The following is a 71,325-nucleotide window of genomic DNA, read 5'->3' as shown; positions in this document are numbered from 1 at the left end:
CAAGTAGTCACTCCCGTGAAGAAGCCCAAAGCTGGACCAAAGCCTGAAACTGAATGCTTCTACTGCAAAGGAAATGGTCACTAGAAGAAGAAATGCCCTGAATATTCGGTGGATAAGAAGGATGGCAAAGTAAACAAGGGTATATTTGATATACAGGTTATTGATGTGTACCTTACTAGTGTTTATAGTAACCCCTGGGTATTTGATACTTGTTCAGTTGCTAAGATTAGTAACTCGAAACAGGAGTTACAGAATAAATAGAGACTAGTTGAGGGTGAAGTGACGGTGTATGTTGGAAATGGTTCCAAGATTGATATGATCATCATCGCACACTCCCTATATTTTCAAGATTAGTGTTGAACCTAAATAAATGTTATTTGGTGTTTGCGTTGAGCATAAATATGATTAGATCATGTTTATTGCGATACGATTATTCATCTAAGGCAGAGAATAAATTGTTATTCTATTTACATGAATAAAACCTTCTATGGTCATACACCCAATGTTGATGCTTTATTGAATCTTGATCATAGTAATACACATATTCATAATATTGATGCCAAAAGATGAAAAGTTGATAATGATAGTGCAACATATTTGTGGCACTGCCGTTTGGGTCATATCAGTGTAAAGCGCACGAAGAAACTCCATAAAGATGGACTTTTGGAATCACTTGGTTATGAATCATTTGATGCTTGCAAACCGTGCCTTATGGGCAAGATGACTAAAACTCCATTCTCCGGAACAATGGAATGAGCTACTGACTTATTGGAAATAATACATACCGATGTATGCGGTCCAATGAGTGTTGAGGCTCGTGGCGGGTATCATTATTTTCTTACCTTAACAGATGATTTGAGCAGATATGGTTATATCTACTTAATGAAACATAAGTCTGAAACATTTGAAAAGTTCAAGGAATTTCAAAGTGAAGTGGAAAATCATCATAACAATAAAATAAAGTTTCTACGATCTGATCGTGGAGGAGAATATTTGAGTTACGAGTTTGGCCTTCATTTAAAACAATGTGGAATAGTTTCACAGCTCACACCACCTGGAACACCACAGCGTAATGGTGTGTCTGAACATCGTAACCGCACTTTATTGGATATGTTGCGATCTATGATGTCTATTACCAATTTACCACTATCATTTTGGGGTTATGCATTAGAGACAGCTACATTCACTTTAAATAGGGCACCATCAAAAATCTGTCGAGACGACGCCTTATGAACTATGGTTTGGCAAGAAACCAAAGTTGTCTTTTCTCAAAGTTTGGGGCTGCGATGCTTATGTGGAAAAGGTCCAATCTGATAAGCTTGAACCCAAATCAGAGAAGTGCGTCTTCATAGGATACCCAAAGGAAACTGTTGGGTACACCTTCTATCATAGATCCAAAGGCAAGATATTCGTTGTTAAGAATGGATCCTTTCTGGAGAAGGAGTTTCTCTCAAAAGAAGGGAGTGGGAGGAAAGTAGATCTTGATGAGGTAATTGTACCTTCTCTTGAATTGGAAAGTAGTTCATCACATAAATCTGTTCCAGTGATTCTTACACCAATTTATGAGGAAGCTAATGATGATGATCATGAAACGTTAGATCAAGTTACTACAGAACCTCATAGGTCTTCTAGAGTACGGTCTGCACCAGAGTGGTATAGTAATCCTATTCTGGAAGTCATGTTAATAGACCATGATGAACCTACGAACTATGAGGAAACGATGATGAGCCCAAATTCTGCGAAATGGCTTGAGGCCATGAAATCTGAGATGCGATCCATGTATGAGAACATAGTGTGGACTTTGGTGGACTTGCCCGATGATCGGCAAGCCATATTAAATAAATGAATCTTCAAGAGGAAGACGTACACTAATAGTAGTGTTACTATCTTCAAAGCTCGACTTGTCACAAAAAGGTTTTCGACAAGTTCAAGGTGTTGACTACAATAAGATTTTCTCAACTGTAGCGATGCTTAAATCCGTCCGGATCATGTTAGCAGTTGCCATATTTTATGAAATCTAGCAAATGGATGTCAAAACTACATTCCTTAAATGGATATTTCTTAAATAAGAGTTGTATATGATGCAACCAGAAGGTTTTGTCAATCCTAAAGGTACTAACAAGGTGTGCAAGGTCCAGCGATCCATCTATGGACTGGTGCAAGCATCTCGGAGTTGGAATATACGCTTTGATGAGTTGATCAAAGCATATAGTTTTATATAGACTTTTGGAGAAGCTTGTATTTACAAGAAAGTGAGTGGGAGCTCTGTAGCATTTCTAATATTATATGTGGATGACATATTGTTGATTGGAAATGATATAGAATTTCTGGATAACATAAAGGGATACTTGAATAAGAGTTTTTCAAAGAAAGACCTCGGTGAAGCTGCTTACATATTGGGCATAAAGATCTATAAAGATAGATCAAGACGCTTGATAAGATTTTTCAATGTATATATACCTTGAAAGTTTTTGAAAGAGTTCAAAATGGATTAGTCAAAGAAGGAGTTCTTGTCTGTATTACAAGGTATAAAGTTGAGTAAGACATAAAGCCCGACCACAACAGAAGATAGAAAGAGAATGAAAGTCATTCCCTATTCCACAGTCATAGGTTCTAGAAAGTATGCTATGTTGTGTACCAGACCTATTGTGCACCTTGCCATGAGTTTGGCAAAGGGGTACAATAGTGATCTAGGAGTAGATCACTGGACAACGGTCAAAATTATCCTTAATAAGAACCAAGGAAATATTTCTCGATTATGGAGGTGATAAAAGAGCTCGTCGTAAAGAGTTACATCGATCCAAGCTTTTACACCGATCCAGATGACTCTAAGTCTCAATCTGGATACATATTGAAAGTGGGAGCAATTAGCTAGAGTAGCTCCGTGTAGAGCATTGTAGACATAGAATATTTGCAAAATACATACGGCTCTAAATGTGACAAACCCATTGACTAAACTTCTCTCACGAGAAAAATATGATCACACCTTAGTACTCTTTGGGTGTTAATCACATAACAATGTGAACTAGATTATTGACTCTAGTAAACCCTTTGGGTGTTGGTCACATGACGATGTGAACTATGGGTGTTAATCACATACAGATGTCAATATTGGTGTTAAATCACATGGTGATGTGAACTAGATTATTGACTCTAGTGCAAGTGGGAGACTGAAGGAAATATGCCCTGGAGGCAATAATAAAGTTATTGTTTATTTCCTTAATTCATGATAAATGTTTATTATTCAAGCTAGAATTGTATTAGCCAGAAACTTAGTACGTGTGTGAATACATAGACAAAACTTATAGTCCCTAGTATGCCTCTACTTGACTAGCTCGTTAATCAAAGATGGCTATGTTTCCTAACCATACATATGTGTTGTCATTTGATGAACGGGATCACATCATTAGGAGAATGATGTGATGGACATGACCCATCCATTAGCTTAGCATCATGATCATGTCAGTTTCATTGCTACTGCTTTCTTCATGACTTATACAAGTTCCTCATACTATGAGATTATGCAACTCCCGAATACTGGAAGAACACTTTGTGTGCTACCAAACGTCACAACGTAAAAGGGTGATTATAAAGGTGCTCTACAGGTGTCTCCGAAGGTGTTTGTTGGGTTGGCATATATCGAGATTAGGATTTGTCACTCCGTGTTTTGAAGAGGTATCTCTGGGCCCTCTCGGTAATACTCATCATTATAAGCCTTGCAAGCATTGTAACTAATGAGTTAGTTGTGGGATGAAGTATTACGAAACGAGTAAAGAGACTTGCCGGTAACGAGATTGAACTAGGTATGATGATACCGACGATCGAATCTCGGGTAAGTAACATAACGATGACAAAGGGAACAACGTATGTTGTTATGCGTTTTGGCCAATAAAGATCTTCATAGAATATGTAGGAGCCAATATGAGCATCCAGGTTCCGCTATTGGTTATTGACCGAGATGTGTCTCGGTCATGTTTACATAGTTCTCGGACCCGTAGGGTCCGCACGCTTAACGTTTGATAACGATTTGTATTATGAGTTATGTGATTTGATGACCGAAGTTTGTTCGGAGTCCCGGATGAGATCACAGACGTGATGAGGAGTCTTGAAATGGTTGAGACGTAAAGATCGATATATTGTAAGGCTATATTCGGACATTGGAAAGGTTCCGAGTGATTTGGGTATTTTTCGGAGTACCGGAGAGTTACGAGAATTCGCTGGGGGAAGTAGTGGGCCTTAATGGGCCATACGGGAAAGGAGAGAAGGGCCTCAAGGGGTGGCCCCCCCCCCATGGCAAGTCCGAATTGGACTAGGGAGGGGGCGGCTCCCCCCTCTCTTTCCTTCTCCCTCTCCTACTCCTTCCCTCTCTCCCCTCTTGGAAAAGAAAGGGGACTCCAGCTAGGATTGGGAATCCTAGTTGGACTCCCCCTATAGGCGTGCCCCTCCTAGGCCAGCCTCCTCCTCCTCCCTCCTTTATATACGTGGCCAGGGGGCACCCCATAGACACACAAGTTGATCAAGTTGATCTTTTTGCCGTGTGCGGTGCCCCCCTCCACAGTTACACACCTCGGTCTTATCGTTGTAGTGCTTAGCCTAAGCCTTGCACCAGTAACTTCATCATCATCGTCACCATGCCGTCGTTCTGAAGAAACTCTGCCTCAGCCTCAACTGGATCAAGAGCACGAGGGACATCATCGAGCTGAACGTGTGCTGAACGCGGAGGTGCCGTACGTTCGGTGCTAGGATCGGTCGGATCATGAAGACGTACGACTACATCAACCGCGTTGTCATAATGCTTCCGCTTTTGGTCTATGAGGGTACGTGGACATACTCTCCCCTCTCGTTGTGATGCATCATATAGATAAATCTTGCGTGATCGTAGGAATTTTTTTGAAATTACCGCGCTCCCCATCACCCTTTATGATGAACCCTTTATCACCTCCATAACCGAGAAACATTTCCTTAGTCCTCTAAGGATAATTTTGACCGCTGTCTAGTGATCTACTCCTGGATCACTATTGTATCCCCTTCCCAAACTCATTGGCAAGTCACACAACAGGTCTGGTACACAGCATGGCATACTTTATAGAACCTATGACTGAGGCATAGGGAATGACTTTCATTCTCTCTCTATCTTCTGTCGTGGTCGGGCTTTGAGTCTTACTCAATTTTACACCTTGTAATACAGGCAAGAACTCCTTCTTTGACTGATCCATTTTGAACTCTTTCAAAATCTTGCCAAGGTATGTACTCATTGAAAAAACTAATCAAGTGTCTTTATCTATCTCTATAGATCTTGATGCCCAATATGTAAGCCCCTTCACCGAGGTCTTTCTTTGAAAAACTCCTTTCAAACACTCCTTTATGCTTTCCAGAAAAATCTACATCATTTCCGATCAACAATATGTCATTCACATATACTTATCAGAAAGATTGTAGTGCTCCCACTGACTTTCTTGTAAATACAGGCTTCACCGCAAGTCTGTCTAAAACTATATGCTTTGATCAACTCATCAAAGCATATATTCCAACTCCGTGATGCTTGCGCTAGTCCATAAATGCATTGTTGGAGCTTGCACACTTTGTTAGCACCTTTAGGATCGACAAAACCTTCTGGTTGCATCATATACGACTCTTCTTAGAGATATCCATTTAAGGAATGCAGTTTTGACATCCATTTGCCAGATTTCATAAAATGTGGCAATTGCTAACATGATTCGAACGGACTTAAGCATCGCTACGGTTGAGAAAGTCTCATCACAGTCAACTCCTTGAACTTGTCGAAAACCTTTTGCAACAAGTCGAGCTTTATAGACTATAACATTACCATCAACGTCAGTCTTCTTCTTGAAGATCCATTTATTCTCGATGGGTCGCCGATCATCAGGCAGATCCATCAAAGTCCACACTTTGTTCTCATACATGGATCCTATCTCAGATTTCATGGCCTCAAGCCATTTATCAGAATCTAGGCTCATCATAGCTTCTTCATAGTTCGTAGGTTCGTAATGGTCAAGTAACATGACTTCCAGAATAGGATTACCGTACCACTCTGGTGTGGATCGTGCTTTGTTTGACCTACGAGGTTCTGTAACAACTTCATATGAAGTTTCATGATCTTTATCATTAGCTTCCTCTCCAGCTGGTGTAGGCATCACGAGAACAGATTTCTCGGATGAGCTACTTTCCAAATTGAGAGTAGGTACAATTACCTCATCCAGTTCTACTTTCCTCCCACTCACTTCTTTCAAGAGAAACTCCTTCTCTAGAAAGGTTCCGTTCTTAGCAACAAAAATCTTGCCTACGGACTTGTGGTAGAAGGTGTACCCAATTGTTTCCTTAGGGTATCCTATGAAGACGCACTTCTCCGATTTGGGTTCGAGCTTATCAGGCTGAAGCCTTTTGACATAAACATCACATCCCGAAACTTTTAAGAAATGACGGCTTAGGTTTTGTTGCCAAACCACAGTTCATACGGTGTCGTCTCAACGGTTTTTCGTGGTGTCCTGTTTAACGTGAATGCATGTGTCTCTAATGCATATCCCTAAAACAATAGTGGTAAACCGGTAAGAGACATCATAGATCGCAACATATCTAATAAAGTGTGGTTACGACGTTCGGACACACCATTACGTTGTGGTGTTCCACGTGGCATGAGCTGTGAAACTATTCCACATTGTTTCAAATGAAGGCCAAACTTGTAACTCAAATATTCACCTCCATGATCAGATCATAGAAACTTTATTTTCTTGTTACGATGATTCTCCACTTCACTCTGAAATTGTTTGAACTTTTCAAATGTTTCAGACTTGTGTTTCATTAAGTAGATATACCCATATCTGCTCAAATCATCTATAAAGATCAGAAAATAACAATACTGCCATGAGCCTCAACACTCATCGGACCGCATACATCGGTATGTATTATTTTCAGTAAGTCATTGGCTCATTCCATTGTTCTGGAGAATGGAGTTTTAGTCATCTTGCCCATAAGGCACGACTCGCAAATATCAAATGATTCATAATCAAGTGATTCCAAAAGTCCATCTACTTGGAGTTTCTTCATGCGCTTTACACTAATATGACCCAAATGGCAGTGCCACAAATATGTTGCACTATCATTATCAACTTTGCATCTTTTGGCATCAATATTATGAATATGTGTATCACTACGATCGAGACTCAATAAACCATTAACATTGGGTGTATGACCATAGAAGGTTTTATTCATGTAAATGGAATAACAATTATTCTCTATCTTAAATGAATAACCGTATTGCAATAAACATGATCTAATCATATTCATGCTCAACGCAAACACCAAATAACATTTATTTAGGTTCAACACCAATCCCAAAAGTATAGGGAGTGTGCGATGGTGATCATATCAATCTTGGAACCACTTCCAACACACATCGTCACTTCACCCTCAACTAGTCTCTATTTATTCTGCAACTCCTGTTTCGAGTTACTAATCTTAGCAACCGAACATGTATCAAATACCCAGGGGCTACTACGAGCACTAGTAAGCTACACATCTATAACATGTATGTCAAATATACCTTTGTTCACTTTGCCATCCTTCTTATCCGCCAAATATTTGGGGTAGTTCTGCTTCCAGTGACCATTTCCTTTGTAGTAGAAGCACTCAGTTTCAGGCTTAGATCCAGCTTTGGGCTTCTTCACGGGAGTGAAAACTTGCTTGCCATTCTTCTTGAAGTTCCCTTTCTTTCCCTTTGCGATTTTTTGGAAACTGGTGGTCTTGTTTAATCATCAACACTTGATGCTTTTTCTTGATTTCTACCTTCGTTGATTTCAGTATCATGAAGTGCTCGGGAATCACTTTTGTCATCCCTTGCATATTATAGTTCATCACGAAGTTCAAGTAACTTGGTGATGGTGACTAGAGAACTTTGTCAATCATTATCTTATCTGGAAGATTAACTCCCACTTGATTCAAGCGATTGTAGTACCCAGACATTCTGAGCTATTCTCCTCCATCTTTTAGGCGAAGTACTTCTCAGAGGTCTCATACCTCTCGACACGGGCATGAGTCTGAAATACCAATTTCAGCTCTTGGAACATCTCATATGCTCTATGGCGTTCAAAACATTTTTTAAGTCCCGGTTCTAAGCCGTAAAGCATGGTGCACTAAACTATCAAGTAGTCATCATATTGAGCTAGCCAAACGTTCATAACGTCTGCATCTGCTCCTGCAATAGGTCTGTCACCTAGCGGTGCATCAAGGACGTAATTCTTCTATGCAGCAACGAGGATAAACCTCATATCATGGACCCAGTCCGCATCATTGCTACTATCATCTTTCAATTTAGTTTTATCTAGGAACATATCAAAAAACATAGGGGAGCAACAACGCAAGCTATTGATCTACAACATAATTTGCAAATACTATCAGGACTAAGTTCATGATAAATTAAAGTTCAATTAATCATATTACTTAGAACTCCCACTTAGATAAACATCCCTCATGTCATATAAATGATACGTGATCCAAATCAACTAAGCCATGTCCGATCATCACGTCAGATGGAGTAGTCGTCAATGGTGAACATCTCTATATTGATCATATCCACTATATGATTCACGTTTGACCTTTTGGTCTCCAGTGTTCCAAGGCCATATCTGTATATGGTAGGCTCGTCAAGTTTAACCTGAGTATTCCGCATGTGCAAAACTAGCTTGCACCCGTTGTATTTGAACGTAGAGCTTATCACACCCGATCATCATGTGGTGTCTCAGTACAAAGAACTTTTGTAATGGTGCATACTTGGGGAGAACACATATACCTTGAAATTTTAGTAAGGGGTCATCTTATAATGCTACCGCCGTACTAAACAAAATAAGATGCATAAAGATAAACATCACATGCAATCAAAATATGTGACATGATATGGCCATCATCATCTTGTGCTTTTGATCTCCATCACCAAAGCAACATCATGATCTCCATCGTCACCGGCTTGAAACCTTGACCTCCATAATAGCTGTCGGATTTCGGGTTCCGGCAGACCCTTGAGGTTCGAACACTGGGGTGCACGCGGAGATCACACCCCCAGCCTACTCATGTCTCACCGCCTCGCTAGAATCTAAACTACACGAAGAACAACACAAAGGACACAAGATTTATACTGGTTCAGGCCACCATTGTGGTGTAATACCCTACTCCAGTGTGTGGTGTGGTGGATTGCCTCTGAGGCTGATGAACAATACAAGGGAAGAACAGCCTCGCGAGGGTCTGTTCCTATGGTGGTGGTGTTGTCCACAGTTCTTCTCTCTGGTTGGTCTCCAGATCGGATGCCGATGGATCAGGTGTCTCTACCCTGGGGGTGGCTAGTCCTATTTATAGGCGAAGGCCCTGGGCCTCTTCCCAAATATTGAGCGGGAAGGGCGCCAACAATTGGCCATTTTGAAGGGGAACATCTAGTACACTTATCCTGACTAAAGTTGGTCCTCGCCTGCCAAAGACCCTGACGATGACGCTGGCTTGGGCTCCATGATGACCTCCGCTCTGCCGTCCTGCTGGTCTTGGTCTTGTTGCACCAAAATGGTTGCCTTTGCTTGATACCCTTGCCTGCGCTTGCCCCTTTGCACCAAAGGGGAAACAAGGACTCTGCGCAGGCCGGCGCCCGCCTGGCGCCCGCCTGGCCTTGGTCGTCATGGCTTGCGTCATGGGCACCTTGTGAGGTACCCCGCCTTAATCTCTCCGCCTCCTCGCGAGCCAGCCTGACGAGGCCGTGCCTGAGGAAGCCTCCTATCGTCCTTCCCCGCGAGGCTTGGCCCCTCGCGAGGGTCTTGAGCATGTGTTGATGAAGATGCGCCGTATCGGGCCGTTCCTTGAGCCACGCCGCAGGCCGCAGGCAGGCAAGTCTGAGTACCCCGGTTCCCAGAACGCCGACAGTAGCCCCCGGGCCCAAGGCGCGCTCGGACTTGGCTTAGCACAGAAGCGAAGAGGCAAGTGCGAAGCGCCGCGGGCCCCAAGAGCCTGCGGCCTTGGGCGCCATGTGGCGGTTGATTGGACGTGGGCACCCTGGCTCCCCCACGACGCCTTGGCAACTACATGATTTGACAAGTCCCTGCATGCAAAACGGGTCATGATTACCTGTGATCGTGGAGGCCGACGGTTGGCCTCCCCCGGCTATATGTATGGAACGGAGCGAGCCCTTCCAGTCCATCTCTTCCCGCTACTCCTCGTCTTCCTCTTCGTCCTTGCTCCTCCCTTCGCCAATGGCACCGATCCGTCGGTTTTCTGCCGAAGAGAAGGGGAAGGCTCCCCGGGAGGGTCCTGTCCCGCTTCCTCCGAAGAAACGGTGCGTCTCTTGCCACGGGGAAGGAGGTTCTTGGCAGGAGGTGTCGAGGCCATGGTTCAAACGGCCGTCGCCGGGATTCCCACTGCCTCTGTATGCCCGGATCGAGGGCCCTGAGGATGCTGGTGCCGAGCAGCATTGCCAGAGGCGCCGTCGCCGCCGGCGAATCACGGCGGTGCGCGTCGTTCCTCCTGGGTTTCACGCCATGGGCTCTGCTCCCTAGCTCGTGCTTCACGCCGCCACGCCTCCTCGGTCTTGGATACGCCTCCCTCCTTCCTTCGCCTTCGAGGTTCCGCCGAGGGGGCCTACCAAGCTTTGGCTGTAGCATGTTGGCTACAGTGCCCCTACAACCGAAGCGGAGGTCGAGGTCGTCGCTCCGGGCAGGGTCTACCTGACCCGTGGCTGGGGCGAGATCGCCTGGTTCGGCAGGACGGGTGGCGCCCTTGCCATTCACCTCGAGTACGATCGTGCCTCCCTGATGTTCTTCAAGGTCTTCGACACGGAGGGGTGCCGGCTGGAGTGCTGCCCTGAGAAAGGCGGCCGGGGTCCTGCTGTGGCGAGGACTAGGCTCGTCAACCGCTTCCCTAGCAGCTCCTCAGGCAGCGGGGGTGCCGGAGGGTCCAGCGACTCCGCCAAGCTCCTCGCGACCCCGGAGACGAGCGATGACAGCTACGAGCCTCTGAGCTTGCGTCGCTCCCGGAGCAGGGCAAGCTCGTCGGGCCGTCGTTGCCACTGATCTGTATGGGGTTGGCACTGGTGGCCGACGGCCCACTGTTGGTGATGGCGTCTTTTGCGGTGGCACGCGTAGTTAGCACTCCTTAGGATTTGCCCCTTTTGTTTCCTGCTAGGAATCGAAGAACACACCCCGCGGGGGTTTGTAAGGTGCTTGTAGTTCCATTTGTTAATATGAACCTCATTATGAAATGGTGAGGGGTGCTCGTCCCGTCTTAGCTTAGTTCCTCCTTTCGAACCTCGCGAGGACTTGACGCTCTGCGTTGACAGGTCCCGGTCCCAAGGCAGGCTTCAGCCGTCGCTAGTATGCCAGGTCGCGATGCTGTGGTCAAGGCCAGGAGGTGATCGGCCCAGGGCCCAGTAAGAGCCCCTGAGTCGCGATGCTCAGGAGGTCCCCCTTAGCGCTCAAGCAGCCATCGCTCAGTGAGAAAGGAGCGCGGCATCGCCAAAAACGGAACTGCATTAGGTGCGGTGTTGGTGCTGAGACAGCTAGATTCCCGGAGGATGACTTATCTCAGGAGTCAGAAGCCACCCCTCGGCGCGGCACCAGGCCCGCGCATCGGCAACTATGGAGCTGCCTGGCGAGGTCCCTTCGTGCCTCTTCCCTCTCGCCTTTACTCCCCTTCGTGCTCTACGTCCTTAGGTCCCGGCCCTCGAGCAAGCTCAGCCGTCGCTGGTATGCCAGGTCGCGATGCCATGGACAAGGCTAGAGGGTGAGGGCTGGAGATCCGGTAAGAGCCCATGAGTCGCGATGCTCAGGTACCCCCCCCCCTTTAACATGCAAGCGGTTCGCGCGGACAAGAGCGAAGGAGACGTCGCAGAGACCTCACTCGACACTGCTCCTTAGAGTGATCCTGCGAGTTCATCATGAGAAAAGCGAGGGTTTGGCGTTACAATTGTCGGCCAATTGTTGGTTGCTCTGGGAGGGCGACGAGGCACTGAAGGCTTGGTGAGGTGGCGCCCTGCGGGGTTGCCGCAGCCAGAGCTCAGCCACTCAGGTTTGTCAATGTTGCAGGGACGGACCCATGCGCAAGCGTCGTGCCGTGAGGGAGCAGCTCCATCAGTTGGTGTCAATCGAGCGGGCGATTGGGTCAAGCACGTTAGCCATGAAGGAGCAAATCCATTTATAAAGACGAGGAAAGAGACGATCACCGCTGGGTCGAACCCGAGCGACTTTGGGGACGATGCAGCCCGAGGGGCGCCCCCGACAAAGTAAGCTGAAAACATGAACTAAAAGAGATACATGTCGTAGGGACGGACCCACGCGGCCTGGGAATGATGCAGCCCTGGGGGGCGCTCCCAGCTGAAAATGAAACTCGAAGGATGTTACCTGACGATGTTGAAGATGGAGGGATGCTGAAGTAGCGGACGGCGTGTGCTGCGGGAGACGATCTTCACGAGCCCCCGGGCCCTAGGGTCTCGGGAGGCTCCGGAGGCGCTGGCGGCTCCTCGCGGACCATCTCCATCTCCGCTAGGACTGCAGAATGCCTGACCGCCTGAGCCTCCAAGATGCTCCTCATGAGGCGCTGATGCACCGCAGCCGCGTTCGGCAGGCCGTGAGGCATGCGAACATAGCTGTGGGGTGGACCTTCGTAGCACCCCGCGCGTGAGGGCCAGAGGCGCTCGTGAGAGGCGGCTCGGTTGAGTCTTGCTATGTCGATGCAGACGCGTAGCCCAGCATCCTCGCCTGGATGGGGAGCTACAGCGGGTAAGCGGCGGCTGCCGCTCATGACTCTTGACTCCTGCAGCTCCTGAATGATCTCGCTAATGAACTCCTGGGGGTTTGGCCCTCCTTGTCTTGCTCCTTCTTGAGGGAAACGTGCCTTGAAGCACGCCTCCAAGTGGTGCCCGAATGCCTCCCCCGCGATCCTAGCAAAGTCGATGGCCCTCCAGGAGAGAGCCCCCGAGCCTTGCTCAAGGAGGGCGTCGGGCGCGCCTTCCTATGCGGCAGAAAGAGACGCCCCCTGAATAGGCGTGGACCCTGAGGGGCCTGCCTCCTGAGGGGTCGGGCCAGGCAACGTCTTCTTCTTCTTGGGGGCGGCCTCGGGAAGCCTCCCGCTTCCGTGATCTGGGTCTTCAATTGATGCGGCTTGGAAAGCGTGTTCCAGAGAACACACATCATCTCTTTCTTCACAGGGCACCGTGATGACTCCACCGCTTCCTGGCATCTTGAGGACATTGTAGCCGTGATGGGTCACATCCATGAACTTGGCCAGGGCTGGGTACCCGAGGATGGCATTGTACGGCAGGCGGATGTGAGCGATGTCAAAGTCAATGAGCTCGGTGCGGTAGTTGTCGTGCTGCCCAAAGGTGACAGGAAGGCGGACCTGCCCTATCGGAACTGTGGAACCATCAGTGACTCCTCAGAAAGGCTTGGTCGGCTGCAGTTGATTGTATGGCACTTGGAGATTGTTGAACGTCTCGACGGATAGGACATTGAGCCCCGCTCCGCCATCGATGAGGGTCCTGGTGACTTGCACATTGCTGATGATTGGGGAGCAAAGCATCGGGAGGACTCCGGCTGTGGCCGCGCACTTGAGCTGATCCGCTGAGCTGAATGTGATAGCGCACGATGACCATGTGAGAGGGCGTGTGGCCTCAAGCTTGGGGAGGACTGCATTCACTTCGCGGGCGAACTGCTTGAAGATGCGCTGAGAGGCCGGGGCTTGAGTGCTGCCCAAGATGCAAGGGATTGCGCGCGGCTCCTGGAAGCCCCCAGCCCCCTCGTCCTGGTGATGGTCTTCGTTCCTCCTTGGCTATGGTGGCAGAGGAGGGAGGCCTGCATTGCCTTGTGGGCGATCCTCGCGAGGCTAATCTCTCCAACCCCCCTCGCGAGGTGGGTCCCTCCAACCTTCCTCACAAGGCTGGTACTGCCAGTGATCCTCGCGAGGTCGGTCGCGCCACCCTTGGCGTGGGCCACGGTCTTCCCATCGTCCTCCACCTCTTCCTCGTCCTCGGCCATAGCCCCGGTCGTTGTGCTCGGGGCGTCGGCCGGCACGTACGTCTCGCACGGCCCTGAGCTCTTGGCATTCGTTGGTGTTGTGGGTATGGAGGTCATGGTACACGCAGTACCGGCTGCCCTTGGATGACTCAGGCTGATCCTTGCCTCACTTGGTGTCTGGCTCTGCTGCAAGCACTGCAGCCCCCTTGCACTTCGCGTCCTTAGTCTTGGGCTTCTTCTCTTCTTGGTCAGCAACTGGCAGCTCAAGGAGGGACAGGCGCCCCTCCTCAGCCCTAGCGCACTTGGTCGCCAGATTGAACAGCTCCAGGGAGGTGCACAGGTCTTCATGGATTGCGAGCTCCTCCTTCATCTTGACGTCACGCACGCCGTCGGAGAAGGCTGAGATGATGGCCTCCTCGGATACCTTGGGGATCTTAAGGCGAGCGCTGTTGAAGCGCTGGATGAACTTCTGCAGGGTCTCTCCAGGCTACTGCTTGATGCGGCGCAAGTCGCTCATGGCCGGGGGCCGGTCACGAGTGCCTTGGAAGTTGGCGATGAATCGGGTGCACATCTCGTCCCAGGAGGATATCGTGCCTGGAGCCAGGTTCAGGAGCCGGGTGCGGGCGCCGTCCTTGAGCGCCATGGGCAACCAGTTCGCCATGACCTTCTCGTCCCCGTTGGCGGCTTCGATGCCCAGCTTACGAGCTGGAGGAACTCAGCAGAGTCAGTCGTGCCGTCGTAGCGCGGGGGCAGGTCTGGCTTGAACTTGCCCGGCCAGGCCACGCTGCGCAGCTCGGCGGAGAAGGCACGGTAGCCTGCAGTGGCCGCGGGAGGCCTTGGGCGATGGAGAGCTTCATCTTGGAAGTCCTGGTGCGCTGCCTCCAGGCGTAGTGCGGGGTCTTGGTGCGCCGGAGCAGGTGCGCACTTGTGCCGAGCCGATGCAGGGAGCACGCGGGCCGCTTTTTGGGGACGAGGGATCTCCTGGCAGCTCTTCTCTTGCTGCGCTGGCACCGGACAGAGTGGGTTCCGCCCAGGGGCCATGCGCCTTGGGGCCAAGGCGCCTTCTTGAGGGGGAGGCGGCTGAGGCGCCCCCGGAGCTTCGTCGCCCGCGTCGGGCGGTGCGCGGTGCAACGAGAGGGACGGTGCAGGGGAGCCCCCAGCGGCGCTAACGAGCTCGGTGATGCAGGCGAGCCACTCGTCGTAGAGGTCGTCGATGGGACGGTAGTGCAGAAGCTCCTGCGCCAGGAGCAGTGCAGCGTGCGCGTCCGCAGGAGCACGACGGGCGTGGGACGAGGAGCCGGCCAGAGTCATCGATGGAGTGGCGGCGCGGCCTTCTCGCCGCACTGATGGGTGCAGGGACGACGCCTGCTGTTCGTTCCCCGTTGGGCCGGTGGTGGCGTTGACGGCAGGCGACGGGGAACGGCGGCGGCACCCGCTGACGGGGGCCGTCTGAGCGACGCGAGTGGCGAGGGCGGCCCAGCACTCGGCGCGGGTGCGACGTGCGTCCGACATAGATGGGATGAGCGGTGAAAACACGAGGCGACGGAAGGCGGATTCCGATGCACCCCTACCTGGCGCGCCAAATGTCGGATTTCGGGTTCCGGCAGACCCTTGAGGTTCGAACACTGGGGTGCACGCAGAGTTCACACCCCCAGCCTACTCATGTCTCACCGCCTCGCTAGGATCTAAACTACACGAAGAACAACACAAAGGACACAAGATTTATACTGGTTCAGGCCACCATTATGGTGTAATACCCTACTCCAGTGTGTGGTGTGGTGGATTGCCTCTGAGGCTGATGAACAATACAAGGAAACAACAGCCTCGTGAGGGTCTGTTCTTATGGTGGTGGTGTTGTCCATGGTTCTTCTCTCTGGTTGGTCTCCAGATCGGATGTCGATGGACCAGGTGTCTCTACCCTAGGGGCGGCTAGTCCTATTTATAGGCGAAGGCCCTGGGCCTCTTCCCAAATATTGAGCGGGAAGGGCGCCAACAATTGGCCATTTTGAAGGGGAACATTTAGTACACTTATCCTGACTAAAGTTGGTCCTCGCCTGCCAAAGACCCTGACGATGACGCTGGCTTGGGCTCCACGATGACCCCCGCTCTGCCGTCCTGCTAGTCTTTGTCTTGTTGCACCAAAATGGTTGCCTTTGCTTGATACCCTTGCCTGCGTTTGCCCCCTTTGCACCAAAGGGGAAACAAGGACTCTGCGCAGGCCGGCGCCCACCTGGCGCCCGCCTGGCCTTGGTCGTCATGGCTTGCGTCACGGGCACCTCGTGAGGTACCCCACCTTGATCTCTCCGCCTCCTTGCGAGCCAGCCTGACGAGGCCGTGCCTGAGGAAGCCTCCTGTCGTCCTTCCCCGCGAGGCTTGGCCCCTCGCGAGGGTCTTGAGCATGTGTTGATGAAGATGGGCCATACTGGGCCATTCCTTGAGCCACGCCGCAGGCCGCAGGCAGGCAAGTCTGGGTACCCCCGTTCCCAGAACACCGACAATAGCGTCGTGGTCGTCTCGCCAACTATTGCTTCTACGACTATCGCTACCGCTTAGTGATAAAGTAAAGCAATTACATAGCGTTTATATTTCATACAATAAAGCGACAACCGGATAGCACATACTGGACTATCCACTTTGATGGGTCCCGGCAATTGGAGGGCTCGGGGGCTGGAGTTGTCCTTACTTCCCCTCGAGGTGATAAAATTCGTTATGTTCTCCGCTTAATAATTCCTTGTACTAACAATGCAGCTGAGTACGAGGCCTTACTCTATGGTCTCCGAGTGGCCAAGGAAATGAACTTAAGTCGGGTACGATGCTTTGGGGACTCCGATCTGGTGGCTCAGCAAGTTTCAGGTACTTGGGATTCCAAGGATCCACTCATGGCAGCTTACCGACGAGAGGTGGATATTGTCGCTGGTCATTTCAAGGGTTATCAGGTTGAACACATTGATCAGTGCAAAAATGAAGCAGCAGATGCTTTAAGCCGACTGGGATCTCAACGTAAACCGGTGCCACCCAATACCTTTCTGGATGTCTTGCATAACCCGTCAGTTAAGTTGCCTATAGAGGAGGACCTGGATGTTCTTGATCTAGAGGCACAATTGGTGGCCACTTTACATATTATTCCGGATTGGACGGTTCCATATTTGGCGTATATGAACCGGGGCGAGTTACCCGAAGATGCAGTTTGGCCAGACAGATAGTCCGGTGTTCCAAGTCCATGGTTATTCACAATGGCGAGTTGCACCATTGCAGTGTCTCAGGTGTGTTCCAGCACTGTGTTTCTCCCGAAGAAGGCCGTGAGATTCTACGTGAAATCCACGAAGGAGACTGTGGTCACCATGCCGGTTCAAAATCTAAGCTTTTCGTCATGGCTTCTATTGGCTGACGGCTCATGCTGATGCTGAAGACTTGGTGAGGCGGTGCGACGGTTGTCAGAAGTTCGCACGATGAGCTCATGTTCCGGCTCAGGAGCTACAGATGATTCCGATCACTTGGCCGTTTGCTACTTGGGGGCTTGATATGGTAGGGCCTTTTAACTGATCCAAAGATAAGAAGACCCACCTGTTGGTGGCAGTTGACAAGTTCACTAAATGGGTTGAAGCGGAGCCAGTAAGCAAGTGTGACGCAGCCACGGCGGTTCAATTCATCAAGAACGTGATCTTCCGCTTTGGTTTTCCACAAAGCATCATCACAGATAATGGCACGAACCTTTCCAAAGGCGAGATGGAGGATTTTTGTCAATGAGAGCACAACCGGCTTGATGTGTCGTCCGTGGCTCACCCCCAGTCTAATGGTCAAGATGAAAGAGCTAATCAAGAAATCTTGAAGGGTATCAAGCCCCGGCTTATGGTTCCTTTGAAGAGGACGCCGGGTTGTTGGGTGGAGGAATTACCATCTGTGTTATGGAGCATAAACACCACCCCAAATTGTTCAACGGGTTATACACCTTTCTTCATGGTTTCCAGGGCAGAGGCGGTACTCCCAAGTGATATTCGTCACGACTCGCCCCGGGTTGCCAACTATGTTGAAGCGGACAACGAGCAAGCACGTCAAGAAGCACTGGATATGTTAGATGAAAAATGGGACATGGCTTTGGCTCGCTCGGCGGTTTATCAGCAAGACCTGCGGCGTTAGCATAGCCGCCGGGTTAAAACAAGAACCTTTCAAGAAGGCGACTTAGTGCTCCGGCTCATCCAGGATCAGACCGATATGCACAAGTTATCCCCACCTTGGGAAGGGCCCTTTGTGGTCAGCAAGACTCTGCACAATGGATCATACTACCTTATCGACGTTCGAGAGCACAAAGACTCACGCAAATCGGAGGAGGAGACCCATCAGCCGTGGAACATCGCTCATCTTCGGCCTTACTACACTTGAGCCATAGGCTCCCATTATGTACATATTTTGACAATGTATATATTATGATCAATATAATAAACCGGCATACTTGCTAAAAGCAGGGCCTCTACCGTTCTTCCAATATTTCTTGGTTACAAGGGGGCTTCTGCTTATAAAGCGACGTCCTATTTGTCCATTAAACCGGCAATCATGCCACAACAAAGCTTGGGAGCTTCACACCCAAGGGGCCAAAGAGAGTCTTGTTGCTAAGCACAGCTCAAACATAGGCACCCATTGAGCACAGCTCACAAAGTTACTTGGGGGCTCTTTGTGCAAAGCAACAAAGAGTTTGAAAGGACCCTTGTAATAGGCTATCGAGCCAGGCTTGGAAGCCAGGTGTATTCACCTAAAACCCTAGGTTAACTTGCCTTCATCAAGTAAGCCACTCCGTCCAAGTAATCCTGGTATGACCCGCCGAACGTTTGACAAGTCAATCTTATACAGACCCTGAACTTGTCAAAGTTAAAATGATGATTGGTTAATTGGAGGCCCATCTTAAAAGGCTTTGTCAAATGGTTTAACTCAGCGGCCTGGCAGCCCGTGAAAAGCCTCGAATTTGGGCCTGGCAGCCCTTGAAAAGCCTTGACTACAAGTGTTCATTTGATTTTTGTTTTTGCAAAGTTTTCTCTCCTTTGATAAAGTTTTAAGTTAAACCGGTGTCTATTGACCCGGACTGACTATAAGTCATTACATCAACCCGGTGTTTCTTAAACCCAGCGCAGCTTTCAACTATCAGTTGTTAGCACATAATCACTTGTAAACCGGTGTTTTCTTGCCCGGTCTAGCGTTTACTATAAGTCGCCAGGATGATCATCCGGTGTTTATCATAACCCGGCATGGCTTATTATGCACTAGCACGGCATGGTGGAAGTTATCAATATTCAAGATTTGGGTTATCACCCTAACTATAAAAGTTGGTAACCTAACGATGTGGTTCAATATCACAGGTATGATGTATTTCATATTTTGTTGTTTTACAGCCTTGTTTACAAAACTCTGGCTTTATATTGGGTATCATAACCCGTCCGGCGGTAAACTGCCAAAGCACATTTTAGTTTCTCAAATGCAGACAACAGAATCTCCTGAAATTGCTAAGGCACATCAGCAAACATAGCAACAATCATGACAGATTAAACAGTGTCATGTAGTAGTGCATGATGGCAGCATATCAAAGTATTTCAACTAGCCTATTACAAGGCACTTTGATGCCCAAAAGAATAACTATTTGATTCACAAGATGTAATCTGTGTAGCTAAAGCTGGCTGCTGGATTATGATTTGTCACCAGGCTGACGAGAAGTTGATGGATCATCTTGCGCCGGTTCCACCTCCTCCTCCCCACCCAGTGGTTGGAAGTCAATGGTTGCCCAGTCAATCCCCGTTAAAGCTTGGAAGACAGCTTCGTCGCTTATAAGATTGGACGGTTCAATGTCAGGGGCATAAGTGTGCTTACGGATTGGCGGGATAAGATTCTATACTTCTTTCACAGATGCATCAATCCGTTTGTTGTCCGCATCATAGTTGGACCGGTGGACAAACAAGTCAGCTTCTTCGGCCAATCTGCTTGCAAGAGGGCGCATCTCCTTTGTCAAGGCTTTGAGGGCTTCATTGTCAAATTCTGACCCGTCTTCTTGTTGGCTAGGATAGCCCTTTCCAATATCTTCCGGATCAAGATCAGATATCCAAGCTTTGGACCAAGTCAGTGCAGATAAAGCGCCAGCCCTTGCAGCATATCTCTTTACCTCTTCTAGCTGGGCAGGAGTCATAGATAATTTGGCCAAGGTATCCTTGATTAAGGTTGGCGGCGGTTTATTGTACGAGGCTACGTAGATAACTTGTTGAGCGTCGGTATACAGTTGTTCTATCAAGGTATAAGCGGCCTTCAATTTCTTGCGCACATCCGAGCCCAAATGAGCAACACGACTACCTGCAACGGTTTAAGAACTTGCTGTTAAACCGGCAGTTTCAAAGATGTTTAAGAAAGGCTCTTGAAAAGAGTACTTACCAAAGACAGCAGAAGTCATAGCATTGATTTGCTGCTTTAGGCCAGTCAGCTCTTCTGCTACCGGTTTAAGTGCCGCTTCAGCATCCTCCGCCCATTTCAGCAAAGTGGTTTTTTCAGTCCCCCAGGCTGCCCGTCGTTTTTTAAGCCATCCTTCAATTGTTCCATGGATGTTAAAGCGCTCTTCAATTCATCCTTGGCTTTAGATGTTTCGGTTTGCTGGGACGTGATGTTTTCCTGGAGGTCGGCGATTTGAGAATCTTTGTTGATTAAGTCAGCCTGCAAAAGACAGATCATAAGTTGGTAATATTTTTCCAAAGTCCCAAGCACACAACAAGTTATGCACTTGGCACTTGGGGGCTAATGCGGATTGCTTCTTCTTAACTGATATTTTAAGTCCCAAGGCTCAATACAAGTATTAATCTTGGCACTTGGGGGCTAATGCTTAATTGATCAGATAAATCGGATGTAAAGGAATTCAACAAGGATAAGCTTTGCAATAGGAAGTCCCGGTTCATCTTGAAGAGATAAACCAGCCCTTGGGGGCTACACTGGAGTTGATATAAAGCACAAGGAAGAAAATTTTATGAAATGTTTGAAAATAAATTACCTCATAGAGCTCCTTCATCAAGTTGACTAAACCGGCCTCATAATCATGATTTGTATATAGGCGGTTTAGATATCCAGAGTGGAGTTCCTGAGCATTGAGGTGAGCACAACTAGACAAATCTGTTTTCCATTTGCCCTTGTCCACAGCAAAGAATTCTTCTTTGGCACTGTGCTTTGATAAAGCGACAGGATTGCCTGGAGCAGTGTGACCAAAACCGGTGATCACAATGTCGTCCATAGTAGCAACAGTCTTTGGTGGGCTTGGCGGCTTATCAAATGGTCTGGCCGGGCCTGGTGGATTCACAGTTGGGCTTGGCGGATCAGCATGATGACTGGTTGGATTAACTTATGGCGGATCAATGAAAGTATCCTGACCCCGCGGAACCGGATCATCCAGAGCAATGTCGTCATCTTGATCAACAGCTTCTGAGGTCTTCTCCGGTTCAGCAGTCGGATTATCGTCAGTTGGAATAACCAGCTTGGCTTTTTTGCTAAGCTTGGCTTTGGCACTGAAAAGAACAAGGTACAGAGATCAGCACAGTAAACCGGAGCAAGGCATAAAAATAAAGTTTACTATGCTTACCCACGAACGGTCTTGAGTGGAGGCATCTGTGTGGTTGATGAATCACCGGAGGATGAATTGGAAGTTCCCTGATAATTCGAATCAGACGGATTAAGCGGATATCGGAAGTAACCCGCCTTATGATAAGATGTATTAAAAGTGCAAGAGACCTCTGGATGGCATTTTCAAACTGGGGTACCCGGTAAACCGGGGGAAGTGACCTGTTGGCCACTATGCCGGGTTGTGCGACAACCTTCATGTTGATGTGTCTTCAAAGAAAAGTGTGGATCCAAATGAGCAAGAGGATGTGAACGTTTTACTTTCTGGACTGAGCGGTGTAGTTTTGGTACTGGCACATGATCTGAATGGGAGGAAAGGGAAATTACCTCTACATGGTCAGCACGGCTGGCTTCCACATCATCCTAATAATGATCATCGTCAATAAGGTGCATAAAAAGTGAACCAAGGGAATCAAGATCTACCTCTGGTTCTGAGTCATCAACATCTTCGGCCGGATCAGAGGACTCGACGGTTCTCTTCTTTGATGGCCTCTTTGTGACCTTGGTCTTGTTACGAGGTGCTCTTGCCGGTTTATCTTGTGTCTTTGCCGGTTTGTCTTGAGGTTTCCTCTTCCAGAAAGGATCATTGATCTACAAAGATAAAACAAAAGGTAATCAGAAAGTATCAAAAGGGGGCGAATTAAAAAAGAAAGGTAAAATTCTTACAGCTTGCGGTTTGTTGGAGGCATAGAAAGGAAGCAGCCCAGTCTTGCTGCACTCAGATATTGGTTCATCCAACATCTTTTTGACAGCTTCAGTAATCTCATCATCAGTTAACTGTATGTGAGTGTGCTGTTGAGGATCCTTGACATTCCCAGAGTATTCACACATCAACCCGGTGCGACGGCTTAAGGGCAAAATACTCCATGAAACCCAGCAACAGACAAGGTCAATACCAGTTAAACCGTTTGCCATAAAAGCCCGGATCTTAGAAATGTGTGGTGCATATTTTGATTGCTCTTTGGCAGTAAGCCATTGAGGTAATGGATGATCGTTGCTAAGTCGGTGAGCATGATAAGCCGACAGAGGATTTTCATCATCGGGAGCAATGTTCCGGCAGTAAAACCACGTCTGGTTCCAGTCCTTGGGGTGGCTGTGATGTTTGGCATGAGGAAAATTGGCTTCTTTCCTTTTTTGAATCGACACCCCGCCAAGTTCAGTATTGGGGCCGTCGGTAAATTCAGTGCGGCAATTCAAGTGGAAGAAGTCTCTGAAAAATTCAACGGTCAGTTCTTCTTGCAGATAAGCTTCGCAAAACACTTGGAAGTTGCAAATGTTGGACATAGAGTTCGGTCCAATATCTTGAGGGTGGAGTTGGAAGCTGGCAAGTACATCACGGAAATTTTTTGATCCGGGAGGGCTAAACCCTCGGTCCAGATGATGTACAAATACAACTACTTCACCATCTTGAGGTTCAGGAGGATTCTCATCACCAGGGACTCTCCAATGGATGATTTCTGGCTTTGCTAAAGCGTCAGTCACAACATACCCAGTAATTTGTTCTTCTGTAATCCGGGAGGGAGCCCAATTGCAAGAAAAGAACTCTTTGGTCATTTTTTGATGACAAGCGGTAAAAGAAGTTCAAACGCCGGATCACGGTTCAAGACTGACATGCATAAACCGGCGTCAAGCCAGGGGAAGGAGTCAATCAGAGCATATGTGCACGTTAAACCGGATATTGATGCCCAAGTAAAGTTGGCGGTTTAAGTGAGGGCTAATGGTACCTGGCGGATTATTATTTCCTAAAGGTTAAACCGCCTACAGTGGTATAGAAGAAACAGATCTGAAAATTTCTAAGTGCTGCAGAAACAGGTTTCACAGGCTAAAGTTATAATTACGGATCTAGCGCAGTTCAGGAAAAGGAAAAAACTCAAAGCTTTAAAAGTGGCGACAGCAGAACAACAAAGACCCGGATGGGATCTGTTCATAGGCGAAAGGACGCTATGGTAAGGAAAAGTAAACTATAGTCTCGGCCGCACAGGAAAGATGTTAAGTTCGTCAGGATACAATGGGGCAGTAAGAGAAAGCAGTAAGTACCAACGAACACTGATGAACACCGATGAAGGCATGAAACCCCAATGCAGATCTAGGGTTGAAGAAAGAAAGCTTACCGGCTTCGCAGGATTGGCGGAGAGGTGACGCGGTTCTCTGGTACATTCAGGTCGATGCAGGGGCCAAGGATGATGCAGCGCTTAAAGGTCGAGGGCGGCGGCGGAGCTTTCGGGCTTGCGCATTGCGAGGAGGAAGAAGAGGCACGAAAGGAGAAAAGAAAAGGACCCCTGGGCCTATTTATAAGGCGAATGGATAAGTAGGCAAGCATGAGAATCGAGGAGCTCGAAACGGAGAATGGGGCACACCTATCGCCTCGGTTTTCAGAGATTAATTAATAAAGGAAAGTATTTATGAGTAGATGTCATGGCGGTTTACGGCATTTTCAGAAGATGACGTCATGGCGGTTTACAAGGTCAACACGAAGATGTTCAAATCATAATTTCTCTAAGTTGAAGATTGACATGAACAAGTTCAAACCAATCTGGGGCCTAATGTTGGGGATATAACTACTGAGTATAAACCGCCTAGGAGGGGCCGGATTATACTCACAAGGAGACATCTGTATGGAAGCCCATGAAGATGAAGATTAGGGTGCTTTACTACAGAAGCTTAGAGGACTAGAGCCCAATGGCGGATTATGGCCCATGTATGTAAACCGACTTATGATGTGTAACTTGTATTGTAAGTTAGGGAAAGGAAGAAACCAAGCCGGACTCCTGTACGGGCTGGCCTCGGGATTCTGTAGACCGGTCGGGCGTCAACCTATGTATATAAAGGGGCGACCCGGCGGCGGTTCAGGGACAAGAAACAACAACTCAAGAGATAGGTAAAGCGGATTTGCTCCCTGCTCATCGAGACCCATCAATTCCACCACAACTGGATCGTAGGCTTTTACCTTCACCGCAAGGGGCCGAACCGCTATAAACTCCCGTGTCCTTTGTCCGGTTTAACCCCTTTTTGCTAATCTCATTGCGATGGCTCCACGACTAAGTCCTCTCACTAGGACATCTGACGTGTTAATTCCACGACAATATGGCTCCTACCAGTTGCTGATAACTTTTTACAAAACATGATCATCTCATACCACAACTTATATCACACCATGTCTTGACCATATCACATCACAACATGCCCTGCAAAAACAAGTTAGACGTCCTCTACTTTGTTGTTGCAAGTTTTACGTGGCTGCTATGGGCTTCTAGCATGAACCGTACTTACCTATGGCACAAAAACCACAACGGTGATTTATCAAGCTTGCTGTTTTAACCTTCATAAGGACCGGACGCAGTCAAATTCAATTGAACTAAAGTTGGAGAAACAGGCACCCACCAACCACCTTTATTCAAAACTAGTTGCGTGTCTGTCGGTGGAACCAGTCTCATGAACGCGGTCATGTAAGGTTGGTCCGGGCCGCTTCATCCAACAATACCGCCGAATCAAAATAAGACATTGGTGGTAAGCAGTATGACGATCACCGCCCACAACTCTTTGTGTTTTACTCGTGCATATCATCTACTCATAGACCTGGGTCGGATGCCACTATTGGGAAATGTAGCATGCAATTTCAAAAAAAATCCTATGCTCATGCAAGATCTATCTAGGAGATGCATAGCAACGAGAGGGGGAGAGTGTGTCCACGTACCCTCGTAGACCGAAAGCGGAAGTGTTAACTTAACACGATTGATGTAGTCGAACGTCTTCTCGAATCAACCGGTCAAGTACTGAACGTACGACACCTCCGAGTTTTGCACACGCTCAGCTCGATAACGTCCCTCGAACTCTTGATCCAGTAGAGGTACGAAGGAGATGAGTTTTGTCAGCATGATGGCATGGTGACGGTGATGGTGATGTGATCCGTGCAGGGCTTCGCCTAAGCACTGCGACAATATGACCGGAGGAGTAAATGGTGGAGGGCGGCACCGCACACGGCTAAGACAATTGATGTGTCTAGAGGTTTGCCCTGCCCCGTATATAAAGGAGGGAGAAAGGAGGAGGCCGGCCCTAGGGCGCGTCCCATGGGGGAGTCCTATTAGGACTCCTAGTCCTAGTCACCCCCCCCCCTTCCATCTAACGGGGGGGAGGGGGAAGGAGAGGGAGTAGGAGAAGGAAAGGGGGGTGGCGCCCCCTTCCCTAGTCCAATTCGGCCTCCTCCTTTGTGGGGGGCGCACCAGCACCTTGTGGGCTGGTTAGCCTCCCTCTTATGGCCCATATGGCCCATATCTTTCCCTGGGGGGGTTCCGGTAACCCCTCCGGTACTCCGGTATGTACCCGATACACTCTGGAACCCTTCCGGTGTCTGAATACTACCTTTCAATATATCAATCTTTACCTCTCAACCATTTCGAGACTCCTCGTCATGTCCGTGATCTCATCCGGGACTCCGAACAACCTTTGGTCACCAAAACACATAACTCATATAATACATATTGTCATCGAACGTTAAGCATGCGGACCCTACGGGTTCGAGAACTATGTAGACATGACTGAGACACCTCTCCGGTCAATAACCAATAGTGGAACCTTGATTCTCATATTGGTTCCCACATATTCTACGAAGATCTTTATCAGTCGAATTGCAATGTCAACATACGTTATTCCATTTGTCATCGGTATGTTACTTGCTCAAGATTCGATCATCGGTATCTTCATACCTAGTTCAATCTCGTTACCGACAAGTCTCTTTACTCGTTCCGTAATGCATCATCCCGTAACTAGCCCATTATTCACATTGCTTGCAAGGCTTCATATGATGTGCATTACCGAGTGGGCCCAGAGATACCTCTTCGATACTCGGAGTGACAAATCATAATCTCGATCTATGCCAACCCAACAAACACCTTCGGAGATACCTGATCACCCAGTTACGTTGTGATGTTTGATAGCACACAAGGTATTCCTTCAGTGTCCGGGAGTTACATAATCTCATAGTCGGAGGAATATGTATTTGACATGAAGAAAGCAGTAGCAATAAAACTGAACGATCATTATGCTATGCTAGTGGATGGGTCTTATCCATCACATCATTCCACTAATGATGTGATCCCGTTCATCAAATGAAAACGCATGTCCATGGCTAGGAAACTTAACCATCTTTGATCAACGAGCTAGTCTAGTAGAGGCATACTAGGGACATCGTGTTTTGTCTATGTATCCATACATGTATCAAGTTTCCGGTTAATACAATTCTAGCATGAGTAATAAAAATTTATCATGAATAAGGAAATATAAAATAACACTTTATTATTGCCTCTACGGCATATTTCCTTCACTAACTTGCGTAAATTTCAGTCAAAAATGCAGTTAACTAAATGAGCCAATGATTGAACTACATTTGGATAGAGAAATGTTGTTCATTTTGCATCAACCTCAGTCATAAAAATTCAGTAAACACTCAGATTGCACCAAATTACTGAATCACTTATGTCTGAATTCAGTAAACTTCAGTCATAAAACACATACTCATAAAAATTCAGTTTGCACCAAACTATGTCTGGTACATTTGAAATGATACACTGAATGAACTACATTTGAGCTCTAGTAGCTTCAAACACTCAGATTTAAGTTTCTGCCAAAAAATCAGTGAAATACAAGTGCAACAACACCGCTTCATCTGAACTCATCAAACATGTTGACTCTTTTCTTCTTGGGCACATGTCCACTTGGCCCTCCTGCTTGCTTCTTCTCTTAAGCTCTTCTTCCATTGGCCTCTTCTTGTTGTTTCCTCTTTGCTTCTTGATCTTCTTTCCTCTTCAATGTTGCCTCTGCTCTCTTTGCTTCTCTTTCTTCTTTTCTCTTTAGTGCTGCCTCTGCTCTCCTTGCTTCTCATTCTTCTTTTCTCTTTAGTGTTGCCTCTGCTTTAGCTGCAATTGCTTCAATTTCTTTTGATTCCTTCTCTTGTTGCAATGCCACTTTTTTGCTGTTGTGGCTCTTATTCTTGTTGTTGCATCCTCTGCTTTCCTGAGAGAAATTTCTTGCCTTTTTGCTTCTGCCTCCTCTGCTCTCCTCTTTGTCAACTCATTCATGGCCTCCAGCGTTGCATCTCTTCTGGCTGCCATCTGCCTTTCTTTGTCCTTCTTCATCTTCAGCAACTTCATGGTCAGGCTCCCATCAGTTGTAGTTGTTGTTGTTTGTGATGTAGCTTGAGAACTAGCTGCCAATGAGATAAATGCTGAATCTGGCATAGTAGTTTTAGTGTATTCTCTAGGCACTAGTCTAGCTTGTTACATCCTGTTAAGCATTTTACATCCAAAGTCTTGCACCTGTTCAAAGACAAGAAGTGGACACAACTGATAAGCATTGTACATCATGTGAAGCATTCAAATATAAGAAGTGAACAAAAGATTACCATTTGCCTAAAATACAACTGGTTTATCATATTCATCATCTTCTTGAGCAACATCTTGAGCAGCATGGACCTCCTCCTGTGTGAGTTGGCCATCTTGAGCATCATCATCTGGTGTTCGCTTGACCTCCTGCTATGGTACTTGGGCATCATCTTCTTCTAGATTAACCTCATCGTGTGTGAGTTGGCCATCATCTTGTGTTAGATTGACTTCCTGCTGTGGGGGTTGGCCTTCTTCTTGAGCAGCATGTGGTACTTGGCCAGCAGCTTGTTGTGCCATAACTTGCTCTTCATCTGACACATCATCTGGTATAGCCCTTGGCCCCTTCTCACTTGTTTCTTTGGCAAAATTCCAGCCTTTCTCTGATTGCATCCTTTGATATTATGGCCCTGTTCATGGCAGTAGGAGCATCTTATTGTGCCTCCATCTCTGGTCATTACATTGGTTCCATCTTTCTTTTCAATCTCATAAGGCTGCTTTCTCCTACTCTTGTTTGAAGGCCTCCCTACTTTTTTTCATAGACAGGTGCTTGACTTCACGCCTACTCATCTTCTCCCACTCTCTCCTATCTCCGCAAGGCTTGATACTGGTTTTGTATGCTAGCTTGAATGCTTCAATACTGTAGCAGGAGTGCACCAAAGTCTCAGGGTCAATCCTTTCATGTCTGCAGCATGCAACTGCATGGAGACATGGAACTCCACTAAGATCCCACCTCTTGCATGTACAACTCTCTTCCTTGATGTCAACAATGTATGTCCTGTTCTTGTTGTTAACCTGGAAAATGCCATCACCAGCCCCTGAAACCATGCATGTAGCTGACAGCTCAATATTCTTTTCAACACCTTTCCTTATTTTTGGGCATATAGAGCCAGGCTAGTTCTCCGCCTCCTATATTTTATTGTAGAATCTGACCATGAGCTGGGTTTTGATCTTGTCAATCATTGATCTGATCATCATCTCCCTAGCCTCAAGGATATATTTGTTGAAAACCGCACAGTTGTTGTTCAGAAGGATATCACACTTAGGCAATTCTCTTTGGAAACCCATGACCCAAGTGTTTGGTGGTAGTTGCTCAAGGCATGAGTAGGCTTCCAAGCTCATGGCCTTTAGTTCCTCCATGTTTGCAGCCCACAATTCAGTTGTTGTGCTCCTTGCACACTGCCATAATTGGTTCTTCGGTACGTCTCCTTTGTGTATTTGCTGAAAGTTCTGCCATATATGCCTGACACAATGTCTGTGCTCTGAATCATGAAAGTGCTGCCTCACTCCCTTGATCAGCCCCTTTTGCTTGTCTGACATAATAGTCCATGGCTCTGTATTGAGTATTCCCAAGTCACTCTTAAGGTTTGACAAAAACCACTTCCATGTATCAGTGTTCTCTACCTCCACAACTACAAATGCCAGAAGGTAAATGCAGTCATTGGGATCCATCCCAACAGCACACAGCAAAACACCTCCATACTTGCTCTTAAATGGCATCCATATAAACATATGACAGGCCTGCAGGCTTGCATGAAACCCCTTTTGCAGGCATCCAGAGAGAAATAGCAACTCCCAAATATGCCATCATTGACACCCACATAGAAAGAGCTACCTGGGTTTGATGTTTTGAATTCTTATGCACAATCCCGCATGTTGTTGTACTGCTCTAACTCATCTCCTTCACGTACCTTCTTGACTAGTCTCTTAGCCCTTCTAAGTTTGCTCCTTGTAGCTGTCATGTTCCAGTCCTTCTGAACCACCCTTGCAAAATTCTTCATGTTCATGTTTTCATCTGCTCTGAAAGAATCAATATATTTTCCTACCATGAAGGGGAGAGTGAATGACTTCATAGATCATTTATTAATGCAGGTATGCTTTGGGTTGTATTTCTTGATCATCAAGCATTTTGTTCTGCCATCAAAGGATGCAAACAAAGACCAAGGGAACCCTTCTTCACAAATGGCTTGTAGTCTTTTCCTATCATTTCTGGGGTACTTAATGTCAACCCTTTCCCTACAGTTGTACTCTTTGATTGCTTTCCTCAGTAACTCGACACTTGCAAATGTCTGACCCACTTGGAACTTTGGTTTAGCCAGGTCTTCTTCTCTGAAACATTTGAAATTCAGCTTAACCTTATCTTCATCAGAAGAAGGCAAATGCATGTCCACATCTTCAATAGGATCATCAGGTTCTTCTTGGACTGCTAAACCTTTACCTTTCTCACAATCAACATTTCTCTCAAATAGGTCATCATCATCTTGCAGATCAATATCTGAATCAACAAGTTATGGATTGAAATCTTCATCAGAATCATGAATTTCTGAATCACCAACTCCATCTTCTGCATCCATGTTTAAAACCCTACAGGTTTTCCTTCTGCCCCTGAACTCAAATTGAAATCTATGAATATAATCTCCTGGCTGAGGAGGACCTGGTATGTACTCCTCTTCTTTTGACTCTTCTTCACTTTCTGCCTCATCCAATTGATCTTGCTCAGCCTGCTCCTATAACACTTGAACTTTCTCAGCATTTTCCTCTTACACTTGTAGTTGATGTGACTGATTCTCTTGCACTTGCAGTTGATGTGACTGCTCCTCTTGCACTTGCTCCTTCTTAGGCCTTAGGCCACTGAATTTAGCCAAAGGAGGATCCTCATCATCAGAATGAACTGGAACAGGAGAAATATATGACATCATGTTGTCATCATGATTAAGAAATACTGCTGGAACTGGTTCCCATTCAGAACATAATCCTTCATGTTCTCTGTCATTGTGTTGTCTCCTAACTTAATTTCTCTTAAACCATTCTTATACACTGTCAGTCCAGGAACATACCAGTAAGCCCTGATCCTGCCCTCAAACTCATACCCAATTTCTTCCACCGGACTGGCAACAACTGTAGGTGTCCAATTATCTATGTCACAGTTGTCATACCAAATGGAGTGGCCCTTGTGGTAATCCCTATGCTTGCCTACACATAGGAAATAGCCACCATGTATGACCTCAACAGAGAAGTGGTTGCTTAGGGGTCCTGCAAAACAATGGAAATGACAAAATGTTCAGACAGACAGTAATAACAGAGGGAACAAACAATGTAATTGCACAATGACACAACCATGCTATTTGAGAACATTTGATCTAGGAAATTGACACAATGTAACAGCACAAGTCTAACTAAACTGTCAATGTTCAGATATCAATAACAGACAGAGACAGCACTAAGTTCAGCCAATTGAAGACATGACAAAAATGTAAATGTTCAGACAGGTTCAGAACCATGCTATTTAACAGCATCTTTGCTACAAATAGCTAAGTGTAACTGCACCAATCTAACCAAAATGGCAATGTTCAGACAGGTTCAGAAATAGATAATTTAGACAGGTTCAGACATTGAAAGTTCAGACATTTCCAGAACAAAAGCATGGAATTCATGCCATATCCAGTAAGCAAATGTATGATCTTTCACATCCAAAAGCATGTTCTTTTAGGGGATCTGGCAAACAAATGGTCATCTCATTAACAAAACAACATATGGTTGACGCATGTAACCTAATCGAAGCTAACATTTTTGGCCAAAATTACAGGGCAGACCCTTAGCCTAACAAATCGAGCAATCAAATCCATACTTACCTTTGTACAACCATAGTTCATATATGAAGAACCTATCAAAAGGCCTCATGAAACCCTAATTTTGATCTGCCACTAACTTCACCATCCACGGCTAAAACCCTACATAGGCACCCCATCCGTGACAAAAAAGAGGGCCAAGAACCCTAAACCCTACCCCATAAGCGCAGTTGAGTCGGATGCACACTCTTTCCCAGAGCTAAAATGGACAGATCGTCAAGAGAAGGTGGTAACGACGATGATGTACCATACAGCGGTGGCGAGGAATGCTCTTCACGACGGGAGGGAGCGAGAGGGATGTCACGCATGCCCTTGCCAAATGGAGCAGATGACGGCGGCTCGGCGGCCGACGACGAGCTCATGGCGGTCATCGCCATAGTCGGCCACACCGGCAAGCTCGAGGTCGCACCTCGGTAGCGACGACGAACAAGGGAGCGGAGCGGAGCAGAGCAGGGGAGGGGAGCGACTCAGACTGGTCCGGCCAGGTGGATGGGTCGGTCCGACCATGTGGGCTACTATTTATTCCCTGGCGATTTTGCAAAAAAAAAAACCGCATTCCCCCGAATCAATCGGCCCAGAACGTGTGGAGATGAGTTGGCGGTCAAAGCCCCCGTGGACATGCCAGTCAACCGCCAAATCAACACGTACGTAGAAGAAAACGTATATTGGACCATAGATGACCACCTTAGACAAGTTCAGTGACGTAATTTCGGGTATTTGTAATTACAGGGACTAATGTGTCTAACGCGATGAGTATGAGGACCTGGAGTGAATTTTTCTCGAAAACATATAACCATGATATATATAATAAAACCTCCATCATGTTCAAATGGATCATGTATTCTCCATCCCCAAAAAACATATTATAAACATCAAAAAATAATTTTTCATGCTAAAAAATAGAAAAATATATAAACTACCACATTTCCAGGATTTTATATAAAACACATAGCCAACAGGTAAAAAGGAAATGTATGTATAGCAAGGTAACTAGCTGCAAGCAGTCGGGATAACTAGTTTTATACCTGCCAAGGTTGGATGCGACTCGTACGTTGGGGATGGTTGACGGGAGCAGCAAAACTTCAATCCGCTATTTGAACAATCGCAGAACCACAAACCGGTACTAACCCACACAGAACAGCCGAAAACATAGAGCATGAATTAGGGGGAACCAAAGGCTCCTTCTTGCGAATCCAGATAAACTCAGAGAGCAAAGGTAGTAAGGAACTCTTGGATCTCTAGCAGTCTTGTTGCATAGGCTTGTACGTGAATGGTTTGACAAAATATTTTTCTAAAGGATGGGGGAGATGGAGTTTTATAACCAGGGACAATCCCTATCCCTATGGATAGGCGTGAAAAGAATCTAGCTTTGGGAACCGACGTAGGTGTGAAACCTAACCAGTTTCAAGACTTAATGGGGTAACTTCTAGAAATTTATTGAAGGAGGCAAAGCTCATGGTTATACCAACCTCTCCAAGCCAGACGGTGAACGGTTCAAATTCTATTCTGAGTGGCTAACCGTGCAAAAAAACTTGACCTTGAGAGGAGCCCAAGTCTTCCACGCGATCTTGTTCATAGAAGTAAGTGTGGCACCGAGAAATTGGGCTTTGTAGGCCAATTTTTCCTAGTAGGTACAGCTGGCCGCCAGCCTCCAGGAGATTGCCTCTCCACATTGTTGTTGAGTTGGACGTGCGAGATCATTTTCGAAAGCTCAAGATACTTGAATAAATGCTCCATGGTAAAATCATCTGTTAACTTGATCTGTTGGATCCATGCATTACCTGCAAGAGCCTTCCCAACTGTCCATTTCTTCCTCATGGAGGCTTCATGGATGAGTGGGGAAATGTCTTTCGGACTCCTACCATTCAACCATGGTGAATCGCCTTGGCCCCATTTCCAATGGTGATACTAGTGCATGAGAACTTCATATCGACGACATCGCAAGGATTGCCCACGCCCACCCAAAGCTTGCTAGGATTAGTCCACTCGAGCCAAGGCCAACATACCCGCAGTGCCCTTGTGAATTTTTCTAAGTTGAGCACACCAAGGCCCCCAAGGTGAGTGGGGTGGCAGACCGTTTCCTAGTTGACCTTACATCTCGCACCAGTGGTCTTATCAGACGCTGCCCAAAGAAAAGTCCTTTCCACCTTTTTTGACACTAATGAGAACTTCCGGTGGGGATGACAAGAGGGGTGGTGTGGTAAATTTCCCAGAGCGGTTCAGCCAATTATGGTGATGTTTCTCCCCGACCAAGGTGGGAGCTTGGCCGCTATCTTTTCTTTGAGCGGTTGGAAATTCAGTCTCTTTAGCTGCCAACACAAAGAGACGTAGGCCAAGGTATTTGATTGGAAAAGATGTTTGCGTGGCCGAAAAATTTTGAAGGATGTCGTCGACATTGAGGTGTCCACATCAAATAGCAACAACAGAGCTCTTTTGGAAGTTGGTGGAAAGCCCAGTGACCTCACCAAAGGAACTCGGGATGATCGCCAAATTTTGGATGTCTTGCTTGATAGGAGCAACAAAGATCGCGGCGTCACCACGTTCGGCGAGGTGCGGAAAGTGGTCCCTCGCCCACTGTCGGTGTCAAAACTGGTGGATCTCGGGTAGGGGGTCCTGAACTGTGCGTCTAGGCGGATGGTAACAGGAGACAAGGGACATGATGTTTTTACCCAGGTTCGGGCCCTCTCGGTGGAGGTAAAACCCTACTCCTGCTTGATTAATATTGATCATATGGGTAGTACAAGAGTAGATCTACCACGATATCAGAGAGGCTAAACCCTAGAAGCTAGCCTATGGTATGATTGTTGTTCGTCCTATGGACTAAAACCCTCCGGTTTATATAGACACCGGAGAGGGCTAGGGTTACACAGAGTCGGTTACAATGGGAGGAGATCTACATATCCGTATCGCCAAGCTTGCCTTCCACGCCAAGGAAAGTCCCATCCGGACACGGGACGAAGTCTTCAATCTTGTATCTTCATAGTCCAGGAGTCCGGCCAAAGGTCATAGTCCAGTCATCCGGACACCCCCTAATCCAGGACTCCCTCAGCAGCCCCTGAACCAGGCTTCAATGACGACGAGTCCGGCACGCAAATTGTCTTCGGCATTGCAAGGCGGGTTCCTCCTCCGAATACTTCATAGAAGATGTTGAACACAAGGATAGTGTCCGGCTCTACAAAATAAGTTCCACATACCACCGTAGAGAGAATAATATTTGTACAAATCTAATGTGCTGACGTATTCCGCAGCATGACATCATGCCACGGCCAAGCCTTTATTCGAATCGTTTTACGTCCCACCTCAGTGCGTTTAGCGAGGCGGTTTCCTTGGCACGTCTTGTCAAAGCAGAGATCATGTCCCCTTATTCCGGGATTCTCATCAATACGGGCGTGGGTAACCCAACCGCGCCATTAATCATGGTGCTCGGGAGATAAGCGAGTTTTACTAGGCTGGTGGGGGTACATAGTTTCGTCCGCCCATATAAGGGGATAAGGATCCACTCTTTCCATTTACGCCTTCTTCCTCCTTTCCTTATCCATCTCCGCGCACTCGAGCTCCAACGCCCAAGTACGCACTTCCCACCTCAACCTTCGCCACCCATGTTCGGAGCAAGAGGCAGGTGGATGGCCTCCTCCGTCACGGAGAGGCACATCAAAAAGTTGAGGAAGGCCGGATACTTGTCAAACAACATTGCGCACCGGCTCCCAGATGAGGGGCAGCTCATCTCCACCCCCAGGCCCCATGAGAGGGTGGTGTTCCTCCCCCATTTCCTCCGTGGACTAGGCTTCCCACTCCACCCATTTGTCCGGGGGCTCATGTTCTACTATGGCCTGGATTTCCACGATTTGGCCCCAAACTTCATCCTCAACATCTCGGTGTTTATCATCGTGTGCGAGGTCTTCCTCCGCATCAAGCCCCACTTCGGCTTATGGCTGAAGATCTTCAATGTCAAGCCGAAGGTAGTGGGTGGCCAGCAGGCGGAGTGCGGAGGCGCCATGGTGGGCAAGATGGCCAACGTCACATGGCTCGAGAGTTCCTTTGTGGAAACCATCAAAGGGTGGCAATCGGGGTGGTTCTACATCACCGAGCCGCGCGACCCTGAATGGGCAACGGCCCCTAAATTCCATCTGGCATCCCCACACGGCTCACCTCATGGAAAGAGATGGGCCTATCATGGGGTAATTCGGCAGAGCTGACCGGACTCCAAACCTGCGTCAAAGACCTGATTGACGGGAAGGTTAAACTTGTCACTGTAGTCCAGGTCATGCTCTTCCGCCGGATCCTCCTGTGTCAACGACGGGCTTTTAATTTGTGGGAATTCGACCCGGCCCAGCACCAAACTTTGTCCAGGCTCTTCGACACAACGCACGAAGATGCCTGGAAGGTGCTTTTCAAGAGCTCCGAGGTTCACCCTCCCATTACCGAGGATCGCATATTCTGCGCGAAGCGCCAAGCCAGTGTGGTAAGCTTAGTTTACCCATTACAGGGTACTTGTTTTTCATAGTTTGACTCTATGCGGGATCTAAGCTCCCATTCCTTTAACAGGACTGGCAGAAGAAGTCCGGACAGATCGACTGTCCGGCTCCTTTGCCCGAAGGCCCAACAGATGCCCACTTGGCGAAGCTGCTGGTCCCGGCACCTCATGTGGTGCCGAAGAAGAAGGCCAAGAAGAAGGCCACGGGAACTCGAAGGAGCTCCTGGCGCCTGGTGGTGTCGGACTCATCGCCCGACGACCCCGAAGTGCACTCCTCCTCCGAAGACGAGGAGGAGGAAGAAGAAGCCTCTCCCCCTCCAACGGGGGGAGGAAAGAAAAGGAAGGCCGCCCCAACTGGGGAGGCCGGAGGGTCCAAGAAGGGGAAAACCCTTCTTCCGGACTACGCCACCAACGCCAAAGACGATGGAGAGGAGTGGCCATCTAGGGCCAAGCCCCTGGCAACATCGTAAGTATCCGGATACTAGAATAACTCATGGCGTTCCTTTAGTGCACAACATCTTCTAACGCCGAACATAATCATGTAGTCCACCCAAGGCCCAGCTTGATGCTTCGTCGAGCGGATCCCTGGATTCGTTGGATGTGAATAGTCTTTCACTTCCAACTGCTACCTCCCCTCGCCCCACGGACGATGCCGAGGTGGAGTCCCAAAAGGGGCCAGGCCAGGAGGAGGTAGACCCGGAGGTGCCGCAAGGCGACCTTCCGGACTCCAGGCGCAAAGGGGATACAACCCCAGAGGGATCTAAGTCCGGCCCTGGGCCGGACACCGCACCGGAACCTTCAGTGGTTCCGGAGTCCGGCAGGCGGCCCCTTCGTAAGAAGGGCAAGCCTACGACGCCGGTGACCTCCGTCCAACCGGAGGCACCGGATGATTTGCTGGAGGTGTTTAACGGCGCCTCCGTCGACAAGGAGCACCACACTATTATGAGCGCGGTGATCCAGAAGGTTCAGTCCGCCAAGAGCAGGCTGACAGAAGCTTGTGCTAGCCTTCTAACAGGCTTTGAGGTATGTATTTAAGACATGTAAAAATATTACCGCATAGACAGTAGCCCCTGATGCTCAGTTCGGTGTTCGGAAAGAAAAGCCGGACTGAGGATCTACAAAGATATACGCAGGAGTCTAACATAAATATGTCAATATGGGAATGCAGGTTGCGCTGCTGACCTCTGCCGCACTGACTGCGGAGGTCGATGTATTGAAGCAGAGCCTCGAGCGGTCTGAGAACGAGCTCGGCCTTGCCAAGAAGCAGCTCGAGGACAAGGAAGGTAAGTAGTACCTTATTGAAGTATATAAAAAATACCTGGTTGCAAATAATGATAGGACCTACGTGAATGTTACAGGGGCCACAACCGAGGTGGCGACCTTGAAGGAAGCATTGTCCAAGGCCGAAGACAATGCGGCTGTGGAGCGCACCGAGCGAGAAAAGCAGGAGGCGCGGGCGGAGGAAGTGCGGCAAGAGCTCCATGCTCTTGTGAAGAAACACGAGAGATTGGAGCTTGACTCAAAGACTCGAGAGTCCGAGCTTGCCTCGGCCCTTGAGAGCGCCAAATCCGTCAAGGCCGAAGCCCAAAAAGCCCTCCAGGAAATTGAGGCGATGAAGAAGATAGCGGCGGGTAAGGCATTCTTTATGCAAAGCAAGCACGTGAAAGTGAATTACTTGTTACTTACCCGAGTCCGGAGCTCTCCAGGAGCATTCGCAGATCTGCCCCACAGTGTGTCCGATGCCGCTGCATTCTACCGAGCCGAAGAAGGGAGCTCGACAGAGAAAGTGTTCTGGTCCCAGTATGCTGAGGCCGGACACCCGATGCCCTTGAGCGACCAGCTGAAGTAGCTGGTCGAGCTCCATAAGGTAGCCGAACAGGCCATGAAGGGCCTTATAGGCCGGCTGTGGCCTGGGGAGGTTCTGCCTTGGAGCTACTTTGGGCTGGTGAGGCGGCTGGTGGATGCCTGTCCACGGCTTAAAGTCATCAAGCGCTCCGTATGCATCGAAGGCGCCCGTAGGGCCCTTGCCCGTGCTAAAGTGCACTGGGGCAAGCTGGATGCTGAGAAGCTGGTGACAGATGAGCCACCGGAGGGGAAGGAGCATCGCAGGCCCGAAATGTATTATGAGGGCGTCCTGAAGGGTGCCCGCCTTGTGGCGAATGAATGTACCAGGAATGTAATTTTTGAGTAAACTCGCTCGTGTTTATCCTGTGCGCTGAAAACTTGTTCATATGCGCTAAGCAACGCTTGTTGAATTTAAAATATTACCTTATGTGCGGCCGTTTATTGAATCTGAGAGATGCAAGTCGTCGGCTTCTACCCCCATGCCACGAGTGCTGGGGTGTTCGGGATAAACCTGAGCGCTCTTGTTCCCATTCTTGGGTCCTTCGAGGGAGGCGCTCAGCACAACGAACAAGGCAATCGGACTATAATGCTTTATCACTCTCACTTAGCCATAGAATTCTATAATTTTAAATTTCGGCGAAGCCCCTAGTATTTGGAAGACCGAGTTCGGGGCGCTATCCATGCCTAGGCCGGACAAAGCCAGCTCCTCGCTCTAAGCGGCATAAGTCTTTAGGGACTCGAAAACCTCTCGAACAGCGACCGGCTCTAGCCCTATCATTACGGTCAGTTTTAGCTTTCTCTACTGAGGTGCTCAACCCAGCTCAACTGGGGCACAATCACAGTAGTTCTCCTAATGCTACCTTAGCCGATATAACGGAACGTAAGGTACCAAAACATGGGAGCCGGGCAAACCCAACTATTGACCCAAGACATGATTCGGAGCCGATGCATATAATGCTATAAGTTCGGGGTGCCGCACTTGTGAGAGTGTTCGGTCTTCTCACACCATATTCTGGGGTACTTAAGCCCCTGGTGTATTGGCCGTACCAAAGTGTACAGTTGCATAGTGTTATAACTGAACATACTTACATAAAAAAATGAATGCAAGAATAGACAAGAGCTATGTATTGTTTATTAAAGGGTTGCTGTGAAAGCAGAACGATGCAAATAGTGCGATAAGCAAGAGATTGGATTATTTGACATGTCCCCCTCGAGGGGCAAGCTGCGGGACTTTATGTAAGACAGGTATTTAGCTCGTTAAAGAGACCACCTGGACATTCGACGTAGCTTGCTGCCTCCCTGGCTGTTGCATCGTGTGTTCGGCGATTGTACTGCCGGACAGGCCTTCCGGAGAATGGAGTCCTGAAAGTAAGAAAAAAGAAATGACAAAAACGGGAGCCCCCAGTGCGGTTGAGCCGCATTTTGGGCGTGCCATGGTTGTGCCCCTCCCCTTATGCCCATGGAATTTCTAGAGCGTAATTATGTACGCGTAGCACTAGTTTCGCAATTTCGCGAGGGCTGGGGTTGGGGCCGCACTGCTACGCTTGCACGGAACATGCCAGGCGGTCTTGTTGTAGGTTACTCCGGGCGCGCTTGACGGTGTCCGGACGTGTAATAGTCGGACTGGAGAATTGCCTTGAGAGGCTACTTTGTACTTCCGCCACGAGGGCCGCCGTATGCTCCTCTGTTCGGAGAGAGCGTTCAGTGTTTCCATTGACCGTAATGACTCCTTGAGGGCCTGGCATCTTGAGCTTGAGGTATGCGTAGTGCGGCACCGCATTGAACTTTGCAAATGCGGTTCGTCCGAGCAGGGCGGGATAGCCACTGCGGAACGGGACTATGTCAAAGATTAACTCCTCGCTTTGGAAATTATCCGGGGATCCGAAGACCACTTCTAGTGTAATTGAGCCTGTACAGTTGGCCTCTACACCTGGTATGACGCCTTTAAAGGTCGTCTTTGTGGGTTTAATCCTTGAGGGATCTATGCCCATTTTTCACACTGTATCCTGATAAAGCAGGTTCAGGCTACTGCCGCCGTCCATAAGGACTCTAGTGAGGTGAAATCCGTCAATGATTGGGTCTAGAACCAATGCGGTGAATCCGCTGTGGCGGATGCTAGTGGGGTGGTCCCTTCGATCGAAGGTGATCGGGCAGGAGGACCATGGGTTGAACTTTGGGGCGACTGGCTCCAACGCATATACATCCCTGAGTGCACGCTTCTGTTCCCTTTTAGGGATGTGGGTTGCGTATATCATGTTCACCGTCCGCACTTATGGGGGAAAGCCCTTCTGTCCCCTATTGTTCGGCGGCCGGGGCTCCTCCTCGTCATCGCTATGCAGCCCCTTGTCTCTATTTTCGGCGCTTAACTTGCCTGCCTGCTTGAACACCCAACAGTCCCTGTTGGTGTGATGGCTGGTTTTTCGGGGGTGCCGTGTATCTGGCACAAGCGATCGAGTATTCGGTCCAAATTGGATGGGTCTGGAGTACTTCTTTTGAATGGCTTTTTCCGCTGACCGGGTTTAGAGCCTCGGAATCCGGCGTTAACTGTCGTATCCTCCGCATTGTCACCGTTAATGCGGCACTTGTGTTTGTTGCGACGCGACCTGCCATTGTTGTCCTTGGTATCTGAATTACCAGGGCTCTTGGTCATGTTATTACTACGAGCTAGCCAGTTGTCTTCTCCCGTGCAAAAGCGAGTCATGAGTGTTGTGAGGGCTGCCATGGATTTCGGCTTTTCTTGTCCTAGGTGCCGGGCAAGCCATTCGTCACGGATGTTGTGTTTGAAGGCTGCGAGGGCCTCTACATCCGGACAGTCGACTATTTGATTTTTCTTGGTTAAGAACCGTGTCCAGAATTGTCTGGCCGATTCCTCTGGCTGATGAATGATGTGGCTTAGGTCATCGGTGTCTGGTGGTCGCACATAGGTGCCCTGGAAGTTGTCGAGGAATGCGGCTTCCAGGTCCTCTCGGCAACCAATTGACTCTGTTGGCAAGCTGTTAAGCCAATGCCGAGCTGGTCCTTCAAGCTTGAGTGGGAGGTATTTGATAGCGTGTAGATCATCACCGCGGGCCATGTGGATATGAAGGAGATAATCCTTGATCCATACCGCAGGATCTGTTGTGCCATCGTATGATTCGATGTTTAAAACCCTCGGGGATTTGATGATCCATTACTTCATCTGTGAAGCATAGTGGGTGTGTGGCGCCTCTGTACTGGGCTATATCACGACATAGCTCAAATGAGCTTTGTCTGCTGTGTTCGGCCTGGCCGTATTTGCCATGTCCGGCATGACGGTTATCGCCACGTGCCATGGGGCGCCCACGCGATTTGTAGATCGATCTTGTTTGCCTTGCCTTGTCCTCCAATATGTCTCGCAGGTCCGGCGCGTTTCCCCGTGCCTTGGTATAGCGGTGCCGGGGTGCGGCTTGAATCGATGGCCGAGAGGCCTCTCTGTCGCGGCCACGAGGTGGCCGGTCGGCCGCATCGTGCGCTGGTGATGTAGGTTTATGTGCTTCCTCCTCTAATCGGGATAGCATCCTGCGCTTTGGGTAGCTCTTGGAGGGGCGTTCGAGTTCATACTCCTCGGCCGCAAGGACTTCAGTCCATCGGTCGGCTAGCAAGTCCTGGTCAGCTCTAAGTTACTGCTGTTTTTTCTTGAGGCTGCTTGTCGTGGCCATAAGCCTGCGTTTGAAACGCTCTTGTTCGACGGGATCCTCAGGCACGACAAATTCATCGTCTTCGAGGCTTGCCTCGTCTTCGGAGGGAGGCATGTAATTATCATCCTCGACCTCCCTGTCTATCGTTCTCTCATGAGGGTTGGCTTCTCCATCCTCCTATGGTGAATCCTGCTGGAGGGGGTTGTCTTTGGCACTGTCCGGGGTGTTATTATCTCCCGTGCCGGAATCATCGTTTTTGCTTTGGCGGGATTTAGAGCGGCGCCGCTGATGCCAGCGCTTAGGCTGCTTCTTGGAGGGGTCGTCCTCCGTTGTTCCATCACCATTCCCTTCTTTTGGGGTGTCCACCATGTATATGTCGTATGATGAGGTGGCCTTCCAGTTCCCTAGAGGCGTTGGGTCTTGGTCGTCTCCTACATCCTCGTCCATACCGTCGATGTCTTCGGAGTCAAAATCGAGCATGTCGGTTAAATCATCGACAGTGGCTATTAAGTGGGCGGTGGGTGGGCTTTGAATTTCTTCGTCGTCCGCATCCCATCCTTGCTGACCATAGTCCGGCCAGGGCTCTCCTGATAAGGAGAGAGACTTTAGTGAATTCAGAATGTCGCCGAAGGGTGAATGCTGAAAGATGTCCGCGGCGGCGAACTCCATGATCGGCGCCCAATCGGATTCGATCGGCAGGGGCGCAGAAGGTTCAGAGTCCGGAGAGGAGTCTGGCACCTTGGAGTCGCGAGCTTCGCAAAGGACAAGACTGGTGTTCGGCTCGATCGCCGTAGAGGTTGCAGCCCCCGAGGCGGTGTCTAGCCATCCGTCCTCGATTAGTGTAGTCGGCTCCGAGCTAAGGATCGAAGCGGACACCAGGGCGGCCTCCTGGGCACTGTTCGGCGGCAGAGCTAGATTATGCCCATCGCGATAGTGCGGCGCGCCCGGCCGTGGCTCGAGTCCGTCGAAGATCAAGTCTCCGCGGATGTCGACCGTGTAGTTCAAGCTTCCAAATCTGACCTGATGGCCAGGGGCGTAGCTTTCGATCTGCTCCAGATGGCCAAGCGAATTGGCCCGCAGTGCAAAGCCGCCGAATACGAAGATCTGTCCGGGGAGAAAATTCTTACCCTGGACCGCGTTGTTGTTGATGATCGGAGGAGCCATCAGGCCTAAAGATGACGACACAGAGGAACTCTCAATGAAAGCACCAATGTCGGTGTCAAAACCGGCGGATCTCGGGTAGGGGGTCCCGAACTGTGCGTCTAGGCGGATGGTAACAGGAGACAAGGGACACGATGTTTTTACCCAGGTTCGAGCCCTCTCGATGGAGGTAAAACCCTACTCCTGCTTGATTAATATTGATGATATGGGTAGTACAAGAGTAGATCTACCACGAGATCAGAGAGGCTAAACCCTAGAAGCTAGCCTATGGTATGATTGTTGTTCGTCCTACGGACTAAAACCCTCCGGTTTATATAGACACCGGAGAGGGCTAGGGTTACACAGAGTCGGTTACAATGGGAGGAGATCTACATATCCGTATCGCCAAGCTTGTCTTCCACGCGAAGGAAAGTCCCATCCGGACACGGGACGAAGTCTTCAATCTTGTATCTTCATAGTCCAGGAGTCCGGCCAAAGGTCATAGTCCGGTCATCCGGACACCCCCTAATCCAGGACTCCCTCACCCACCAATTTTTTGTAGAAGGTTATGCTCCATAGCCACATCGAGGATCTGCTGCAAAGGGTCGATGACGAGGACAAAGAGCAATGGTGACAGAGGGTCGCCTTGAAGAATGTGGATACTAATGTTGCACTCCAGTCCTCAAAACGCCACGGGAAACCCCTTCTCAACATTATGACAACTTTGTGTTTGTACAACCTTCGCAGTCTTCAAAATATTATAAAACATGTATATTATGGAGGCTGCCACTGCTAGAGTTGCTCTAAAGTATGAGAAACCGTTTGACACACTAAACTTTAGCTTCAAACACAGCGAACATGAACTTTAGCTTCAAACTCCACATCTGATAGGACAGGAGAAGCGATGAACTGTGCGCCCATGAGCCATTTCACCTCATAGCGTCCTAAGGAATTTAATTTGGTTAGGTACCTCGTAGCCATCAAACATTTTACATGTCAAGGGCCCCACATCATGTAGTCGCATTTTATAAGAACAGTGTTCCCTTTATGCTGCCGTCCAGCATTTTTGTATCACCACAATATCTTTGCTGGGTCATACTACCTCCCAAGGCTCCAATCATGAGCAGGGGTTGTTCCACACCTCTTTCCAGGGGGGGCCCTTGGTCTCTACCGCCTCCCAAAATTCTGCAAAGGAAACACGCTTACGACGAGAAGACCATTACCCACTGACAAGAGCGGCCAAATCGGAACACTTTTATAGCATATTATCTGATAATTAAAGAAACGTCCATGACACATGTTGTCCTACGTTAACCTGCAGCACTCCTAGTTTTGGACATCATCATGTGGCTAAGTACAAAAGTTTAAGTGGAACTAATCGGTGGTGCATATATTAGTGGATGTTTGTTTACAGGGACTTAAAACCAAACAGGAGGGACTTATAAGGACTTAAAGTGGGCATTTGGGACTTATGGAATAAGACCCTGACGGAAAGTCTTTTTTGGTCTTTTAGTTGTAACATGGTCTTTTAGTCCATGTTTACTCTCAGGAACCAAACAGGTAGGGATTTTTTAGGGACTAGCGACTTTTTAGTTGGGACTAAAAAAAGTCCTAAGACTTATGAACTAAACAGGGCCTTAGGACGTGTGTTTAGGTGGTGAGACTAATCAGTGCAGGCATAGATTAGCCTCATTGGAGGGTATAAATAAATATTGGTAGACTTTGTCCACTAGAGATGTTTGGTTGTGAGCATAACGAACTCTCCATGTTTAGTACTATCAGAGAATCAAGTAGGCTAGCTCTTGCCATCGGTCGGTTCGCCAGTCCTGTAGTGGGCGTCTTAATTAATCCTCACATTTGTTTATAAATAGCAGGTCTACACAACATCATGTCTTCAAATAGCATGCTCATACGAGAACCAAAGGTATTTTCGTACGCAGTTTCTGGCAACCGGCTGCTGATTTAGACCCTACTTATAATTAACAACAGCCCACAATCTAAAGCCGGCCTAAAGCGTATTAGGTGGGTGCTTAACATTCATATGTGAGGCGAGGTCTAGCGATTCTGGAAGCGATGCATTCTCACTAGTCGCAACGCGTGTATAAGCAGAAAGGAATCGACACGCTGTTGCGCTCGTGTAAGACCAAGTCACCAAGACAAACGCTCAAAAAAAGGCACGAAGACCAGATAGGAACTTCCCACAGTTGCACATACGGATGGCGGCTTTTTTTCTCTCGGTCCACACGATCCAACTTCATTCTGACTTCAGGTTTTGCTACATCATCATTGGCAAAACGTGATAGACATTGTTCTTTATCCGGGGGCAAGAAGGGTAGCGTACCAAATAAAGCCTGCAACCAAGGCGACTACAGGTTCCACAGTGGCATTGCGTTGTGCTTTAAGCGCAGCTACAGGTAAAAATAAGTACATGCGTTCAGGTTATCAGTTTACTTCGATGTTTAAATGCAGGGCGGCAAGAGCTGTCTGCACAAGTGTAGACGTGAAAGCACCCCGTTCTACAGTTGAATATAGACCGCGACCCTTCATAAGATTTGGAAATGGCACCTGCGAGAACAAGACACCAAGTTTTACAGTTAAGATACCATTAAAATAGAAACAATCATCATCCACAAATCATTAACACACATGATAAGTTTGTCAGCTAGAGGTGACATGGTTCTCATGTGATCAAGAAAGAAACAATTGAAGTATTAACAGAACTAACAAAGAACAGACATCTTCGCTTTGTTGCCATGGTTCCGTGTGATGAAGAATCCTAATCTGCGGGAAAGATCCTCACCAGCACTTCGTGCTGCTTCTGGTTACACACAATCGATTCCTAATAGTAGGTAGGGTTGCCGATGAGGCAAGGGGTGCCACGTCTGCATCGGGGTTGAGGGCAAATTGCTGACTAGGAGGGACACTACTACAAAATAGGGGTTGTGTTTGTTGCAAAACTTTCAAGAACCTGAGGTTTTATGCTACTTAGGAAGAGGACATGTAGTTCTCTGCAATTCACTGTAAAGGCTGTTTTCAACAGAATAGTAGACTAGAAAGAACACAAAATCACCATCGTGCGTTTGTTCAATAAGTCTCCATATCCCTCTCCAACAAAAGTATCCATGTCGCAATTTAGGTAGTGTTGTGTCACATTTAATCCATGTCAACTTGGCATTTCAGAGCAAAGGAATACACTATTGTATTTGGTAGTAATATTTGTAACAAGGGGAGTAACTACAAGGATATTGCTTCTCAGTTGAAAAAGGCAACCTACATGTTTACAGTAACAAAATATTGGAAAAAGGAAGATCTGATACTTCTTGATAGGCTAAAAATGAAATAGAACACTTGACACAAAGGTTTTAGTAAAACATACCCCATAAGTCCTCTTCCGTGCCACTTTCTTGGTGTAATTGTCAAGTTCATTGGTGATCCCTGACGAATGATGAGCAGAGACACTTGATTATCCTCACTGGAAAGGGCTTCAGAAACAAGCCTTTCTTGCAATCTGCCGCCAGCCTCTACACTCCCAAACTTCACTATCTCATCCCCAAGCAGCAAGCCATCCAAAGCAGCAGGAGAACCATCTGCGATGTCATCAATCATCGCAAAAGGAAGTCTGGTCACCAGATCTTCTTCCATAGGATCATTTTGAGACAATCCGCCATGCAGTGGAGCTGATATACCTGCATGCAATCAAATATGATGGAGATAAGCAACTCTAGTTTCCTTACCATATAACTTGACTCATGCTCAAGAATAGCCCATGTTTCAAGGTAAAAAACTGGAGGTTTAACACGCCAATGTGCAAATAATGCTATGGCATCAATTGCTTCTCAGTTTGTGTTCATGCCATAAAAAACTATTCCCAAAATGCTAAACCGTTTTTGTAACTGAGGGTACTTCCAAGTGTCTGTTTTAGTGGACAAGTGTAAATTACTAAGTGTTGGTCAGGTTATAAAGATCACTCCTAGATGATGTCATAAAAGAAAGCCATGGCACAGCACAGTAGAGCAGGAACTCGAGAGACCAAGACGAACTTTGAATATGTCCAATCTCACAGATTTACTCCCTCCATCTCCAAACATAGGTCAACTTCGGATGCATGTAGTCAAGCCTTTGAAACGTTGACCAATATTGACCTGGTATATTAAGAAGTATACAGGTTTGCTAAACAAAATAATTTCATTCAATTTGTCTTGTAGAGCACTTCCATGATACACGAGTTCTATTATTTAGGTAGTATATTATGATACAAATTAGTTACAATCGTGCATTGGAGTTCTCAAAGTTTAAAAAATGGCTTATATTTGTGGACAGCAGGAGTACAATATTTATGGAAAATAAGATATATTTATTGTCATGTGCTCCTTATATACATCTGAGAAGATACAACTGGCCAAGATCTATAACTTTGGATGCACATTTCCCATCATGACAAGTTAATGTGAGCACAGAGTGTACAGTACTTACCAGAACTTCTCGGGATTGATTGCTCATTTCTTGTTAATTTTGTAGAGTGTAAAACTTCCAGATTCTTCTCAATTTTGTTTGTAACATCCTTGTGATCATTCCTCAGCTCTGCAATGTACATTATGCAGTGTAAGTACCAATTATACTTAAAAAGTTAACAGCACGCTGAGACGATTTAGAATATACACGCTATGATGATGTGGAATGATTTTTTTTTTCAGTCAGCCTAAGCCCACAGGCCAAATCTGTAAATATCCTCAGCAATGAAGAACAAGAGATGATCCTGAACTTCTACAAAAATGTCAGATATCACTACACTTTAAGCTCATCAGTTCAGCAAACCCTGTTCAGGTCCATACATGTAGCACAACATATATCAGTATACTTCACCCCTAATCTCCTATACATGTTCAAAATCATAGTACTATCAGTTCACTACTGATGCCAAAAGGGCATGCACTGATATCCAATTTGCTGTACACTCGCCGGGTATAACTCATATCAGGGCCACCTCCCACCATCCAGAACTCACCAACATCGCAGGAGAAGCAATTCAACTACAGGAAAACTCTTGCATCCCCATTACTGGACACAAATGTCAGCATATTTGCAAAAATCAATTCATAATCCCGGACCATGAATGAAGCCCCATAAGGTGCACGGCATACACCAAAACAACGAGGCGCGGCAGCAGTACATGTAGCCATACAGTACAGTGGAAACAAGCGCATCGATATGATGAGTAGGACGAGAATTCGAGTGAGAGCATACATACCACCGAGCTTGCGGCGCTGGGCGAGGACGGCGGGGATGTCGATGTCCGCCCTGGGGAAGCCCTAAGCCGAACCAAAACAGCCGCGATTAGCAAACTATAAACCGTCCAAGGAAGGGGAAGGGGCGGAGGACAACGCCTCGGGTCTAGGCCGCTAGGGTTTTGGGCGCGGGGGGAGCGAGGGCGCGACGGTACCTCGGCGTCGACGAGGCTGCCCGTGATGCCCGCCCCGCCCGGCGCGGAGAGGGCGGCGATGATGGCGTCCATCTCCGCCTCCAGCGCCGACCGCCGGTCCATCAGCCTCATCGTCTCCGCCTTCACGTTCGGCGCCACCATGTTCTCTCTCTCTCTTCTCTCCGCTGCGGTGCTGTTCTCTGCGGCGGCCGAGGGAAGAGGGGGACTGATCTGCGTGCGGTGCGGGTCGGAACTCGGAAGTCTCTACTCGCGTCCAGTCGAAGCGTTACGGACCGTTCGATCTAAAACCGACGGTCGCGATCGGACGAGGCCAAGTCACTCTGGCCAAGTCATTCTGGTTCGGTTCAGACGGAGCGAGCGGTCTTCTTCCTCCAGAACCCTCTCTGCCGTGCGGCGCGGCTCCTCTTCCCTTCAGAAGGCAAGAGCGATTTTGGATCCGGGGCCTCGAGCTCGCGCTGCGCTCCTGCCCTCTCCCGCCGACTCCCGGAGCTCCGTTCATCGGTGAGCCCCGCCGACCCTTCCCCGTGCCCATTCCGAGATGTGCTAGTCTGTACCTCGGTGTGATCTTAGCCTTGCTCGCCTTTGATGCTGGCGATTCCGCATCCATGATTCTTTATGCGTTTTACTGCTTCCTGCTGTTAGGTAGTGGATCGATTGAATTCTACTCCTACTACGGAAGTTAGGATTAGTTATAAGTCTGAATCTCCGTTGAATTTCCTGGAGGAGGATTTTTTGTGCTGCGTGTGGTAGGAAATGAGATGTATGTGGTAGAATGGGTCTAGGAACCCCTTGCCAGATTTCTACATAACCGAACGTGTGCCTGGCTGGATTTAGCATGCGCGAATTGCATGGAGCCGGTATTCGGAAGTTCATGACAGCAGAGTATGGAGGCTTCTTGACACTGTCGAGTAGTCAAATTCAGAGGCATATATTTATGTACAAATGCTTGAAGCACACGCTGAATTCATAACCCTGTCGGAAGATGCTCGTTGCCAGCTTTCACCCCTCCAACTCGACGATGATGCACAATACCAAAAGCAAAGCTGTGCTATAACTTACTGCCTGAGCTAGGCTGCCTAGACATTTGCTGTAGATCCTGAACATTTGAAGATGTTTAAAGTTATATGGTCTTAATATAGCAGTCTGCCCTCTTTACAAAAAGGTTGTCTATGCAAATCATGGAACCCAAGAATCTGTTGTTTCCCTTGATTTTACTTGCCATTAACTGTAGCTCTGTAAGCTCCATTTGGGTTGATCATAAGTAGTTTGTTACCTCAACATCTCGAACGGTGTTGACAACACTGTTAAGGTACATACTACGTAGCCAATTTTGATTGGATATAAGATGCCTATTTCGCCATTGGCCCTTTTTTCTCCTGCAACTATTGTAGCTGTGTTGTTCTTCTGAGACTCCTGATATTGCCACAAGGAGCTAGTATGTTGCGATTCTGTTCCATTGTCTGGATACTGTATACGCTGCAAGTGATCGTAAAATTTTGCTGGCATACACTACTTAGCTTTCGAATTGGATGAATTCTGAACTTATTGAAATTGGTGGTCCCACTATGCACTACATAATCTGATACTGATACTTTGTTGCCTTCTAAGAACCGGGTAATCAAAATTGTGTTGTCTTCTAAAAAGTACACTACTAGGTTCAGGGTTCAAAAACATCCATGGTTCAGATTCCGTGATGCTGTTGATTTCCATTATCTGAATATACTGTTTACACTGAACATGATCATACCAAAGTTCACTAGCAGGTGGTACTACTTAGCTTTCAAATTGGGTATGTTCTGAACATGTTGAAACAAGTAAATCCCAGCACGTAAATGAATTATGTGTAGGCTTTTCAAAGTCCAGGCAACGAAAACTGTGTACCCTCTAAAATACTAGCAGGTTCAGTGTTCTAAAGCCCCTGTGGTTCATCCCTGAACAATCGAGCTGTTGGTCTTCTTGCCTCGTTTTGTTTTGACAGTTGACACTGATGTGGTACCATTACGATTTATTTCAGAGGGGATGGGGAACAGTGCATCTGCAACAACCGTTACCCCAACTGCAGAAGAAAAAACCGGGCAAGCTCCAGCGCCTGACACGAAGCCGAAGAAGAAGATATGCTGCGCCTGCCCCGACACAAAGAGGCTGAGGGACGAGTGCATCGTGGAGCATGGCGAGGACGCGTGCGGGAAGTGGATCGAAGCCCATCGCCTATGCTTGAGAGCCGAAGGGTTCAACGTCTGATACGTTCATAGCGGCTCTAGACTTGCTCCTGTGGTTCTGGACGACGAACAATGTCAGTTAACAGTTTCATCGCTGGGCATTCCAGTTTGCGGGAAGGGATGTTTTCCCCCTAATAGGCATTCATGCCACAGATAATGTATGAAATTTTGTTATAGTGGTACTGTGTTTGGCTTCTCCAAATGGTGTTATTTTTTGGAGACATTCTTGTTTCTTCCTGTCCACTGGTTGCACTGGCCACTGAATTATCGTGATAGCATAGTACTGCTTACGGTCCCCCGTTCGTAATTCTGTTGCCGGCGCCTGTTGCCTCCTTTGGCTGAACCGAGCAGCACCACACGGTTTGCTGGTCACGGTGTTGTGGAATATGTGCTCGTATCGTGTGGATGGACGCAGCTGGGTTGTGCGCGCCGTCAGCTTTTTATTTCTGGCGGCGGGGGCTGCGTGGTATGTAAGCAGATGCTGAACTTTGAGTAGACGAGTTTACGTGCGACGCAGACCGTTGGTTCGCGAACGCTACCACGCGAACTGATTCGTTTGTGCGCCCCTGGTTTTTGTGTGCACGGGTATGCCAGTAGGTGATGTCAGAAAAAAAATAACTTCTTTCCCAAAAGAGTTGCAGGAAAGAAAAAAAATTGCGAACCAACTTGGGGCCTCTTTGATTCACAGAATTTTATTTTATTTTTGGTGAAATTTTTTATCAGTTCATAATCAAATCATGACAGTATAAGTATAGAGATCACAAGAGATAACAAAAAATACAACCAAATATATGGACCATCTAACGACGATTACAAGCACTGGAGAGAGCCGAAGAAGCGCCACAATCATCGTCCTCCCTCACTAGAGCTAGGCAAACTTTATGGTAGTAACGGTCGGGAAGTCATCGTGCGAAAATCTCATAGGACCAGCGCTCCCGAATAGCAATCGTCGACGAATACCATCACCAACCGAATCTCGTGAAACCATAGAGACACTCCTCCACACGCCCTTCGACAACGCTAGACGTATCATTGAGACGAGGATCAAACTTGGAAGACATTACTCCTATTGAGGGACATTGCCGCAACCACACATCCTTAACCAAGACGCTAAACCTAACAAGAGCAAGAGCAGGGCCCCTCCGCCGGTGAGGGTCCGAGGTCCTCCGCACCTCCACTGCCCAAAGGCCATCGGATGTGGAGTGGGCCGACGGAGACGCTGGTGGGAGGAGGAGGAAACCTAATTGTTTGGGAGTCCTTTTGTGGTGAGCAAAATTAGTGTGACATGCGGACTTGAATCCTATAGGATCAACAAACTACACAAATTTGGACTAGAGAGTGTTAAATACCACACGAAAAGCAAATAATTGTGAAAAAATGGTTTGAGCAGGATCAAAATTTTCCTCTAAGATAGTGTGCAAAGTAATCGTTTGAATATTTTTTCTAAGGATTCTAATAATCCTACAAATCAAACATTATATATATAGAAAATTCTAAGGATACATATCCTATCCTATAAAAATTCTACTCCCTCCGTTCCCTAACGTAGGGCATATTTTGTTTACTGAAAGTCAAACATGTCTTTTTTTTGCAGATAGTCTACATCTAAAAAAATTCTACAACCTCTGTCCCATAATGTAAGACGTTTGTTGACTCTATTACATTATGGGACGGAGGGAGTAGGATATAAAGTATAGAGATCTAAAATACAAAAAAATGTGCACTTCCCCAATAAATCCAGCCGGACCCGAGCCGCAGAGACACCCACCCGTGGAGAAAAGAAAGGATTTTCGTTTCGTTTTCGTCTGCTTCCGCCTCTGCTCCGTCGTCCGCACGCGACCAGCTTGACTCCCTCGCGCACGAGCAACAGGAGCGCGAGGAGATGCAGATCTTCGTCAAGACCCTCACGGGGAAGACCATCACCCTCGAGGTCGAGAGCAGCGACACCATCGACAACGTCAAGGCCAAAATCCAGGTGCGCCGCCGCCGCCGCCCCCTCCCCCCTACCCGATCCTTTCTAGGTCTACCCGCTGATTGGCTTAGTTTAATTTCGCTGGGGCGATGCGTCCAGTAAATCGTTGATGCGCTGCCCCTATACCGTCCGGGGGGCGTCCGCGCTGCTAGTCCTGCCCTAGTTTTTTAGATGGCGTGCTGTTTCTGCGCATGTTTGTTAGGATTTCAGATTGCCTTGCGTTTATTCGGGCAGGCCCGGGAAATTATCTGATGAAGTTTGGATCGGTCGAACTAGGGCAAGCATGCTGGGACGTTTTTAGCAAACTCTGTAGGGTTTATTTTGCTGGGCTGCGCCTAAAAGTTGCATCCAAGGGTTCATCCCTTTTTCTGTCAAATTATACAAATCCGTTCTGGTGTGCAAAATTAGAACAGTTCAGGTAGTACCTCTTTTTGAAGTCTGAGACTTGAGTAGTAGACGAGTTGTATGCAAATTCTATCATTGTGTTGTATAGTGGGTATCTGATTCAGTAACAAATGACGAAAAGGAATACAGTCCATGCTTTGTTGTAACGCATGGATGTCTCACTTGGTATCTTGTGCTGGTGCTGCTCCCTGTGATAGAGTAGAATATATCAAATGATGAGACATTGCCTTTTATGTGTATCATTCTTGTAGTTAAGTTACCTGTGTTCTGTTTCAAATCACTCATCTATTCTTCGGTTCTGAAATAGATCGATGGCGCACCATACCGTCTGTTACCATTGTGATCCGAATCCAGAAAACTGTCTATGTAGTTCTGTATTGCCATTGCATTGGTTAAGTGGCAGGCTAGCCTACTTCAAGCAGTGGAAACTGAACTAACACGCCATTTTGTGCACTGTCACAGGACAAGGAAGGGATTCCTCCGGACCAGCAGCGTTTGATATTTGCTGGCAAGCAGTTGGAGGATGGACGCACGCTTGCTGACTACAACATTCAGAAGGAGTCGACTCTTCACTTGGTCCTCAGGCTCAGGGGCGGCACAATGATCAAGGTCAAGACTCTCACTGGGAAGGAGATCGAAATCGACATTGAGCCCACTGACACGATTGATAGGATCAAGGAGCGCGTTGAGGAGAAAGAAGGCATTCCTCCTGTGCAGCAAAGGTATACAGAGCCTGAATTTCTTTCGATCTTTCTACGTGTGTTACTGTGTTATATGTATATGTTCTGCTCGAATGAACTCCTCTCTGTTCCTCGTATCTGTAACAATGGCGGTGGATACTTTGTAAGTGTCTAGCATTTGGATGACCCGGACTAAGGATGTAATTATTTTCTGCTTGCAGGCTGATTTATGCTGGTAAGCAGCTTGCAGATGACAAGACTGCCAAGGACTACAACATCGAAGGTGGCTCGGTCCTCCATCTTGTCCTTGCTCTGAGGGGCGGTTACTAGTTAGTTAAGCTGTAATGGAAACGCTTGCCTCCTGAGAGAAGTGACCATTGGTTGCATGGAACCTGTGTTGGTGTTGCAGAGAGATAATAACAAACTAGCTTTGCTTAGTGGGAGGGGCTGTCTTCCATGTTATCTGCCTATATGATTTGACAAAACTACTCAAGTTTACCCGCCTCAGTTATTAGCTCTGCTGCGTAGTAAGATCCATGTATCATCTGAATTTTGGGTTGTGTTTCGTCACTCTTTCCTGAATTCAAGATTGCAAGTTCCATTTAGGGCTAAATGCAGATAGATTGATTTGGGGTTTCGCGGAATCCTGAAAACATTCTGATCTGAGATGGCAGAATCAGTTATGGCTTAGAAGCCACTTGGGTTACATCCACCTCAAATGAAAAATATACTCGTGCAATCATTGTAATCCATGTTCTTTGTGTCCTGCAATCTGATACTCCCTCCGTTCCTAAATGTAAGTCTTTCTAGAGATTTCCACTACGGACTACATATGACGTAAAATGAGTGAGTCGACACTCAGTAGTCCGCATTGAAATCTCTAAAAAAGACTTGCATTTAGGAAAGGAGGGAGTATTATTCTGCTCTAGACACGAGAACTAGTGTTTACACAAACCCTTTTATCTTGTTCTTCATAAACATTTCAGAGAAGAACCAACCCTCCTAAGATCTTTCCTCCAGTTAAGATACACTGGTAAGCTACGGGCCTATGACTTGGATAACCATGCAGAAAGCAGCATATTGAGCTGCTTACAGTCCTCCCTCACATATTTTCTCTTCATTGACCAGAGCAGGGAGCAAACAAAAATGATGAGCATCAGCTGAGAACTTCTCTTTCCTGTACAAACCTAACCCAAAGCTAAACTAAACCAAGAGGCCGGAGGAGTAAGAAGAGGCCTATGAAACAGAATACCTTCTGTTCCTAAGAGGGGGGAGAGGAGAGGGCTTCACTTCCGTGGGCTTTGCCGTCGATGGCGGGCTCTGTGAGCTGCCGGACGTCTCTGAACCCTTGCCGTTTTCGCCATGCCCCTTGCTGCTCCATAGCTTGTCGAATATCCTCCTCGACCGTGACTGCAGCAGGAGGCCTCCCAGTTGATCCTTGAAGCTGTTTCTGCCGACCACCTGGTCCTTGAAGCTGTTTCTGCCGACCCTGAGCTCGACGTGCCGGTCCTCACCCTCTCCTCCTGCGCTTAGGCCTGTCACTTGCTTATCCAGCTTGTTCGGGTGCCTGGGTATCCGCCTTTCACAGTGCTCACTTTGTTCCTGCGCAGGCTTTGCACAAGCATTCTCTCCGCCGTCAGTTAGAGGTACCGCGCTGCTTGAACCCGCCCTCAGCTGCTGGAAGAAGAGGACCTGCACCACCACCCGGAGAGGCAGGCGGTCGTTTTGTGTGGCGTGCACGCATGCATCTGTGGAAAGCTTCTTGACATCTATCAGGCCGCAAATCTTCTTTTTGTCAGCTTTGTTTATGTTTGGATGTTCCTGGTTAAAAAGAAGCAAATGATCAGGTGCGGTTATGGTCTTCTAAAGGTGAGATAGCATACAGGTGATTTATCAAGTCTGCTTCCATGCTTATCAAAGACTAGCATAACTATGTTTCAGATTTGTAAGTTTATTAGCATCAAATGTCCATTCATGGTATAGCAGAAAGTACTGACAGCAACCATTGAGCAAATTTAGGTTCATCAAGTGCATTGAACATACCTTGATATACGCATCAACCGCGTAGTACAACCCGTCATGAACAGGTCTAGCTGCTTCTGGCACCGCCGTAGCTAGTTCCACGAAGGTGGAGAATTCAAGGTCTGGATCTGCAGCTACTTCAGATAGGTACCCATCAACCAACTCCCCTAGAGCCAAAGTGGATTCTTGCTCAAAGTTGAGCTCGATCATTTTCTCATCAGATTTCTCGACGAAATCGCCATTGTGAGACAATGCGGTTCTTGCAACAAATCTCTGAACAAGATTATGGACCAACCGAACATCATGGATGCCATCACTGGGCTCAGCAGCAGGCAACAAGAGATCCTTCACCGAAGCTTTGTGCAACTGGAAACTGATCCTTCTCATGAGCTCCTCCTTCACATGATCTCCAGACCCAACTAATATAGCAACTTTCAACAGCTTCAGGAGAAACCTGCAAGAGCAACCTGAGCTCTTATCTGAAGGCAGCAACCATATTATGGTCTCCACCAAGCATTGGTTCCTTCTCATGTAATCATCAGCGACCAGCGCGTCGTAAGAGTCTGGCAGCCACCTAACTGCATAGGCTTTGAGGGCTTCTCCTATCAAGTCAGGTGACATCCTCCCCTTGGATTTGATAGCAACCATCACTCTCTTGTAGAGATCAACATCCAATTCACACAAGTCCTCAACCCACCAGTCCTTGGGAGCTACCGATGTTTTTCCTGCCGGCTCAATTATTTCAGTGCAGGCTACTCCTTTCTTATTATAACTGTATGACCAGGATACATTGGCAGGATCCACAGACGTCTTTGAAGCAATGGCGTCGATACATCTACCGACAACCTTTAGCTCCTCAGACCAAGGTAATAGTGCCTTCGTGCTCTGGAGAACAATGATTGAATCTTTCCAGCTCCGGAGGATGCTGGAGTTTATGAAGACCTCGATTTTGAATATCAAGTTCCCTTTGTCCATTTCCTCAGTCATTCCAAGGTACTCTGCTGCACATCTTGCTGCAACAACATTGTGGGGACTGAGGGTGACAACCATCCCATAGCAGAATTTTGCACATATTTCAAACCCTTTCGCTCCCCCCGGTAAATCATCTATGTGGACGTCATCTGTCCCTTTCTCAGTAGCCTTAAGGACTAGCTTCTGAAGCTTGCTGCTCTTGGACAGAAGGGGAAACTGCATACAACAATCAACACAGAAGCAAATTTTCAGTCATGAATGATAATCAGATATTGCTCTGCATATGAGTTGTCATCAGCTAGAAAATAAACCATTTACATAATGCAGCACTGGTGATTATAACACTCGGTGACAAAATGCCAAACACTTGATGAAAATGATTAAGCTTGTATCTATGCAAATGCTATCAGGGTATTCTTTCCTTCAGCAGTGTTTGCAGTTGAAATATTGTCATGGGAGTCTGAAACAGCACTAAAATTTGGGCAAGTTTTAAATAGCTAACTGACGCCCTGGTAAAACTAAAGTTTACCAGCACCAAAATTAAGTACTGAAGTGTTCCATGTAGGTAGGTTTTACTTGATTCAATACAATTTGACAACACAAATCACTTTCTTTAGTTTAAGGCTATAAGCTATAAGCAGACCTTGTTAAGAAATACACGGCATAGGGTTGCTATAAGGTGTTGTTAGGCTGAAGAATGGTAACATAAATGTAATGGATGATTCTTTGATCTGTTTGGTTAGATTGCCAAAGGCAGTCTATTAGGCCATCAAAAATATTTTAAGGTGGTGTTGATAATCAGCTTGGCAGTGAAAATAATTTGTGTGAAACAGGACCCAGTAGATTGGAAAGAGACAGCCCAACAGCAATCAGACGTGAAGCATAAATGTTGATGATGTTACTACTCTTGATGGCATGACAAAGAGACCCCGACAGTTGAACATTCTATGCCTGAAGAACTACGTACTCCAGGATGCAACACATATCTACTTCCACCACCCTTGCCGTTATTTGTAGAAGCAAATATAAATGCTTAGTGTTGACTTCAGCAAAATTTGCTGAAAATACTAGCACACTGACCTTGTGCAAGTAGAATCTGACTTCACCGATATGCACAATAACATCTGTTGCAAGGTCGGAGACCACCAATCTGCACGTATCAACAAACTTGTGAGCATATCATATTGAGAAACAGAACACACAAACACTATTTGGTAACCATGGTAACGTTAAAAAAACATTACAGAGGTTTAGTTTTATACAAGTATTTCTTGTACCCGCCTAATGCTCCTACAAAGCTTTCACCCCCGAAATCGCGCATACCAATTGTGGAGAAGCTCAGGAAAATGTCAAAACTATCTGAATGAAACAAACATCTGAGATTATGTTAACAGTCTCCCGCAGAAAAACAACATATCGACCGTCACCCACAGACCATTGACTAGTCGCTCTCTCCAAACACATGACAACAGCGTAGACATGAAGCTTATCCTAAGCTGTAAAGACCTCCACTACATCAACAACACATCAATAATGGAGGAAAAACATGCAGTGGCAGTTAAACTAGACTGTGCGGCTCGCTTTCCAGTTATCCCAGTTCAGCAAAGGGAAGAAGCAGGGCACTAGGAGTCCGGAGTTGGTGAACAGGACACGTATGCATGCGATCAGCTGGCCACTAATAATCATTAGTAGTAATTAACAAGGTCCAGAAATCTCACAAGCTCAACTTGAGCTTGACACCATCCCTTTCCAATGTTTCTTCATCTAGTTAACTGGCTACAAAAGCACCTTGCCAAGAAGATACACATGTCAGGCTCAAGCTCTGCTTTAAACCCATTTCTTTTTCACCTCTAGCGCTTGGCATTCAGAGAAAAGAATGCTGGATTCTTTAGATTAACCGGAGGGAAAGTGAGGCCTGATCAATGATTAGTAAGATGGGGAGATGACAATTGTTTTCTCCCTTCCTTGACAATAACTTAACCCCGGCCAACTTTAACCAAGTTGCCCAAGACGAACAGCAGGGCGTAGTGGCATCTACCTTATATTAATATACTGGCGCTCAGCGCATTGCTCCTAGCACTCAGATCTATTCCGCACTAGCAAAGAGGGGAGAAAACAAGTGCTGCATGTTCGGATTTAAAAGAGAAAAGGAAGTCAATCATTCTTTTGGGCGAGCAAATGATGCAGAGCAATCTACATGAAGGTGAAAGGCAGCCATGGGACTGACGGACGCCGGGAAAAAGATGCAAGAACATTTCAAGTAAATGAGACCCAAGGATGAATGAACTACAGCACATTACAACAAGATTATTATTTTTTTAATCAGAGGACTGCTCATCACTGTAAACTGAACCGTATAACAGGCTAGGGGGGAGGGTGGCGACAATGGAACGGACACGAAGAACTAATCCCGAGAGAAACAAGGAATGCCAGCTCGAGGGATCAGTTGGAGAAACTCCATTCTGCTACTAGTATCATAGTGCTAGATCCAGTTGAGAGAAGCGTAGAGAGCCACACATGTAGGAAGCATAAACAAAAGAAGGCAGGCAGAGGGGACAAGACAAGGCAGAAACTGGTAGAGATAGAAACGGCACACACAGCCTAGCACTCTGCACTTCCCAAGAACCAATAGTCAACTCACGCCGTGACTCGAAGCAAAACAGCCGTATTTTGGAGCAAGATCATTTTTATGGCGCATTAGCAATCGAACAGGGTCTAATAACCAAGATCCAAGCGCAATGCCGGGCCAAAAACTCCACATAAGCTGGTACAGGAGGAAGAGACGCACTCAAGCATGACAGTCGGAGCAAGAAGGTGGTGATGCAAGAAGAGCGGTTCCCGAACGACCGCCATTCTAGAAGCTCTGCTCTTCCGAAGGGACGCACGGCACGAATAAGCCTGCAAGAATCTCACCGGGAGCACCAACCAGCAGGAGAAAGAGGATGACGGTGTCTGTGACAAGAATCTAGCGGGGAAACGCGCCTAGCTACGTGTAGAACAAGAGGCGAAGGAGATGGACGAGAAGAGGTTCTGCTCCGCCGTCATGAACCGGAGAAGCGGCGGCGCGAGCAAGAAACGTAAGACACCAAACGGCGCAGGGAAAACCCATCCAAAGTTTGAGCAGGAAGCAACGCTAGAGATGGACGCAACGCCAGAGATGAACAAGACAAGAAAAAGAAGGGAAGAGGGTGACTGACCTGACGTCGGCGCCGCCGGACTGGAAGGCGTCCGGCTTGGAGCCCAGCTTCATGAACTTCATCTTCTCGCTCCCTCCCTCTCCGGCCGCCTCTAGCTCCCTCACGCCCTCGCAGAAGACCTCACTGTCTGTCTGACGCTCGCTCAGGCTGGGTGCTTTCTTCTTCTTCCCATGCACTTGCTTGGCACCCCGGGACGGCGCGAGAGAGAAGCAGCGGGAAGCAGAGCACGGATGAAAAAACCCACCAGCAGTACGCAGCGCAGCGGCAGCAGGGGAAGAGAGAGGCGCGGTTGGGTTGGGTTGGTGTGGGGGAGGCTTAAACGCAGCAGCACCAATTAAAGAAGGGGATATGGAGGAAGGCGGCAATGATGGTGATGCCGTGGCGTGTGAACCATGGAAGGGATGGTGGTATTATTATTAACTCCTCCTCGGCCGCTCTGCCTCTGCTCTGCTCTGCTCTCTGCTCTCTGCCTGCGACTGCCAAAGCCGCCGCCTCCTCCTGCTTGCTCCGTCCGTCGCAATGTCAATGACTCAACGTGGTGTGGGCAGGACGTAGTAGCAGTAGCAGTATCTCTCTCTCCCTCTCTCTAGCCTTTTCCTCTGCGTCTGCTCTTCTTTTTCTTGGCTTCGACGCACCGGTAATAATATGTTAAAAACTTGCTCCGGCTGCTGCTGCTGCTCACCATGGAAAAACCGCAGGCCCTTTTGCAGCAGCGCTGCAGCACAGGCGCGATGATACTTTTTGGTTAGATTAGAATAGGGGCATAGTATTTCTTCCTCTGTTTGATCGTGGTATACTGGGAAGGATTAGGCGGGCTAATTATCCGTTTAGTCTTTTGATGTGTGCGGGTGCGGCAGAACTTTACAGGGAAACGGGTGGGGTGGCGCGCTCCTGCCCCTCTGTCTGTCGTGTGCGAGTGCGAGTGCGAGTGCGAGAGGAGAGCCTGTGTGCCTCACTGCCTCTGTGCCTGTGTGGTGGAGAGAAAGGTGCAACAAACAATCTACTATCTGCGCGCAGCGGTTAACAGCAGCAGCGCGGCACAGGTCGCTTTCTGTGTGCGGCGCGCTCCAGTTTCACAGACGGAACATGCCCAGTAATGACGATGTACAGCAGTGCTCTGGCCTGGTAGAGTATATCCGTTCCCTGTTGTATTGTAGGAGTATATACCACTGCCTCCGCCCGGAATCAAAACCGATGTATGTAGATGCATTGAGCATCAACTAATTTCGGATGAAGAAAGTACTTGGTCAAACGCAACGCAGTCGTTCCATGTTCACCTTTTGAACGGTGGTGAAGATGGACTTTTGCTTGGACAAGAAGCACCGGGTCAGGTCCGTTGCGTCATCCGCGAGCAAATAAAAACTTTTGAAAAACGCAGCGCAGGATCATCTGGCCGTATCGGAACAGCAATAATTTAATCAAGCAAAAAAAGGTGGCAGCACCATCCATCCGTAGCCCTCGGTTTGTCACGCATTCCCACCGGCGCACCACGCTCGCTCGGCCGCCACCTTTCCACGCCCCGCCCGCCCGCCCGCCGTCGGCGGCCGGCCGGCGCGCACGCCACGTACCAGCGCGGCAAATACGCCCGCGCGCTTTCTCTCTCTTTCTCTCTGCGCGCCGCGCCCCCCGCCGGTACGTGTCCGCGCGTCCTCCGCCCCATGTGTCCTGGCGTCCCGCCCTGTTCTTTTTAGTTAAAAGGCTCAGAGACGGCGGTCCAATGGGCGAGCGCAGGATGATGCTCTCCGTCGGCCGGCGCCCATGCCTAGCGTACTACTACTCCGCAGCAACTGTTTATGTACTTTGGGGTGCGCATGGCATGGCATGGCAACGGGCGCGGGCTGACGGTGTCAGGTCGATCGCGCGGGGGAGAGAATCTCGGTCAAACGACGGGGGGCGGTTAACTTTGTAGCTAAACAAATCGCCACCCTACCGGCTTTGCAAAAGTCACCGCGATTAGATGCTCGGTACTTTGTGGACTGATGGAAATAGAGGGCCTAGGTGGAAAGGCCTACATCTTTCTTGACTTCTAAGAGCATCTTTAATTGGACTTAGGCAAATTCGACAGCTATGCGTCCGCGGACGCGTCTGGACGGTCCCTCATATTTCGCTACCGGCATCCACATATCTTAAATCCGGACTCCCATATCCATGCACGTCGATCATAAAAAGCCAATGTCGCACGTACATAACAAATGTTGGTACCGAGCATTGATAGTGTTTACATAAAATTTATTTTAAGTACACAACTCAAGCATTAGCTATTTGGTTTTTTTATGGGTTCATGTGCTCCACAAGATCATTGAGTAGCTGCATGTGCACCTCGTGATCTCGAAGATTCTGATGCATCTGCAAAAAGTTCATAAGCCGGACCGCATCTTAATCTTCTGGATTTCAACTTGTTCTCCAGTTGCTTCAAAATCATGGGTTTGGGCTACACCATCACCCTCATCCTCGACAATCATATTGTGCAGAATAATACAACATGTCACCAGTTGACACAAAGTTTCTGATTACCACATCATTGCAGCGCTCCTAACAATTCTCCAACGAGCTTGAAGCACACCAAATGCCCTCTCCACATCCTTCCTAGCCGCTTGCTGCATTGTTGCAAAGTGGCTCGTTTATTGCCATGCGGTTCGGATACGATCTTCACAGACACCGCCCACTGAGGATAGGTACCATCAACAATATAGTATCCCATGTTGTAGCCTCGGCCGTTGACGGTGTAGTTGCACGGCGGTGATTACCCATTGCAAAGCCTCCTGAACACCGGAGATCGTTGAATCACGTTGATATAGTTGTGAGAACCCGGCATTCCAAAGAAAGCATGCCAAATCCATAATTCATATGATGTCACAGCTTCTAGTATGATGGTGGCTTCTTTGGTGTGACCTTGATACATTCCCCGCAAACCTTTTGGGAAGTTCTTCCATTCCCAATGCATGCAATCAATTGATTCGAGCATTCCTGGAAACCCCCTTGCCTCCCCAGTAGCCAACAACTTCTCCATGTCATGCACATTCGGTTCTCTCAGAGACTCAGGTCCAAGCACTTCCACCACGGCGCGGGCAAACTTGACAGTGGTCTTCAAGCACGTGATCTCCCCCATCCTGACCATCTCACCAACGGCATCTGCAACAGTACCAAGTGCTCAGAGCAGTTGTGCACTTCTGCTTCAGAGAAAGAGAGTTGTCCTCAACAATCCCTTGTGAGATTGAAGTAGTCATCGTGTGCCTCCACTCCCTTCACAACGCGCAAAATTATGGTTTCTGCATGCGTAAACAGCGACAAAACCATGGATCATCGAGAAAGTAGGATTGGGAGCAAAGTGGTCCCTGTGCAATAGCTTTGCTCTGGACACCCTATCCCGGTTGGTCACTCTTCTCCCTTTGATTGAGCCATTGAAGTTGAGAATATGATCCACTTGCCGGTCCATTTCCTCTTGCATGCTCATGAGCATGATCATGTCTAATTCTTCGTCCGAATCCGAGGAATCAAAGAACTCATCTTGAATCATTTGATCAAGCTCCGTCGGTCCATCATGTTCCCTAATAAAATAAAATAAAACCGGTCGGACAATGTGTCGAACACGTTAAGCGCAAGGCAGAGCCACATAATTGCCGCATGTACGGTGGTGGTGTCTGGGCCGGCGACGACGTCCCCGCGACGAGGACACAAGAGAGGACTGCTCTGCCGGAGCTGGCGGCGCATAGGCTAGGAGCGGCTGGGAGCGCGCACGACAGCGGAGCTGCAGACGGACAACATGGAGGAGGAAGAAGAGAGGAGATTGCAAATGGAGCCGACAGGTCTTAGGGGTGGATTTGGTGCATTTTGCTGTGGGGTTGGGCTATCGGGTCCGACAAAACAGACGCGCCCGGGCGCCCCATATATCTGCCCCATATTTGGGCTGGATACGAGGGGTGTCGGTCGGTCCGGGTATTTGAGGCCCGTTTGAGGGGGTCGTCTGGGTCGAAAAATCATGACCGGACGGTGACCGAGCGGCCCACCCAGGCATATGAGGCGGGTTTGAGACGCCCGTCTGTAGATGCTCTAATGGTGAAGTGAGGTACTTCCTTCGTTTCATTTTAGTCTACATATAAATTTGTCTAAAGTCAAAGTTCATAAAGTTTGATCAACTATATAAGAAAAAATATCAATATGCACAACATAAAATCAATATCATTAGATGCATCAATGAATTAATTTTCACACTATATAACTTTTTTATTTGAAATGTTGATATTTTATAAGATAAATTTGGTCAAACTTCATGTAGTTTGACTCCAGACAAATTTTATACACGGAGTGCAAAAAAAAAAGAGGGAGTACATGCTTAGTTTATGGTTAGGAAAATATATTTCACCTTAGTAACAAAGCCATATACTGCTGCGAGAGACAAACTCACATGGTTAGTTTCTTTATGGTGGAACCAGTCCATCAAGGTTTATTCATAGACTTGACATTGGTGCTCCCATTTTCAGGATTTATTTCTGACTTTCTGACGATATTCATTTAGTGGAGGAGATGTTTCCGTCGACTATGAAGGCGCCGTGGTGTCTTCGTCAATCTCAAGATGATGTGTCGGCTCAGTCTCTCAGAGATGCTCATAGGGGTAGAGTGTGTGTGCGCGCGTTCATTGAATTGACAGTATATGCATATGCATATGCATATATATGAGCATCTGCGTCTTCAAACATTTTTGTTGTTTCCCTGTTTATTTTTGCATAACATGCATACACAAATAGAATTTATAGTTGTATCCTACTGAAAGGAACACATGTGGTACATGTGTTTTCTTTCATCTTGCGAAAGAAAGAAAGGCTCTCGGGTATTTTGGTTTTCCCCACCTCCTGTCGGCGTCGCCGCTCATCTGGCTCGTATTTTGTGTTCTTAGGGCCATGGAGGCATCGTGGATTTCGACCCTTGCTGGCGAGAGGGCTCATGCTTTATTTTAGGTGTATTTTAGGTGTTCTACTAAGGAAGGCGAGGCGACGGTGGCTCTCTGAAGATGAAATAAGGTTCTACCTGCCTATCCTCCACCCCAGCAGTGCGTCTCGCGTCCCGATGGATCTTGCGGGATTCTGTCGGTGTTTGTCTTTGGTAGATTTGCGTGGATTTGATCTTCGTTCCTCTATGTCGCGTCTACAATTTGGATCCTTCCTATCTATGCTTCTCTTCATCAATGATGCTTGTTGTTCTTGGGCACCAGTCCTTTGGGGCCTTAGCATAGCGACTTTTCGACTGTCCACTAAAATACGATTTGTCCAACTCCGGCGAGGGAGGGGCGATGACGTTGGCGCACTTTTGCTTCGCTCTACTGCTTGTAGTCGTCGCTAGATAGTCTACAGACATGGATGTAACTCCTCGTGTTCTTTGAACTGTCATGATGTTTGATGAATAGATCAAAAAAATCCCACAAAAAAATGAACACACATGAGATATATACACCAACAACAAGCATATCATTATTTTGTTAGATAAGTGCATTTCTTGCCCCTAGACTTTTCGTGAAGTGTAACGTCCATCCTTTAATTGCTTTTTTAACCCTAAACTGAGGGTAGCTGAGATGGTTAGGTCCTTTGTGGTGGAACCAATATAGTTGGGTTCAAATCCTAGACTTGGCCGTGGCGCTTGTATTTTCTTGGATTTAGACTTTTTGACGATGTTCGCTCTCAGTAGAAGGAGATATTGACATTTACGAGGCTCCTATGAGGACTTCGTTAATCGCACGACGTTGTGCTAGTTGAATATCTCGGATGTAATCACAGAGGTAGAGCGTGCGTGCATGCATTTATAAGTGTTGGTGCAATATCTTGCCCCATGTGTTTTGGAGATTGTTGCCGGAAACATGCATGGACTGATTTGTTTGCTAGTGCACACAAAGAGGAAATAGTTCATGCAAGACCGAAGAGAATGCTATGCTCGGCGTTAAAGTTCGAAGAACTTCACCGAAGATTGCCTGCACTGCAGAAAAGGAATAGCTACATTTTGAGAAGAAATGGTAGCGTGAAAATTGTGATGAAGGAATTGATCTCTTACAAATATTGCGGACGCAAAAAAATATTCATTCGGTGTGTCCGAGGAAGAAGAACTGCAGTCGGGAAAATTGAAGGCAAAGTGAAGATGTAACATTCATTTTGTTGTCTTTCTTTCTCTTATTTGAGTCATAGGACCTCCTTCTATTAAGAGGGGTATAGGTTCCCGAAGCTTAGGTCCGCTATAATGCTTAGCCAAAACCTATGAAAGACCGAGAATCTCTTTGTGTTCCGAATGATTACCTGTCAGCACAAAATGATGTTCTTGGGTGTTGCAAGAGATATCTTTCAGACCGAGGAGTTAGAATTTCTTGCGCGCAAAGAATGTTACCGTTGTGCTTAAAATCCGACCGTTGGAAACATGTCTTTCGGCCATTGGCTGAGTCGCGTGTCCAATTTGGGCATTTTCCTTTAGGGAAGGTTGCGGCTATAAATAGCCACCCCGCCCCAACGTTGTGTGTTGCCTGCTCTGCTTGAGATTCTAAGAAGATTGATTGAGCACCCCTCTTGAGAGATTTGAGTTTAAGATCCACTGAGAGAAAATCAAGAGCTGAATACTTAGACCGTGGTTGAGCATCATAGTAGATCTATGTTAGAGTTCTTGTACCTATTACTTTTAAGAGCCACTGAAGGAGAATAGGACGGAGAGAGGTTTTCTCCTGTGTTCAATCACAAATCCCTCCAACCAGATGCATTCCTTTTGAAAAAGGGCGAATTGGTCTACCAAATCCTTCTGTCGCCATCGAGCACCACTTGTCATTTCTACTCTACTGTAATTCCTTCAGTAGTTTATCTTCAATGCACTTTGGTTTTATAGTTGTCATAATCATGTATCCTTAGCAGTATAATGTTTACTTTCGTGTGACCTCATATGTCCTGCATGCTATTCATTCTTTCACACTTTCTTTCGTTGTCTGCATCTTGTTCTATGACTCTGTTGTCGTTCATTCTCTCATTAATTCATTATCAACCCAGTCCGTAATTGTTACTGTTGTCCCCTCTGTCATGCTTTTCATTCTGTTAGCATACTATGCTTCCATCGTCATTTCGAAAGTTGTGAGTTATTATTCCCGAATGATTATCTTGCCTTTCCTCGAAAGATTTGCGTAGCCACCTCTATACCTGTCTTTCAGTTCAATTTAGCATATTTATCTTCGGTGTCTTATCTACTCAGTTTATTCCGCTGTTGTGTTTAGTTTTGGTTCAAAGTTTCACAAGAAATTTTGAATCTCCCATTCACCCCCTTCTGGCCGATATACTCTCGGTCCTAACAATTGGTATCAGAGCAAGGTCTCCTTGTATCTGATTATCAAAGGTCTAGCCGCTTTGGAGTTTTGAGTATGTCGCATGCAGGTAGATCTAGGCACTCTGAAAGTTTTCCTAGCTTCAATGGAAATGGCTATCTCTACTGGCAAGGTGGAATAAAGATTGGAATCAAAGCTATCACTGAAGAACTATGGCAGATTGTGGAGAATGGATTCATCATTCTACATCCAGAAACACCTATTCCTGATGATGAAGCAAATATTCGATTGGATGCACTAGCGAAGGATATGATATGTGATAACATCTCCATAAATGCATTCATTCAGTTTAGAAGACTAGAGACAACCAAACAAATCTGGATGCCATAAAAAATGTTCATGAAGAATATGTTGCAAGAACTCATGCTCACACTGATATGCTTCGTGCCATGTTTGTTCATTTCTGAAGCCTTGTGAAAGTGTCATGGAGCTCACTGGTTGCCTAAGCAACATAGTCGATAGACTACATCAGCATGGAGTTGAAGATATCACTGATCAAGATGTGCACAATAAACTGGTCAGTTCCCTTGAAGAATTCTTTGATCCAATAGTTTCTGACATTAAAGAGAGATCTGGTTATGAAGATCTTCGATCACTTTGAATTTATGGAACTACTGGTCATACACAAAGAACTGATGGAAACAAGAAAAAGGGCAATCGAAATCTTCTTCAGAAGCAGAAGGAGAAATTTTGTCTAACTACGGAAGTTCTCGCGAAGAAGAAGATGTCAAAAATCAACACTCCATCACAAGAGAACTTGAAATGCTCACTAACCGCCTCAACAACCTCAGAAGACAGAATCTACACCTACCAAATGCATCCGAAATCATTAAGATCTTCAAGAAGATTGCCTCCACTGGACATGAAGCGCGACAAGTGCAAACTTTATGGTCATTACACTATAGAGTATACTAACTGGGAACTGGATGTCAAGCCCAGGAGAAGATGGCATGCGTTGAACTGCTTAGGATTTGTGCGAACAAATTGTGAAACTATGCTCACGAAGATAAATGAATCATCTGTACCTTCTTCAAAGAGACCGGTCACTGGCGTGCATGCGAAAGCCACAATCGAATCCAACATGAAGAGGATATCCTAGATAGTTGGTGCATGCATTGGAATGATAATGGAACCCGAAGATGTAGTTTCAAAGTCCGAATCAGATGAGGTGGATTTCTACAGAAATCTAGGCTGAGGCAATGCATTCGTAACATATGAATCACTTGGATCCTCAAACCATTCATATGTTGATGATGATGCATCAAGTGATGACGAGCCAACTACACTCTGCCTCATGGCAAAAGCTTCAAGGGGTCAAGTATCATCGAAACGCCAAAAATCCATGGACCTGAATGCATTCACTCTGGAGAATGTGGTCTATGCTATGCTTGTTTAGATGGCCAAATCTCAACAAGATGCTCTTGGAAGACTTGAAAAAAAATCTAAGGAAATTTGAAGGCTTGCTAGTCAAAGAGATGGAGAAAAATCAAGAGTTGACAGAAGAGCACGAATCTCTTTCTTCAACCTGCGATGATCTATCCAATTGTATAACTCTCTTTCGATCGATTACGAGAGTTTATCAGATGATCACCTAAATAGTAATCAAGAACTCGAATCACTGAAAGATTCTTATGGCGAGCTTGTGAAAGAAAAGGCTTCTCTCTTCACCGAGCAAACTGGAAAATTTCCTAACAATTTTTTGCCACCCCGTTTAAAATGCTTAGAGCAAAGTAATGTTGATTCTAATGCATAAACATATACTGCTGCTACTAAGAAAGTTGCAATTGTTATAAATGTTGAATCTAACCCCTTCACCGAGGAATTTGTTGCCGTCTTCAATGAAAATTCCAGGGGGAAGCACTTGCTTGAGACAGGCATGCTGAAAAGCCTCAAAGCACATCAAACCCTTTGTGATGTGCTCAAGAAGTCGATCTTACACAGAAATCCTATGAAAGAAGTATTGGGTTTCGAAAGAAAACTCAATGCAGATGGAACATATTGGACCCCGAGCAATATCCTCGAACCAACTGGGTTCTTGCCAAGAGAAAAATTCTCGAACCTGCATTGCTGTTTGGATACAACACTCGCACTCCTATTAATGATGATGAGTCTGATGACTTGCACAACAAGTTCTTCAAAAAATAAATGGTAAGGTATTCTCTTGGTATGTCAGGGCTAACTGCAGGGAAGGATCGCCAAAGAAGCAAATTCAGGTGAAGAAATCTATCATTGAAAATCTCTTTGTCACTACCAACCTAACCATGCAGGGAAATTATGTTAGGAGAAGTGAATACCACTGGTAGTGTGAGAATGCATATCCTTCAAAAAGGAACTAGCTGATTGATCAACAGAAGGAGTACCTGGGTACTTCTTCAAATCATTGTGTTCACATCTCTTGGAACACTTTTAATGCATATTCCTATGATTACTCTCATGCTACATATTTAAACTCCAGTGGCTATTGAAATAGAACATCACCTGCTCGAAACAAAGCAATAGAGGTATCCACCTCCCACCAAGATGTGGATGGTGAAAACCAACTAATCCTTCTTGTAGGAATGATGTCTCAGGGATACGTAACATCAATCTTTTGCCCAGAGACTGAATATTTGGTGCTTGGTTTCGTTTGAGTTATCTGTATTTCTCTGTGTTTTTGCGTATTGGGTGTTTATTCGCTCGAGTTTAGTATATTCTTCCTCCCTTCTTCTCATTGCTTCTGTGGTTTTTGTGTTTAGTCCGATGAAAAACTAACTCATAGCTATTTGCTCCTTTTCGGCTTCTGGTTGAGTGTTTTGTTTTGAACCCTGTTTCCTCTCCATTCTCACTTATCCAGTTCCATGATGTCCGTCATGAGTATGCAAGTAGACCTGAAGCACATTTCCTTCTAACATCCTTGGTTACGAATGAAATGGAGTTTGAAACTTTATCCAATTTGGCACAAGCCCTTTTAAACCTTTTGGTATCCCGCTCTTTCCCCGAGAATTTTGCAAGAAATGGTTGCCAAGTGCACATGATCTCCTCGATCTCAATCATGACCGTTCAATGTGGAACTTCCATCTGACAAGAGCCGTCGAATTCACTAAGGTGGTTAGGGGTTCCCTCTATAAATACCCCTTTGTCATCTTCCTCCTTCCTTTTCTCCTTCGCTAAATCCTTCATCTTCGCATCTCTCACCTTTTTCCTGAGCCCATGCTCGAAGCAAGTTCAGCGAGAAGCTCCGCCGTGCAACCCCGGTGGAATTTCGATGCATTTGGTCATCACCATTGCGGTAATCCTTCTCACTGCATCGTCGTAGTTGATCTCTGTCGCCGAGTTAGGGAACATGGATCTAAACGAACCTTGTCCCTCGTATGATCATAGGGATCTTCATCTAATGCTATTTCCATCTAATTTTACTGTTGTGGTGGATCTTTAGGAATCTCTAGGAATTACTTTGTACGGATTTTAGTTTTACCTCGTACAAAACTCTCAGATCTAGAGCTTCAGAATAGCACATCGAAGGTTAGATAGGTTCCTATCTAGCGAATTTTTTGGAGCTTGCTTTGTTAAATGCTATTAAGGATATCATCATTTGCTACTCTTTGAACTTTGGATCTAATACTCTGATAAAATTTGTTTCTCTTCAAAAACTTTCTGTGCATGCTCATGACCCTACCTATTTTCCCTCACATCTTTTCTCTTCACAGGTAGCTCACGAATTTTGGCTCAAGAAGTCACTCTAAGTCTGACGAGGAATAACTTTTTCCACAGATTTCACCAGATAAGGCTGCAGGCCAAAAAAGAATGAGGGGAATAGCAAAATCTTTGAAGCCACCCACGACTTCGAAGAAAAAGGGAACACTCGAAGAAAATCCTAAATATATTCCAGCTGTTGTGAGTCAGCCTAGGGAATAAGAGGGAGACACGAATGCTCAAGATATGTTGTCTAATGGAAAACCTAGGAAAGGTGGTCGTGGCCGAGAGCCAAACACAACAACCGAAATGCCTGGTCCCGAATATTACAAGACACCGCCTGGTGGCAAAACAACAATCGAGAGAAGTAATAGACTATAGAGAATCAGAATGCATTGGGCAGGAAAATGGTTCCGATATGAAAATGTTCGAGAAAAATACCAGATCATGTTCATTCACTCCACCCTGGAACGGTTGCATTACCAAGGGTTGCATCCAAGAAGGTGAGGAAAGAGTGAGCCATCCACAGCCTTTGAATGCTCACCCAACTTCACTCACCACGGTCGATGACTTCATCGATGAAGCAGCAAAGAGAGGCAAGGCAAAAGCCAAGAGAGATGCAAAGGAAGCCAAGGCCAAACAAGTCAAAGCTAAGAATGT

General features: G+C 47.1%; 3 protein-coding genes across 3 annotated transcripts; 1 reads left to right on the top strand and 2 right to left on the bottom strand.

Annotated features, from left to right (window-relative positions):
- Positions 1-44,937: 44,937 nt before the first annotated feature.
- Positions 44,938-48,404, bottom strand: LOC119309661 (26S proteasome non-ATPase regulatory subunit 9-like). The gene is made up of 5 exons (XM_037585621.1): positions 48,188-48,404; positions 47,996-48,056; positions 47,221-47,328; positions 46,124-46,433; positions 44,938-45,312 (listed from the first exon to the last, which is right to left on the bottom strand). Exons 1-5 carry the CDS (start codon positions 48,326-48,328, stop codon positions 45,291-45,293), a joined length of 642 nt encoding a protein of 213 aa, XP_037441518.1. The 5' UTR covers positions 48,329-48,404; the 3' UTR covers positions 44,938-45,290.
- A 3,753-nt stretch (positions 48,405-52,157) lies between these two features.
- LOC119309662 (ubiquitin-NEDD8-like protein RUB1) lies at positions 52,158-53,977 on the top strand. The gene is made up of 3 exons (XM_037585622.1): positions 52,158-52,381; positions 53,246-53,505; positions 53,685-53,977. The coding sequence occupies exons 1-3, from the start codon at positions 52,289-52,291 to the stop codon at positions 53,791-53,793; spliced, it is 462 nt and encodes a 153-aa protein (XP_037441519.1). The 5' UTR covers positions 52,158-52,288; the 3' UTR covers positions 53,794-53,977.
- Positions 53,978-54,391: 414 nt separating this feature from the next.
- Positions 54,392-60,045, bottom strand: LOC119309660 (BTB/POZ domain-containing protein NPY1-like). Its single transcript, XM_037585620.1, has 4 exons — positions 59,655-60,045; positions 57,538-57,607; positions 55,507-56,673; positions 54,392-55,284 (listed from the first exon to the last, which is right to left on the bottom strand). The coding sequence occupies exons 1-4, from the start codon at positions 59,714-59,716 to the stop codon at positions 54,700-54,702; spliced, it is 1,884 nt and encodes a 627-aa protein (XP_037441517.1). The 5' UTR covers positions 59,717-60,045; the 3' UTR covers positions 54,392-54,699.
- Between the last annotated feature and the right edge of the window lie 11,280 nt (positions 60,046-71,325).

Source organism: Triticum dicoccoides, chromosome 5B (assembly GCF_002162155.2).
Source record: "Triticum dicoccoides isolate Atlit2015 ecotype Zavitan chromosome 5B, WEW_v2.0, whole genome shotgun sequence".
NCBI classification, from domain to species: Eukaryota; Viridiplantae; Streptophyta; class Magnoliopsida; order Poales; family Poaceae; genus Triticum; species Triticum dicoccoides.
This window is presented reverse-complemented; position numbering and strand designations above follow the sequence as displayed.

What these genes read in the sequence shown, in the direction of transcription:
- LOC119309662 (XM_037585622.1), top strand. Translation starts at nt 52,289, where the DNA reads ATGCAGATCTTCGTCAAGACCCTCACGGGGAAGACCATCACCCTCGAG. An exon ending in ACGTCAAGGCCAAAATCCAG is followed by an intron (nt 52,382 to 53,245) that starts GTGCGCCGCCGC and finishes GCACTGTCACAG; the next exon opens with GACAAGGAAGGGATTCCTCC. An exon ending in ATTCCTCCTGTGCAGCAAAG is followed by an intron (nt 53,506 to 53,684) that starts GTATACAGAGCC and finishes TTCTGCTTGCAG; the next exon opens with GCTGATTTATGCTGGTAAGC.
- LOC119309660 (XM_037585620.1), bottom strand. Translation starts at nt 59,716, where the DNA reads ATGAAGTTCATGAAGCTGGGCTCCAAGCCGGACGCCTTCCAGTCCGGC. An exon ending in TCAGATTCTACTTGCACAAG is followed by an intron (nt 56,674 to 57,537) that starts GTCAGTGTGCTA and finishes TGTTGTATGCAG; the next exon opens with TTTCCCCTTCTGTCCAAGAG. An exon ending in CGGTTGATGCGTATATCAAG is followed by an intron (nt 55,285 to 55,506) that starts GTATGTTCAATG and finishes CTTTTTAACCAG; the next exon opens with GAACATCCAAACATAAACAA.
- LOC119309661 (XM_037585621.1), bottom strand. Translation starts at nt 48,328, where the DNA reads ATGGTGGCGCCGAACGTGAAGGCGGAGACGATGAGGCTGATGGACCGG. An exon ending in ATCAATCCCGAGAAGTTCTG is followed by an intron (nt 46,434 to 47,220) that starts GTAAGTACTGTA and finishes GATTGCATGCAG; the next exon opens with GTATATCAGCTCCACTGCAT. An exon ending in CACGGAAGAGGACTTATGGG is followed by an intron (nt 45,313 to 46,123) that starts GTATGTTTTACT and finishes TTGTTCTCGCAG; the next exon opens with GTGCCATTTCCAAATCTTAT.